We start from the raw sequence: 72,089 nt of genomic DNA, 5'->3' as shown, positions 1-72,089 counted from the left end.
ACTACAACTGTAACTAAACTAACTAACTAAACTGAACTAAACTTTGTAAAATAAATACATTTTATGATTTTATTTAAAAATGAAATCTATGTCTTTATTCTCCAATCCAAGGGCTTTTCCCTCCACAGACAGTAAATGCTTTGCACTTTCCCAAGGAAAAAAAAATAAAAAAATTCAGATATACTTTAGCTGTATTATTATTATTATTATTACAGATGTGATCGATCAAAGTAGTAAAAAAGAGAGTACATTACAAGAATAGCATCTCAGTCTTTTTACTTTAAAATATCACATTTTATTTTATCGTGTTGCCTACTGTTTCTTTGTAACTATTTGTGAAATTTATTTCAGTTTCAGAAAGAAAATTGATTCTTGTAAAGTAAATCATATTTCTTTCAGTAAAGCAAACTGTGGATGTGCTTTACATGATCTGCGTCACTGCATGTTTTTTTCTGTCACACTAAATAAGTCTTTGTGTATATAAATGTGCATTTATAAATGTTTAGATTGAATGGTTTAAGGACTACAGTATGTAACTGGTAAAGTTTAATGTAATGTTATGTAGATTCAGTAAATCGATTTGATGCATAAATCCTGCACAATTTGTGCTACATCTTATAATTCACATCTCTTCTCTTGTTTTTACAAAAAAAGGCAAATACAGCACCCATTGTTGCGACATCATTCAAGCGATGTTACAGTCTTTTTTCTCCACTGTTCAAAGGGTAATAATGAATGAAGGCTACATTTCTTCAGTTTTCTTTTTCCAAGCTTCCTACACAACTTCCTACACAACTTCCTACACAACTACTAACTTGAGTTGGAGGTGCATGTATAATTTCTCAACAGAGGAGGTGTAACAAACATTATACTGCTGGTGTCATTTAGACAAAGCTTTTCAGTTTCCACTGGTCACCCTCACATCCTGACGTGAACAACTGCTGCTTAATTAGAGTCACAAGCAGAGCAGTTGGTGTCCCACCATTCACTCTAATCTCTGAAACAAGACAGAGGTGATGCAAACCCCATTCTGTTCTGCTCATAATGTCATCTGAAAATGAAGTCATCCACAAATCCAGCCAAGATCCCCACATGAAGAGCGGCTGGTAAGTCCTTTCTACGGCTCTATAAGTCTATTGACTGCGACAGAGAAAAGAAATGTTTCAATACATGAGTTTAAACAAGGATTTAAATCGAATTTGCCACATGCCACACAGGATGTCAACATTTAAATGCCATGATAGAAAGATTAAGAAAATTAAGTTACATTTAAAAGAAAATTCAACATAGACAACAGAACAGACTTTGTGACAAAACTCCAATAAACACCCACATTTCATATATGTGTAACATAAAATTTGTCATCAGCAAGATTAATGTACTGTATCTTAGTAGCATTCACATAAACACACAATAACAATTTAATTTCATTGCAAGTAATTTCTAAATCTCAAAATGTTAAAATTATGTTTTAAATTCCCCCTGCAGTCACTAATTTTATCCCTTAAAACCCTCACTTGATAATCAAATTTTAAACGCTTTTCTCCCCTATGAAAATAATTTCTTCCATGTCTTGAAAGAGATAGTTCACCCAAAAAACGAATTCTGTTATTAATTACTCACCCTCATGTCATTCCAAACCCATAAGACCTTCATTTATCTTTGGAACACAAATTAAGACATTTTTGATGAAATCAGAGAGCTGACCCTGCATAGTCAGCAATGGAACAACGGAATAAAAATAACGACTTTATTCAACAATGTCTTCTCTTCCATGTCAGTATCTACCGCATGTTCACAAGAGTACATGCGAGTGCACTCCTCTTGCAAACAAGGCACAGTGCATTCAAGTCGTGGCACTCTCGTGAACGTGCGGTGAACACTGACTCGGAAGAGAAGAAATTGTTGTTATTTTTGTCCCGTAGCTTGGTCTGTGCAGGGTCAGAAAGCTCTCAGATTTCATCAAAATATCTTAATTTGTGTTCCGAAGATGAACGAAGGTTTGGAATGACATGAGGGCAAGTGATTAATGACATGATTTTTGGGAGAACTATTGCTTGAATGTTAACTACACACTTACCTTAGTATTCGCAACTCCACAATGCTAACTAGTCCGCTTCCACTCAGTCACAGCAAATCAAATCTGCTCCACTTTCACTCTGTTAGCTGAAGTACCCTCACCAAAAAGTAGTATACTTCAAGTTTATTTTATTAAGTATACTTAAAGGAGAAGTCCACTTCCAGAACAACAATTTGCAGATAATGTACTCACCCCCTTGTCACCCAAGATGTTCATGTCTTTCTTTCTTCAGTCGTAAAGAAATTATGTTTTTTTGCGGAAAACATTTCAGGATTTTTCTCCATATAATGGACTGATATGGTGCCCCGAGTTTGAACTTCCAAAATGCAGTTTAAATGCGGCTTCAAATGATCCCAAATGCAGTTGTACACAATCCCAGCCGAGGAAGAAGGGTCTTATCTAGCGAAATGATCGTTATTTTCATTAAAAAAATACAATTTATATACTTTTTAATGTCAAACACTCGTCTTGCTCTTCCTAAACTCTGCGTATTCTGCCTCAAGACAGTTAGGGTATGTCAGAAAACTCTGTATTTTCTCCCTCAATTTCAAAAATAATTTCAAACTCATCCTACATCGCTGCAGAGGTTCCGACCCAGTGTTTGTAAAGTGAACATGCAAAGAAGATCAAACACCCTTAACAAAAAAGGTAAAACAGTGATATAGGACGATTTTGAAGTTGAGGGAGAAAATACGACATACCCTAACTGTCTTGAGTCAGAATACACAGAGTTTAGGAAGAGCAAGACGAGTGTTTGACATTAAAAAGTATATAAATTGTATTATTTTTTTATGAAAATAACTGATCGTTTCGCTACATAAGACCCTTCTTCCTCGGCTGGGATCGTTTACAACCGCATTTGGGATCGTCGCATTTAAACTGTATTTTGGAAGTTCAAACTCGGGGCACCATATCAGTCCATTATATGGAAAAAAAAAATCCTAAAATGTTTTCCTCAAAAAACACAATTTCTTTACGACTGAAGAAAGAAAAACATAACATCTTGGATGACAAGGGGGTGAGTACATTATCTGTAAATTGTTGTTCTGGAAGTGGACTTCTCCTTTAAGAAAAAATCAAGTACATTTTTTAGTATACTTTATGTAGTAAGTATATACATATCAGTGTACTAGTAGTATACTTGTAAGTGTACTATATTTCAATGCTCCTTTGGACTGAATTGGCCCACTTTTTGTAGTATATAAAAGTATACTCTTAAGTATACTTAAGTATAACAGTAGTAAACATTAAGTACACAACTAGTTTACATCAATGTTTTTAGCTTGTACTGCAACTATACTAAAAATGAACTTATAGGTTTACTGATTGTTTACTAATTAAATACTTGTAGTATGATTTTTAGTACACTCTGATGTATAGTCTCAGTAAACTACTAGTTTAGTTTATACTGCAAGTATGCTCGTAAGTTTTCTTTAAGTAAACTTTAAATCATACTTTAAGTATACTACTATGTCCCTATCTAGGTATTAATTTGTATATATTTTGTTATATGAATATTTGAACATACAAAACATCAAAACAAAGAACAGGATATCTGCTTGTTAATACAAACATTTTATTCTAGCTTCATGCATTCTTTTTTTTAAACACTTGAATGTGGGTAAGTTCCCTAAATAAAAAATAAAGAAATAAACAACATTTTGAACAAAAAGCTGAGAAAAAAAAAAAAAAAAAAAGACTATGAATTAGATTCAGAATTATATAATCAAAACGTAGATGGAGTTGATCAATATCCCAAAGCTTGACAGTCATTATTACCTCTTCATTGGTCGACATTTTATTCCACAACGTTGCAGTTTAGATGCTGTTTTATGTCTTAAGATCGTGTTAGATTACATGTGGAAGTATCTGTTGTTTCAGTTTCTTCTTCACTTGTGTGTTTTTGGAAATTCTGTACAAAAGATGTGTACTAGTGCCGCCTACCGTATAACAATGAAAACATGAATTTTAGGAGCACAAGTATAGCTCAAATATATTTAGACTTTTTCTTAGTATGAGTCAAGTATTAAATGTCATTTTAAGTATATTTCTGAGAAGCACATAAAGCCCATTTCTGCGAAGTACATAAAAAGTAGACTAAAGGTATACTTTCCTATTTTTAGTTTAAAAGAAGTACTAATAGCACACTTGAATAAACTTCTTTGTAAGGGTAGCTAGTAAATACAGCTACATAACAGCAAGTGGCATCATTGGATAAATGATTATCAGAGAGTGAATCCATGACTGAATTTCTTCAAATTTTGAATGGATTATAGCCTTGAAAGCGCTTCCCCTATAATTACTAACATAAGCTGTCACTCATCTTAGTTTATCGCAAACTCACAAAGTCCTGTTATAATCAATGATGCTTTACTCCAGGTATATGCAACATCGGTCCTGGAGTGCCGATGATCTGCAGAGTTTAGTTCCAACTCCAATCAAACACACCTAAACAAGCTAATCAAGGTCTTCAGGATTACTAGGGCTACAGGCAGGTGAGGTTTTTTTTTTTAGGGCTGGAACTAAACTCTGCAGGACATTGGCACTCCAGGACTGACGTTGCCTATCCCTACTCTACACTGCGCAATCTATCTCTTATTTACATTGCATCTACACTTTGTTATAATGAGAGGATTCACCATTGTGTTCATGAAATCAACAGCCTCAAACTGACAGGACTGGTTATGACGGTAGAAAATGGGTGCTTTCAAATCAGTTTTGAGGCAATGTTAACACGGTACCGTTTTTAAATAAGAATGGAAAACTTCTTATGTTTTTGGCCGTTCATTTACATGACAGTGTCGTTTTGGGAATGCAAAATTTTGAAAATGTGTTTCAAACTGCAAGTTTCAGAAATGATACTATTCCCTGTTGAGACAAAAAAAAAAAAAAAAAGAAAGAAAGAAAAGAAAATAGAAACCATCACAGAAATTCTTATGGTTTCCAAAATAAATACCATAAAAACATTACAAACCATCAACTTCTAACCGTTAAAACCATTAAAAAAATGATTTCCTATAGTGTGTTTTGGGGCATATTCCATTAGGATTTAGTGGTTTTAATAAGCCACCAATGCAAGGTGACCAATTACCAGTGGAGACCAATAGGCACCATTTTAGTTTCCATTAAAACCAGGACAATTCCCATTATAACCAGTATAAACATTACAAATTCTCTGATGGTTCCTATTTTCTTTTCTTTTTCTTTTTTTTTTTCCGCAGGGCTGTCTCCATGTAAACTCCAAAACAGTAATTAGTGAAAACGGTGATGTCATGCACATTCGTATTACGTGTTCAGTCACATCAACTAATACAGCTTTTTTTGCTTGTTTTTATGGATCCATGTGAACGGGGATCATTTTGACAATGTTGTCATCAGTCTGTTTATTTTCTGTTTGACACTAACACCCACAATTAAACTTGTGCACCCAGCGGTCCCCACCTCCCCACAGTGATTCATGTGCAAATGTATAAATGTATAAAACACAATTGTAAAGCAAAATACTGAGTGAAAAAGTTTGCAAGTGGAAAAGAAAGTGACTGTCCTTGAACATCCTTGAACTTGAGCATCCTTGGGATGAATAGGAATGATGAGCCAGACCTCATCACTCCACGTCAGTGTCTGACCACGTGATATTTAAGCATAAGGACCGATCCCTCCCTTCACTGCTACTGATTTCTCTCTTCCGAGAAGGCTTTCTGCTAGATATTGAAACCTAGATGGAAAGATTCACACAGAAGAGCATAGGGAGGTCAAGCAATGACTTCAAACACTGGGGTCTAGCAGTCATTTACTTTCACACCAGACTCCCCTAGTGAAAAATGAATATACTAAAATGTATTTAAAATACATTTATTTCATGCTAAGTATACTACAGATACATTTACATATTATGTACTTAAATGAGAACTCCACTTTCAGAACAACAATTTACAAAAAATTTACTCACCCCCTTATCATCCAAGATGTTCATGTCTTTTTGTCTTCAGTTGTGAAGAAATTATGGTTTTTGAGGAAAACATTTCAGGATTGTTCTCCATATAATTGACTTTGTTGGTGCCCCGATTTTGAACTTCCAAAATGTAGTTTAAATGCAGCTTCAAAGGGCTCTAAACGATCTCAGCTGAGGAAGAAGGGTCGAAAAATAAAAATTTGCATACTCTTTAGGCACAAAAGCTCATGCAGCACAGGCTCTGGGATGCACGTCCACGATGCTACGAATCATGTCTAAGTTCATCGTCTGTGTACTCCCCCTCAAAAAAGTAGAGTATGGCGAAAAACTCCATCTCATTTTCTCCTACAACTTCAGAATCGTCCGACATTGTTGTACCTTTTTGTTTGTAAACAGCATTTGACTTACTTGCACTTCCTTAGTCTTTGCACGTTTGCTGTAGTTGCTGGGTCTGTAGTTCCGCTTACGTTCCGCGTGACCTTTCGATGTGATTTAATAATATGTAGTGTCGTGGACGTGCATCCCAGAGCTTAAAGAGTAAACAAATTTTTATTTTCCAAAAAAAATGGCCGATCGTTTCGCTAGATATGACCCTTCTTCCTCGGCTGGAATCGTTTAGAGCCCTTTGAAGCTGCATTTAAACTACATTTTGGAAGTTCAAAATTGGGGCACCAACGAAGTCCATTATATGGAGAAAAATCCTCAAAAAACAATTTCTTGACGATTGAAGACAGAAAGACATGAACACCTTGGATGACAAGGGGGTGAGTACATTTTTTGTAAATTGTTGTTCTGGAAGTGGAGTTCTCCTTTAATAAAAATACCCTGCAGTTGTATATTTAGTGTACTAAACTGGTATATTAAAAGCTAAATTGGAACAACTAATTTTGTACTTAAGTACACGTAGTACTCCAAATAAAATAAATGCATTTTAAGTCTATTACTTTTTTTTTTTTCGAGGGTCTGCAAGCCATTTCTAAATGAACCTCGCTTCGTACACAGAGTGCTGCACTGATGATATATTTTTTGTAGGCCAAAACTAAGAAAAGAGTTGCATTTTTGCACTTTCGTTACCATCATCCTGAAATCAATGGGTTTTTGGTTAAATGTCTGAAATAAACTGAACAGAAACTCAAGATATTTTCATGTTTTATTCTACAACATAAAATACATCTGTTAAACTGCCTTGTGATTTTTTTAAAGGTTTTACTTGCCTTGAAAAAGATGGTTATCAACAAATGGCTAAATGGGAGTACAGAGGCTGTCTAAAACATTTACTGTTGTCTAAAACAACATTAAATATCATCACGCTGAACAGGTAAGCTCATGCACTCAACTTTCACAGTTGTGTTTATAATCCATCTGTAGTAAACTACTCTAATTCAAACGTTCCAAATGTGAATTTATAAAAACTGAAAAGACTATAAAAGACTATAAAGACTGAAAGAGTTGGAACCTTATTGATGGTGATGTTCAAGACATGTGTCCACGGTGAAGTTTGTTTATGACCAACATTCAGTTTTTTAATTCAGCAAAATTCATAAAAGTTTTGATCATTTGTGAAGATGATCCTGAACAAAATTTGTAAGAATAATAAACATTTGTTGGTCACAGAGCTAATTTTCTGCAATAATGCCAAAGTAACTGAAATATTCTGTTGGGTTTTTGAGGGGTGAACTGCTACTGCAAAATAGCCTACGAAACCATACATCATAGTAGCGCTCTATTGCTGTGATGGAAAAGGGCTCTCGCCAACAGTATTGGGGGCCACGCATTACAAGTAATGCAAGTTACATAATCAGATGACTTTTTTCAAGTAACTAGTAAGGTAACGCATTACTTTTTAAAATATCCGAGTTACTTTTTCCAAATGAGCAACGGCAGTTACTTTGTTTTCCCCCTAATTGATTGAAAGCTCTCCTATCCCTATGTTGAGAGAAAACGGGAGTAAGATGTTACTTTAGTTCTAAAATAAATGTGAGCATGCACAAAAAAACAGATTATGTATTCCTCAAAATGAATAAAAACAGTGAAATGCAACTCAGAATACAACGCAAATCTGCAATAATTAAATATGTTAAATAATACAACTGTCCTTTAAGTATTGAGTCCCATTTTATTAACCAGTGTCTTCGCTGCTGACCTTCGATGGTCCAATGCAACCATACTAATAAGCAAAATGTGTTCTGTACAGCCATGAATGTACTTTTCCTTCAGCCTGAGGCTGAGGTGAAAGGGCTTTGATATTTGGTATTTAAAAACAAACAAGCAAGTCCTGCCAGATCTAAAAAGTAATGCAAACGTAACATAACGCATTACTTTCCATAAAAAGTAACTAAGTAATGTTATAGTTACTTCTTTAGGGAGTAACGCAATATTGCAATACATTACTTATAAAAGTAACTTTTCCTAACACTGCTCGCCAAACTGTTGAAATAAAATCTCTAGAATGCCACTGGTTTAACTTTGTCGCTGGAGAGCCATTTGTTTGTGTTCAAACAGGTCACAGGTCACAGACAGTGTGTGAGGAAACACTTCTGTGATCTGTAGCACACTTGTGGGGTGTCATGACAGACATACGTAAATACAAAACATGCCCATTAATAGACTTGTCAGTTGAATTTGGGATCTTGTGTTCTTCATATTTTAGATTGTTAGATACTGTTTACAGTTTTTGAGAGTGAAAAAGAACAAGTCATCCCCTATGCGACAGCTCACATTTGAGGCTTTTTCACTGAGATAACTTGTCAAAACTGTTTTGTTTTATTTCAAATTACGATTGATAATTTTGTTTGCTATTTTTCAATTTAAATTGAGACATAAATGAGTGGCACACAATGCTGCTGCCTCATCCCGTGCATGATCATATTGGATCCTGTTATGAAGCATTACTACAAGCAGTAATGCCTGTCCCAGGCAGTGCGTGATGTAAAACAGTCTCTCCTCATAGTTTTTCTAGTCCATATGGAGGTGGTTAGAGGCCTCATTAGCTGGTTTGTGTTAAGCAGTTACAGTGATGTGCTACTATAAAAACCCTGTGCTGATGAATTATCAAGGCTGAGACGTTTACAGCACACCCTCTGGCTAAACAGCAGTTCTGCCGCCTCAGTACAGTAACAGACGGTGAGCAGGACCAAACTGAAAATCAAACAACTGTAAACTACAAGAGTATCTCATTAAGAGTGACATATTTAAAGTGCTAATACAATTTTTGAATGACACTAACTAAATGACATATCTAATGCACACTGAAATCACTTTCTTTAACCTCTGTCTGGTGACATAATGAGGCGGTTTCAACGTTTCTGTCAGTTGGACACTGAAAAGCCCATAAAATGTACAAATTCCCAGACACCACAGGTTTAACGCAATAAAGCCCCTAATTGGATACAATTAAAAGCAATTCTGCCGTTCAATTTAGGCACATATGTAATTTATAAGCCATAAGTTATTAAACCACTATCAACACCCACATCAGGAGAGAGGGTCAGGAGAGGATCCTCACATTTCAAGAGCTGGAAAAACCACAATGCTAATAGAAATGTTTTCTCGTTAAAAGAGGATATACTGCATTATACTGTGAAATATCTCGCCTTCAGCCAGAGATGTGCTGGGATAGGCTTATTGAAGTCACATAATAAATTTAATGAAATTAATATTTCCTACATTTTTAGGACAAGCGATTTATGATGTTATTACTCAAGAACATTAAAATACCCAAAAGCAAGATCACAGAAGTTAAACTACAAACCAACTAGATCTCTGCAAGTGCAAGTAGATACAACTGGTTGATGCAAAGAATTCCAATTACCAAATAAATAAATCAGTCAAATGAAATGAAATGTTTCTTTATTAATTATACACTTACTATAGAGACAAGATGAGAGGGTACAGAAAAGCACGCAATGTCAAGATATATTCAGACTCACATCGTAAGCTAATTTCCCAATTATCTAAAGGGGCCATGAATTAAGAAATGAATAGGATATTTTGACATATACAAGGTCATTGTGCTATAAAAACATTCTGTACATTTCAGAACTCAAAACGTCCTAGCCAGCCTAAAATAGCTTTTACTGAAACCAAGCTGCCAAAATGACTTTTTTTTTTCATTACGAAATAGAGATTAATATTTCAGCACAAGACTGCCTGTACACCATTATAAATGCACCTCAGGAGACATGATAAAATAAATTAACCCTATAAAGACAAATGTTTTAAGCCTCCATGCAAAATCTAAGCTGCATGGCTTCTGTTGTCTGATTGATAGTTTAGACATTTTTTATCACGTAAAAGGCCTCTTAGTATAATTGTTCAAACATTCACTTCAGCTCGTGCTTCACCTGTCTTTCTGCTGTGAAATCTTCACTGGTTTGTATAAAGTAAATATAAGAATAACTTCAGTGTTAGCATTTTCAAAACAAAAATTTACTAAACTGATTTAGCTTAGGTTCACTTGATTATTCCAATTATTTTTTAAATTATTATATTTTGTAATTATAAACCTAACATTTAAATATAATCTTACTAATATAATAGAAGATATGAGTGACAACTGTTATTTCTTCCACATGTTAGTATGCAATACTATTATAATGATCTGATTTACATTACAAAATATCAGGATTTTTTTTTTTTTTTTTTTTGTCCATTTAAATATCTGCATCAAATTGCAATACATGAGGCATAAAAGCCTGATGTATCAAACATGATATCTAACAAAAAAAAAAAAAAAAAAAAAACAGATGCAACATTCTACAAACTACTCTATGAAGCCTATTCTTTCATGTTGTGCTTTATAGGGTTAAAAATGCAGTTCTTCACCCCTTCAAATGGAACCAGCCAAACATGATATCACAATATGAACTCCATCTGGTCAACAGACACAAACATTTTTTGCAAATGGTGTTTTGGGTTGGTATTTTCCCCAAACTGACCTTCAGTGAAGGAAATAATAACTTTAGCTTTACCTGTTTTTTTGTGATGTCATCTGTACGATTTAAACCGCCTTTGCAAACTAAGAGTGATTAAAAACCTTTTCTGTCTCTAGACATCGTGATAAAGACATAACAAAGCTTGCCTGACAACAATGCAAACTCCAGGAATCAAAGATTATGGTTTAGTATGCATGCTTATGATGAAAAACGAATCACTGGATTTGTCCAAATTCGTGTCAGCTTTGTGGCTTCAAATGTCTTGTTTGAGGCAAGTAAACTTGACATCCATGAGCATCTTTCTACTGTTGTAGTATGTCATTTTGATTTATTCACCCCTAATCGGCATGTTACAAAACAAACTGTTGTTGGTTCCTGGCCAGAAACCCACTTTCACATCATTTCTGACCCAGTTCTGTTCATTCAATAAAAAACAGAGACCGGACAGAACTCAGCATGCAGTAACTATCTGAAGATCTGAAGTGCTGAACTGAACTGTTGATCTGTTTGACACAAGTGAGGACGTGGATGCCAAACCTCTCTTTTAAGTCGTTGTATATTGATAGCACAGAGAAAATCTAAATAGTCCAAATGATCGAATTTGCTAGATTAACCTTTTCCGTGTGTACAATAAATCCAATGTAAGGATAAATATTCTGCCAAATGCATCAATGTAAATGTTTATTTGAAAACAACAGCTGACACTTTCTCCATTATACAAACCTGTAGATGAAATTATGTTCTTATTAAAGCTAAAAACTGTTCTACCTGTTGACATCACTGACACGTTCTTCTGAACTCCTCTGGTAAGGACCTGACTGCCTGAGAGGGAGAACCAATAAAGACAGCTAGTCGTTTCCTGTTTTCAACAAACAGCTAGACAGAGTAAAACTGAAACACATGTTTGATAGGTCGTCAGAGGCGTTTGCTGTTAAACACAGCGACTTAAGCTGCAAACTAAATGTTTTACTGCCACCTAGTGTTTCGTGAGGTGAAGACCAGGAGCATTCAGAGAGCGTTCAAACGTTTATTTTGTTGTGCGTTTTTGCCATTTTCTTATTGTGTCTTTATATATTTTTGTTCATGTTTAAGCTTTTTTTTTGTTAATGATTTTATTTTATTTATGTACTTTTGTGGTTTCAGTTTTATTTATCTTTAATAACCCAACATTTTCTTTTCTGTCTATCCTCTGTAAGCAAATCTTGAAACATTGGTCCCATTCATTAGGACAGATTTAAGCAGGTTTAAGTTAATAATAATTAATTGACTGAATGAATGAATGGAGATTTTTCTTCACAGAACAGTAAAAACAGTAAAAAGATTTGATGATGTCACAAAGGTCAAAGCCAACCTTTATTTTTAAGGTGGAGAAGTCTAACTAAAGAAATAAGGGACAAATAAATTCTGCACTTTCTTAGAAAATGCATTTAGTATTTTTTTATTAAAATTTAAGCAAATGGCCTCTGTCTGGTCTCTTCTTTTTATAAATCTCTGAAGTCAGGAGTTTATGTCATCTGAAGCCCTATAAAACAAATTATGTAATTAAGTAATTTTAATCTTTCATAATATAATTGATTATATATCTTTGCATAATCAGCTCTTAATTCTTTTTAGAATTAAATGTGATTAATTAGTTAGCACCATAATTTATTTTAACACATTTATTCAGTTAACTTTTTTTTTTTTTTTTTTTTTTGTCTTGTTGCACATGCTGTCCTTAGAGGGATCTTCACTAAGCTCATCTTCAGCTTTAAATGTGGTTCCTTTCCTCTTCAAAACCATCTGCTGATCAGCTACAAAATAACAGTGTAAAAACAACATTATTTGAGCACTAGTATTGCGGTAAAATTTACCATTTCATATAGAAGGGCATGTAGCTGTTCTTCTTGATGTTACGTGATGCTTTTGACCAGCTGGTTTTTCTAATGGAGGTGTCACTGCATTCCAGATATCCACATGTGACTGATGCAGTGCCTTACAGGACAGAGAAACTTTAGTATGATGCTTCATAAGTGAATGAGACGACTGAAAATGTGGAAGAAACTGCTGGCCAGCTGGTTTGTACTGTGTGCTGCTGCTGTCTAATGCTTCCACCTGTTAAGCAAACACAGATTATAAGATGAATTGATGATCTAAGAGTCCAGGCAGCGGGCAGAAGTTTGATGACTTGACCCACACCTGTACTGCAGGACAGTGAAAACTCTTCTGGAACTTCTTGTTGATTCTTCAGTATGTGAGAGGAAACAGTAGGACCACACCACACACGGACTATCTGCTCTATCGCAGTTCCGAGTTGATTGAGCAGGATTTCAGTTAAAATATTCCATTTCTTTCTGGCCCAGTGACCAGGTTTGTCACAGTTTTCATCCCCTCTTTGGCACTGCACCAGGTCAGGTGGACATTTGATGTACTTGATGCTCACCAAAGCCTCCGGCTGATTCCTGTCATGGACAGTGATATGAGTTAAACCATTTGTTGTAATGCGGATGAGCTGTGCATTTGAACCTGTCGGATTGTTTAAGCAAGTAGGCTATTTGTAAAGAGCATGGCGTGATCTTCATCCTCTAGAAGCCTTGATGCCTGTGATGTTGTGGATGAAAGATGAAAGGACAGAGCTAACTTCATACAACGAGGATTTTAATACATATTTAAAAAAACAAACAAACAAAAAAAAAACACCCGAGAACTATGTCAGCAAGTACATAGATCTTTCTTAATCTCTCTCTAACTTTTTACTTATTATGCTATTATACTGCCATCTAGTAGCCAAATGCAAAATCACAATCTTTCACAGAGCATAACAACCCCTCAGCACAAGCTTTACAGAAAGGGATCACAAACTTACAGTATCTGTTCCTCCTAGTTAGGGCCAAAGCATCAGTGGTGCGAGGACCCTATTGGAAGTTCTCAGTTTCTTATTTTTCTCCAAAATGAATTGCATTTTTGATGGCCTAAACATATTCGAAATCTCGTGAAACGTGCCAAAAGTGGTGAAAATTTACATCTGATATGGGTTTCAGAAGTGGGTGTGTCAAAATGGCTTGAAAGCGCCATCTATTAAATTTCAGCGAAGTTTCACACACATGTACGAAATTTGGTAACACACCAATAACCTACCCTGGTATGAAGTCCGAAACCAAACAGGAAGTCTGTTATTTTGAATTTTCTCTGCAAGTTTTGTGCCGTTTTTGGCATTTTCAAGCGTCGTATTTTAAACTCCTCCTAGAGATTTAAACAGATCAACACCAAATTTGCTCAGTCTAATCTAAAGCCCTTTGTGATGTTAAATTGCAAAGACCTTGAGTTTTCGTTGAAGGCCATGTCCGTGGCAGCCTGACAAACTTTGATGTTTTGCCATGAAAGTTAAAGGAACACTCCACTTTTTTTGAAAATAGCCTCATTGTCCAACCCCCCTAGTGTTAAACAGTTGAGTTTTACCATTTTCGAATCCATTCAGCTGATCTACCAAAATGAGAGCATAGTTCCTAGCCATATCGACCTAGAAAATAGCAACTTTTCATTTTTCGTCCGTCTTTGTACACAATGTAACAACATAAGAGTCAAGCTTTAAACAGAAAAAATATCGAAACTTTTTGGTCATTTTTGAGCAAGATGCTAACGGTCTGTTTCAATGACATATGCTAAGCTATGTCAAAAGTGCTAAAAGTGCTGCCGCCAGACCTGGAAATATCTTTTGGACCTACACTATTCTAAGAATATGAAGAGAGGTTCTGTAGTCAGGGCCTGTAAGTTAAGCACGAGTGTGCTTTCAGAAACTAGACAACTTTTGCAGGCTGTGATGAAAGGGGTAGGTAAGCACAAACAGCGTTAATCATGGCCAGAACAAGTTCGGGTTTTGGTCTAAAGCCAATTGGTTTACAGAAAGCACTCTCAATGGGCGGTAGTGATGCAATCACTTGCCATAGTCTCTACAGTGACATACGTGAATGCCATTATTTACCTATTAAATTTAGAAAGAGTCATGGTTTTGGACTTCATGGCCAGTATTCACAAAACATTTTATCTTCCCACTAAGAGTTCTCCGAAACAGCGTTTTTTAGAGTTTAAGAGTTTTCTCTTAAAACCTATTTACAATGCTGCTGAGACCAAATTTTACTAAAGAATAGAGAGAAGTCTTAAGCTAAGAGTAAGGGTGGGGTTGACCACGTTGCTATGAAGAATGTCAGCAAGTCTACTAACTATGCACACAGTGATTAGCTAATAGGGGAGGGGTGTCTGTCAGAGATTTATTCATAGAAATATTGTGGAGTGTGATATGTTGCCATATTCAGATGTTAAAAAAAATCAAACTGTTGCAACATTTAAATAAAGATTTTAAAATGCAGGCTAAGTGTCACTAATTAAACAGGTATATGTTTAGGTAATTGTCAGCCTCTTAAATGTGTGCTTCTTGTAGACAATTAGTGGACATGCATATAAACAGCCTTTTAATTAACAGAGTAAAATAATCATGGCTGACAGTAAAAGATGACCAAACTAAACGCAAGCAAAGCTGTTACTTCTTGCCCAACTTGTTAATGAAAATGATATAATCAAAGGACAATTTGGAGTTGGGATGACCTTTAAAAAAAAAAAAAAAAAAAAAAGATGCGTGTGAAAACATATCTGTGCAAATAAACGCAGCATGTTTCTAAAATGTTTACGTTCCAAAGCAGATTGCCGGTAACAGCCATTTTAGCCCTGCTAATGTTTCACAGATTTAGGAGCTAGTTTTAGCGCCAAAACGCTTCATGAAATACTCTTGAAAATATATGTAAATATATGATCTACAAGTTAAAATCTACAAGTTATGGACTAGTTTTAGCCTTAAGATGTTTTGTGAATACAGGTCTAGTTCTGTCTGATATTTGCCCATTTTTACCCATACCTCGAAAGCCTTCCACATATAATATCAGTCCCACTGAAGATCTCCCATTTTATCACAGATTAAAATCAAACACATTTTCATCATATTTGGGGCAAATGAGCCTTCACAAGAACAGGTATTGCGAATTATTCACATATGGCTATACATACCTGCCTTGTTCATTATCATATTTAAATAACAGGAATTTGGCTGGTTTAGAACATAGGTTATAGTCTGATTTAGCATGCTGATTGAGGAGTATTCATCTATTCATCTAACCTATTTCAATTCATGTGTTCAGCATCAGCTGCTAAATATTTTTACTATTTCAGAATTATTCCAATTCCAATACTTCCAAAATTCCCCATCTTAACTTCCCATGGAAATTTACTGGATATTTCCCACCCTTTTGCAACCCCACTTATCTTTCCTCCCATATTCAAGAACCACTATAAGTGTGCACATAAGAATCTACAGCAGAAATGAAACCGAGCAGACATAGGTTCTATCATGTATAACCCACACAGCATTTTTTTTTTTAATTTAATTTAATTCATTTATTATTTGTTTAAATATATTTCAAAACAATTAAAAAACGTATTTGCTAAAATGTGTTTCAAAATATATTTTCTCCTGATACATAGGCCATTTTTTGTAAAATATATTTTTTTAAAAACAATTAGAATATATATTTTACCCTATTTGCTAAAGTCTGTATTAAAATATATATATATATCTTTTTTTTTTTCTTTACCAATACGTGACCCTGTAGCAATAGCCAAAAATACATTGTATGGGTCAAAATGAGCAATTTTTCCTTTATGCCAAAAATCATTAGGATATTAAGTAAAGATCATGTTCCATGAATATATTCTGTAAATTCCCTACAATAAGTATAGAAAAAACTTATTTTTTGAATTGTAATATGCATTCCTAAGAACTTCATTTGAACAACTTTAAAGGCAATTTTCTCAATATTTAGATTTCTTAGATTGCAGATTCTCAAATTATTTTGAGATTTCCAAATTATTCATTCAGTTATTATGAATAACAAAATTATAATAGTCTATTTAAAACATTTTGTTAGCTGATGCTAACTGGCTAGCTAACTAGCTACCTGATGCTAACTTGAGGTCATTTTTAAATATAAAATCCAAATATTTTTATTCAACCAACTAGTTAGAATTCATCTGATGGAAAAACAAATGATTTAATGTTCAGAACAGAATAACTACAGTAATTGCCCATTGCCCCCAGGGGCGTTTTACCCCACTGACTATGTTTGAGAACAAAATTATTTTATTCTGAAAATATAATTATTTTTTAATTAAATAACACATACTCCCTATCTATAGGCCCTACTGTTCTCATATTATATATAACTGTGATGTTCTACCAAACAACAAGCCTTAAAACAAATTAGATCATTTACTGTGAAATCTGTTTCCTCTCCAGTACTTTGCCAGTGTGAGCTTTATAAAAGCAATTAAATGTGTTATTATAATTAAAATATGAAAATTAAAATGACGGGTAATAACAGATTATAACAGAATTTTTACGACCCTGTCCGTCAAAATGACGGACAAAGTCTAACGCACCCTCTGATATACACACACACACACACACGTATATATAACATTTGAAACATTATTATTCATTAAAAATCTACTTTTCTTGTTCACTCAGGCAGCAATGTTGCCACTGTAGCCAGTGTATGCTGAGATACTTCTAATACTTCCTCATTTGAAGTGTGACCCTGAAAAATCTTTGTTGGACAGGCTGTCTGGCCCTTCCCCCTACCCCTCCACTTCCAACCAACAGAGCATCTACTCCTTTACGTGAAAGTGCAAAACAGAAGAGTAGGGGTAAATATAGGGGTAAGGGGTAGAAATGGGACTGGGCCTTAATATAACAAATGATGTCTCTTACTGAAATATGTAGAAAGCCGATGAAAGAGTATTGTATTCTGAGTTATGTTGCAGTAAAAAAAATAGCAACAGGTAGCGCCAGTAGCTCACAGAGTGCAACCATTTTACATCAAAATAATGACATCCCCCATAGTCCAAAATATGCATAAAACGATGTGGATTTTTTAAAATAATGTACATTTTTTTAATGGGTTTTCCACTACATATTACAGTAAGAGACATCATTTGTGTTATATTAAGCCATACAAGTCTTAAGGGTTCCCTTTGAGAAATGAAGTGCCCTTTCAGTGCATAAAGTGTCCAGAATTGCAGTTTTTTTTTTTTTTGGTTGAATAAGTTCATCATCTGGGAATTAAAGGGGTCATGAAGTGCATTTTCAGATCATTATATTATGTTTTTAGGGGTAGTAGTTTTTTTTTTTTTTTTTTTTGCGGCAAAAAAAGTTTAAATATTTGTAAATGCTACCGTTTTCCACCCTTATTTTCACTGTGTAATGAGTTTGTAAGAGCCATGTGTTTGAGCCCGAGTCAGATCCTGAGGGTGAAGAAAATGAATCCATGCAACCACAATGATTTTAACAGTCAAATTCAGCATGATAATTGCTTGTGCTCACTAAAATGTATCATCTACACTGTTCTAAAAATATGCTCACTGAACCACAACACATTTGCTGCCTACAAATCTGACTGATTTGATTAGCAGAACTCTAACAATGATACACTTGGCGTCTTAACAGTGTTAAACACATCGGCAGCATGCAGAGAATAATTAACAAAAGAGTCTGTTGTGAATGACACAAACCAACCAAAACATTGTTGGCACTTGGTTAAAAATAAACTTCAGCCACGCATCTCTAATAGTCTGATTTTTTTGGAAGGATGTGCGTAGTGTGTGTAGTGTTCGGAAGGAAGTGCGGTTTGTCTACATTCAGGGCCAAAACAACATCACCCAAGTCTTTCTTAACATATCACAGCAGTATTGCTCTTGTAAGTGTTGTTACATGAGTTGTGAAACATTCTTTTCAATATGCATGTTAAAGGGTTAGTTCACCCAAAAATGAAAATTAGCTCATAATTTACTCACCCTCCAGACATCCTAAGTGTATATGACTTACCACTTTCATACGAATCCAAATGGAGATCTATTAAAATTTTTCCTGGCATTTTCAAGCTCTATCATTGCACGTGTGGGTGTTTCTCTTCATCAGTCCAAAACAAGTCCAATAAAGTGCATCATTCCCGTAAACAAAGGCCTCCTGTAGCAAATCGATGAACTTTTGTAAGAAAAATATCCATATCTAAAACGTTATCATCACTTTAATCTAGCTTGCACCGGCTGGTCCGGGTGGATGACGTAGGATGTCAGCATTGCACATGCGTCTCGTGGAAACCAACGTTTGTTTACAGGAGGAAAGGAACCAAAGTTTCCTTACTTTAGCAAATGGAAACCAGTCTCCTCTTGGTTTATATCGAAATCCTCCGACATTTTCCTTTACAAATCCTCGTTTTGAACTTGTAATTCGTGCGTTCGTCATCCACCTTGAGCTGCTTCCAGGTACAACCAGCTGCATCAATTCACTATAGGAGGCCTTTATTCACCCCCCAGAGCCATGTGAGGCATTTTTTATGGATGGATGCACTTTATTAGACTTGTTTTGGAATGGCACCCATCTATGCAATGATAAAACTTGGAAATGCCAAGATGATTATTAATATAACTCCAATTGAATTCGTCTAAAAGAAGGAAGTCATGTACACCATGCCTGGAGGGTGGGTAAATTATGGGATAATTTTCATTTTTGGGTGAACTAACCCTTTAAGGGACATGTGGAGGAAAATTATGGTTGCCAGGTTTTTACAACAAATCCTGTCCAATTGCTACTTACAACTAGATCAATCTCGTTTTGAGGGGGCCCCATGGTGAAAGTTTTTAGTGGGGTCCTCTTGTAACATTCTCATTCCAGGGGCTAAATATCACATTATTGGGGTCACTTCAGCCAGTTAACATTAAAAACAACCCGCAGCAACAGTGTTAAAGTATACTAATTTAGCAGGAAAAAATTAACGCAAACTTGGCAACACTGAGGAAAATGTTGTGACCTCACAACAGGGGCATCATCAAAATTGGACATTTTTGTTGGGTGAAGAACAAACTCATTTTAAACTGGGGAGATTTTCTTCAAAGTACCATGTTTTCATGGTAGAATAAACTTTGAATATTAAAGACATTTTGATATTCTATTTCATGACTCCTTGCTGTCGAAAAGTTTAACGTAAACATGACTCACACCACACTACTATATATTAATAGTTACAGTACTGTAACATGAGCAATGGAAGTCGGAAGAAATACATTTTTTTCTTTGCTTGTTTGAGGATATTTTATTCACACAGCACATACTACAGGAGTAGATAGATTCTTAGAACAGCGCAGTGTACTACTGACAGTTGATAAGGAGAGAAAAAACTCTATCAGTCATGTTTAGAAAAATAGTGTTGTTAAAAAAGTATAAATTAGACCTACAGCTGAAACAACTTAATACACAAAATCAGAAAAAAAAAAAAAAAAAAAAAATGCCTGTCAAAGACAAATGTAGGCTGGACTATAATGGGGGGAAAACAAACTCTCAAACAAACAGAATGAATGATATTACTAATTGTTGTACATCCATAAATAGTTGTGATTAAAACAGTGTTTTGTACTTCCAGAGATTAGTATGTCAACACAAACTTGACTGCTGCTCAAGAGCATTTTGCATTTAACCAGTTTTCATGTTTCCCCAAAAAATATACACATTCGTCCAGGAGGAAGAAGAAAAAAAGGAGGGAGGAAAAAAAAAAAAACAACACAGAAAAAAGGAAAACCTTCATGAAGTCTGACATTTTCACAGACTGAGTTTATCAAAATAGCTGAAATGCTTGAATAGAAAACAGAGGTAAGATGTTTGGAGACTCTTTGCAAAGACAGATTTCTGAGACACTTCTGCCCTCTTGTGGTTACAGAGAAAAACAACAATATTTAACAGCAGCTGTTTCTATTTCTGGGCCAGGTTTTTCAAAGTCCTTTTTTTACATACGAACATTTCTGCACATGCTAGCCAGTATCATTATCTGTATTTTGGGGTATGAGATACCAAGCCCGATCAACATGCGTCCCTACTCCTTTTCTCTTCAGCAGATGAGTTTTGTATTAGCTTTTAAGCAATTCAGGCTGTATGGATGCGATCACACAATGGCCATGTACACACTGGAGCTAAATACGGTTGTTACTCCTCTACTGAGTGCTTATTTTACGTTCAGCCAGATCGGAGCTCTTTCCCACATCCTACTAGTGGAAAAAATGACTGGAACGATGTTTAAAGTTGGACATCAGTCGGGGTAGGTCATTCAATCACGATCTTTTAAAAAAGCTAGTTGAAAAGTGGCGGTGACTGACGAGCATATCGCAACAGTAAATTCACCATGTGGCATACAAGATGTACATTACACAATAATATACAACGTTTTTTTGTTTTTGTTTTTACGACTCGCTGTTAACACGAACGTTTAGTGTTCATTACTGTTGCTTTTGTTCAGAACTGGTGTATGAACACGAAATGCTCACGCTGAGTCATGGCGCCATCTTGTGACGTGTGATTGACCTGAAGGCGTTGAGGTTGGAAGCAGGAAATTTCAGTTTCCCGCCTTTGACTTAGTTTGGAACGAGGCATTATTCCACTCAACAACCAACTTAACTCTTTAAAAAAAAAAAAAAAAAAAAAAAAAAATCTCAAGTAGCGACAACAACATTAACATTACACTCAAACAGTACCACCAAAAAGGAAATAAACTAAACTACTGCTTGTTGATGTCTCATAAAGACACAAGTCTCTCACATTGAAGACAGCACTGGAAAAGAGGTATGTGTCTTGACTCAACAAAATTCTATCTCTCTACAGCAAAATAAACCTTAAAAATAAAATAAAAACAAATACTGTATGTTGCTCATATTTTAGTGACCTTACTGGGAAGCACAAAGAAGGTTATAATAAGCAGAAAAGGCAACAATGCAAAGCGTACTGTTAAAAAGCAGCCGCTTCACAAGCATAAATAAAATGCCTCTGTCAACGGTGGTTTAGGTAAAACTGCACAACACAGTGCATCTTTGGTGGCTAATCTTTGGTCAAACGTAACGGACACCAAATAGGTCAAACTGTTGTCAAACGTATTTCTTGTTCACCAGCGGTGAGACGCCGAAACGAGCGTATGCTATGATTATCATAGCAATCCATCAATTTTGTGGTGTGTACGTCAGTGTTTGGGATTAACAACCGTATTTATTTGCAGGTGCGATTCTCAAACTGTCCTGTACCTACAACAGTGCCTATAATGTCTATACGGTCAGTTCCCTTCTACGTAGGGCAAATAACGCCTGTAACCATGGGAACAGATAATGATAGTCAATAGACTATAAAAGACAAAAACTCTCCGGTAATGTTTTTCCCCCTTTGTAGGCCTATTTCCTAAATACTTAAAGAGTTTTGTCTCACTCCCTCTTTTACTACACAGTACCACCATTTTACATAACCTGAGAGAGGTCGACAGCCGTAAGCGCACACCTCATGCTAACTCATTTCAATAATGCGATAGACTGCTTCACTGCCATTTCAGTCCTACAGCATATATAGTTGAACCCTCAAAATTTGGTTGTGACTCCAGAAAAGTCCAACACTACTGTTACAGAATGCGGCTGTCACTCTTTTGTGAGATCTGCGCGTGAACAAAATCGTATTTAGCACTCGAAACAGGACTGACAACAGTATTCTGCTGTTGTGTGAACACTGACTATGCGTTTGTAGATCTCTGCCATTTTATTAAAGATTAAAAAAACAAAAAACAAAACAAAACAAAAAAACTCTTATATTGTCTGCATGCATATCTGTATAATCACACAAAGATGTTCAAGGCATTACAAGACAAACTATATAATACTAAATCACATCTTTCCTTGGAAAAACTACTGCAAAATACTCTTGAAGATCATTTATTTTATCATGGAAGTGAAAATTGTTGCTTCTGTCTGTTTACTAGAACAATTTTGAAATAAACAGTTGTTCAAAGGCAGTGGAAATTTATGAGGGCGAATCCGTTATGAGGAAGCGTGAGCATTATGAGATAACTCTACAAATCTGTTTAGAAATGGCAATTATTCACAATGACAAACTACTTTTAAAAGATACTTTGGTCCTAATCTAGGCGATGTTTTCTCTAGTTAATGTTATCGCTAATCTAATTACCTGCTGCAGATAAATGATGAAAATAATGATAAGAGAAATCCAGTGCATAAATAATGAAATATTTGTTTAGCTTTATCCTCTTAAAAATGCATTCAAACAATAATGCAATTAGCTGCCTCTGTTCGAGGAGGTTTGTACTGAGACAGTGAGAGACAGACAGTTTCTGCATTTCATAGCCCTATTCCCACTTTTTCAGAAACAATATCTGGAGAAGGAAAAAAAAAGAATAATAATAATAATAAAAAAAAAAAAATCAAGATCCACTGGACCAACTCCGCACAACATCAGATCATTCCTATATACTTCCATGACCCAATATTATTGGGGATCCAATCTTGGGGTTTAAGTGGCTGTTTCAGGTATTGCAGATTGTATTGTAGAAGGAAATGATCCCAGTGAGTTGTAATGGAAAAAAGGCTGCTACAAAGGTGCAAGGCATCATAGTCAGCTTGACAGTATAACTTCTGCTACGGAACATTTATTGCAACGTTATTGTGAGAACTGACAAAAAAATAAAATAAAATAAATAACTGCAAAACCATTTATCTATGTGACCCAAGTATAAATTTGAGTTCTGCTGGCCTTAAACTCCTGAGGCTGAACAAGAGCTTAACACACTCAAACCGGTTAACTGAGATTTCTGAATCAGGGCCTTCCTACGACAAGACTTACACCACTAGAAGCTTGATCTGCCCTCTGATAAACTGCTAAAGAGAGGTATCGTTCAGATGTCACAGCAAAGAGTGTTTGTGGTTTTTTATAAAGGCGTAATTGCAAAAAAATGGCTTTTTCTAAGTACCCCGTTTTTTCCTTCGCTAGATGGAAAGTATGTCGTGTATGATTTCATTAATCCATTGACTGAATGAATTCAGATGGATTCCACAGAAAGAAACAAGAGATGGATGAACCACATACTGATAAAAACACATCACAATTTTAAGCGGTAGTCCAACTGAAACATCGAAAACACAAGTTCACGTCCGTGTCCTCGGGCAGACTGTATCTTCATCAAGTTGCTTCGGTTGCCACAGCCAATGCCAAGCTACTGTATGGTCTGAAGGGGTGTTGTGAAGTAGTTGTTAATGTACCTTTCCTTGGTAAATCATGTGCCTCACTGATAGACACTTACGGTAAATCGGATTTTTGGAAGGGGTAAAGAGAAGTGACCGGTACGTCTGGTTCAAAAAGTCTCCATTTCAAACAGTCTATGGTGCCATTAGCTGAAAGCCCTGAGCCGTCTCAAGCAAAATTACTCTTGAGGAAGACCAGCTTGTTCATTTCCTCTGCAGTGACCTGCTGCTTTCTCTTCATGGCTAAGGTCTGCTCACAGATGCTCACGCACTCTCCATGCACAGCTACAGCCGGTACAGCCAGCAACCAAAGCGCTAACCGTGATAGCCTGGGGTATCGGTCCATGACTGAGCTCCAGTACTGCAACAGGTCACCCGTGCCATTGAACAGTGGTTCGCCGAGGTACTGGAACAACTCTTTTCGTACCTGTGGCTCTTCAGAATCACACGACGGCCTCTCCAATCCGCAGTCCAGGCGGCCACGCTTGGCTGCCGACGGTCCTTCGCTATCCCGCTCGTCCACGGATGTACCCCCAGAACCACCGCTTCCCACTTCCCTCATGTTAGCAGCCATGTCACACACCCTTGAGATAATGTCCTCGTGCTGGTACGCAGGGACTGGCCGCAGCTTCAGCTGTGGATCCAGGATCATTGCGACTTGATGGACACGTTCCACTTTGAAGTTCTCCTTCAGGGCTTCCAGGAAGTAGTGGCAAAGCTTACTGCCAGCACCCGCTTCACCGGCTTTGGAGGTGAAAAGTTTTTCGAGACGGAGGTAGACGGGAAGGACGTGTTGGAGCGTGGGGCAGCGTTCCACACTCAGCTCCTGTGCTGCCTGCCTTAGCGGCGCAAGCAAACACGCAAGCGTGCCAAGCAGGTGCTTGTTCAGGCCTTGCAAGAGCGGCACAGTGCTCTTTGAACGGCCATACACTTCGCAGGTGGCCTCGAAGTTCTCGTGAACCTTGAGCAAGGCCTCTGCGACCAGATCCCAGCAGGGTGGCGCGGCAGGCTCTTCCGCAGATTTCCCTTCGTGACTGAAACTGGTCGTTGCAGCGATGTCACGGCAGGTAGCCAGAAGCTCTCCCAGTTCATGGAGCCCTCGTGCTTGAAGGCTGCGGCGCCCGAGAACAGCTTGAACCGTGGCTGTCAGAGAGCAACCCGCGCAACGGAGGCCAATTCCGGTGCGACCGCAAAAGGCTAACGAAGACAAGCGTGGCTCTGTCACGTAGACCGTGCGGATTTCTGACATGACAAACTCTGACAGAACATTCTGGACCCAGTGGTGTATCTGCTCAGGACTTTCCCTTAAAGAGGCCTCCTTGAGACCCAGCACATAGCGGCGGAGTCGCACACCCTCCACTTGATACGCTGTTAGCAAATAGCAGGAGTCTGGCCCTATGGTCTGGGAATGGCAGGTCACTGCAATGCCCAAGGAAGAGTTGGAACCCAGGGCGCAGGTGACTTTCACTTTGACCTGATTGTACATACGGGGGAGCTGTTTTAATGCCAGCGAGCTCATATCTCCAAGGGCTTCGCGAATGGAGTAGGCCCCGTTACGTGAACCCGTATCCACCAGGGTCTGCGCAAGCTTCAGGAAGTCTTTGCTGCTGAGGACACCAAGAAGGCCAAGGTCTACGCACATTACTCTCAGTAAACGTTCAGCCACTTGTTGTCTTTCCTTTTCTGGCAGCAATCTGTTCTCTGCAAAAGCAGAATGAGACAAATGAAGTTATCTCTACAAGTAACTGACTCTTATAAAACCTACATTTGCAACAGCAACAGCTGGAACCCATCTTATCATCAAAACCCAAAATATAGTTAAAAATTGCTGGGGCACATACAAGAGTGACATCAAGTACACATATGGCACTTTCGCCTTTTATAAATCTGTAAATAAAACTTGTGTTTATGGATTAATCCAAACCATCCCTGATTCCCAAATAAGCATAGAAAATAAGCAAGGACACGCACGTTAACTGATTTTGTAACAAATGTTATCTTTAACATGAACTGAAAATTTACTGAAAATTGAGCAAACATATAGTTACCAACAACAGAGGTCAATAAACCCAGTAACTGGTTAGCCTTAATAGCTTGCTTTAAGTAATAATAAACTGGACTCTGGAAGCGGTGGTAAGAAAGAACTCACGAAAAGACGGTATGTGGTTCCTCTGTTGTGCCGGCTGAGGAGATTTCCACATCTGCTCCTGTGTGGCCACAGGCGCTTGGCAAGGCTTCGGAGACTCATCTTTAACATGGTTCTCATTATCAGCTAAAACGGGATTAAAACAGAAGAAAGAAAGGAAACGCATTATGTACTCAGTCTTGGGAAAAGTGTGGTATTTAATGGAAACCAACACTGAGGGGGTAAAAACAACTTACAAATGAGAATGATCAAGGTCCACACAGAATTAACAATTTTTTAGATTTTCTGAGTTGATTTTGACAGAAAAACTGTGGAACTGACCTGAGCATTCTAATACTACCCAATATATTTAATACAGGCTTCCCAATGACCAATTATTTTCCATGTTTTTTTCATTAGTTTTTTTGTTTGGACTTCATTTTAAGGAAAACTGTTTTTGCAAATTTCAACCCTGTTAAATGGTTTTGAGGTGAGCCACAATTTAGTTTTCTTCAATGCCTTTCCACATGGAGCACGAAAAAGCAAAACGAATAGCGGACGTTTCTATGGATGCTCCCACACAGACCGTGAACATTCACGTGTCAAAAGTGCGAATGTTTTTTTTTTTTTTTTTTTTTTTTTTTTAAATCAACCAGTCCGACTAAGCTTTTCAGTTTCGAAAAGCGAAAATAAAGGCTGCCCAATAAGATTTGAGCATTACATTGCATGGCCAGAGCAACTTCTGTTGCAAAAAAGGCAATAATGGTGGCGCTGTTTTGAAAACCTGTGTAAACAAACACAGAAGAAGAGTATTCCGAGAAAGAAGAGGATGCGTTCTTATCATCACTGTATCTGAGAAAAGATGATGATTCTCACGTTTTTAATATAATTTCTATTAATTCTCAACTGAATTATGTGAAATGGAGGAGAGCACTATACGTTTTCTTCCACGTGTGTGAGATGAGTCGGAGCACGTTCACTCTCTAGATCTTCCATATTAAAAAAAGTAAAACATTTTTCTACACATGAAATATGAAAGAAAATAGACATGATTATGATTAGATATTTTCTGTATGTTTTGTATGCAGCTCATGGTATTTTTATAAGCAGTGTGCTGTTATTAAACATACAAAGTGCATGTCTGCCTATTATAGAATTAAAATCAACTACAGATCACAATCACTCGATGATGGTTTAAAGTGGGGTTTAAGCAAATACATCAATAATTATATAAGTTTTAAAATGTGACATGATGCTTATTGTACTTCTATTTTTATTTTAAGATGTTTTCTTGTAAGCATTATAGATAGTTTGTGTTTCTGGCGTAGAACCAAACTTTATTTATCTTAAGTTAATGCTGTATTGAGCAGTGGACGATGTTAAATACAAGATGCATATTTAAAGGGGTCATCGGACACCCATTTTCCACGAGTTGATATGATTCCTTAGGGTCTTAATGAAAAGTCTATAATATACTTTGGTTAAAAATTCTCAATGGTTGTGTAAAACAACACCCTTTTTACCTTGTCAAAATGAGCTCTGCAAAAATCTTCCCATTCTGAGGGATTGTTCCTTTAAATGCAAATGAGCTCTAATCGCCCCGCGCCTCTCTTCTCTCTGCAGCTCTGAGAGATTGTTTACTTTAGCTGCATTTAGCACGTTTAGCCACGAAACTGGCTAACTAGCACGTTATTAGGAAAGGTGATTGCAGAGATTCATTAAAAAAAAAAAAAAAAAAAAAAAAAAAAAAAAAACCTTATACTTACTTCTGCTGTAAATGAATCTGGATCACAAATGATTTGCGCGAACACAGACGCATTTATGTAGATCGGGAGGCGCATTCCCTTCACAAACAAATGTAATCCACTGCATCTTCAGTGGCTCAGATGTCGGGAGTAAATGACGATCACCATGTTCATTATTACATCCAGCAACACAACACCTCAATCGCTCAAGCGGAGTTATTCTTGTCCAACATCCCTGCTCCGGCATCAAAACAATGGAAGTCGGACTTTTACAGCTGATCTGAGGTAAGACGCTCATGTCAATAAACTATCGTGGGACCAGCCTCTGTCGGTGTGACGCCACAATGACAGGCATCTGAGAATGGCTCGATTTGAAAAAGGGGATATTATTTTTACAGATTAATTAAAAAACACTGCATGGATTTTTATCATTATATATAGGGTAGATTTGTACATGCACTGCCAAAACACATTAATGTTCAAACAACATGAAAAAGTGAACTTTGCATCCGATGACCCCTTTAAGGAAAAATGCATTGTTGGTTGACGCCACCTAGCATGCAGGCATGAATTTAGCAGAAGGCGAACAATCGGTTCGCGCTCGGTGTGAAAGCACCATTCGTCTGCGATTCGCCTCGCGTTTTCTCATCATGCTCAGTGTGGAAAGCCCTTTAGACTGTACACTTTTCCTGGCCCTGACTTTTCATAAAAATTGTGAAATAAAAATTCTGCAATCATTTATTCACCCTCAAGTCGTTCCACACTTGCTTTGTTCTTTCTTCTATGGAACACACAACACAAATTAGAACAGCTAAAACATTCTTTAATATATCTTCTGTGTTCCACTGAAGAAAATATTATACAACAAAAAGTAAAAAGTAAATGATGAACTTTTTTGATGACAGCAGGAACCCTGTTAAACAAACGAGTATGCTGGGAGTGTGAACTTGAACAAATGAATGATGGGCAGAATGATTCTGTGGAGTTTTTATGGAATTGTGCCTGTGCAGATTCCATGCACGCCTATGTAAAAGTGATGAGTAAAGAAAGAAGTTTACTGATCAGACAGAGCAAAAAGCACATGATGGAAACGCACTCAATATTATGCAGTGCTCACATATTGCAGTCTGTAAAAATGTGCCTTTTGTATTAAACTGTTACCCATGTGGTGATGCAAAGAAATAATGTAAACAGAACAGAGTGAGTCCAAATTTGGATGAGCTTACAGCTGAAAATGTTTTCATTTTCTGGGCTCACTCACCAGCATGGGACTGCATGTGCTCCAGGAGGTTGTTGTAGAACTGGAACTGAATTCCACAGGCTCCACACGTGTAGGTTTCTGGAACACAACGTCCAGTTTCTCTCAGAACACAGCAATGTTCTCATAACAGAGCGTAACCGCCTAGCCTCATATCAGAGCACTACATACAGCTAACACATTTAGGTCAGCGTCAGGCATTCAGGCTAAAGGTTTTTACTTAAAGGTTTTATCAAACCTGCAAGGTTTGAAAGCCATGCAAATGGCACAAAAATGGGCACGAGTGAGGTCAGTCATGATTTACAAAAAATTAAAAAAATAAAAATATGGACTATATGGAACATGAGAAGTGTGATATCAAGTGAAAATGTAAAAAAGTAAAACAGATTTCCAAAATACATACTCTGAGGGCTGGGACGGGAAGAATAGGCTCGGCTGTTCGGAGTTTCTGAAAGACAAATAATTCATATTTTTAACCATGAGTAAATTTCCACGCCTTTATAGGAAAGATTTCAAAATGAATACAAAGACACCAAAAAGCAGATTTCTAGGGCCTCTAAATAATCAACATGATTATGATCAAAACTACCCTAAAAAAACATGACACACACAATTTACTATATGCCTGATTTCGACTGATTTATACTCGTATATTATTTTAGGTTTAGTAAAGTACTAATCCTTTAGTGAAATTGAAAAACTTGAGAGTTATTTATTTTATTTTATTTTATTTTATAACAGTGAAATATTGAGTTTTGGCAATTTTTATTAAGTAAATATAAGGATAGCATTGGGAGTAATATTTCAAGATGAACACTTACTGGACTGAAATGACTTGGGTAAACCTGATTTTCCGTAAATAATAATTTTAGAAAAATCTGAGTATTAAATATGATCATTAAACTTGAGGAATGTTTATTTGATCTGTCAATCATCATTGTATTTCACAGCATTTTACTGAAATATGTCATTCGGAAACATACAGTGACAACTGATATTTATATGCATTTTGTGTAAACAGTCGAATGCAAGTTGATCCTACTGATTTACATTACAAACTAACAAAATGTCATCTTTTTGACAACATGCATATCAGCACCTGCACCAAAATTTCATATTTATCCTCAGTTTGGGCCTCTGCATAAAACTGAGCTGTTTTTATGGAATCTGAGTTCCACAGTCCCACTATACCATAATATATGAGCCATAAAAAGCTTGATACCCACAATGTATATTTAAACTTTGTAGATTTTATTTAAATATTAAAAAAAAAAAAAAAAAAAAAAAAAACACCTTTCATTTAAACAATGGATTTTTTTCTGATAATCATTGTGTATGTAAGGCTTTACATGTTTTTTTTTTTTTTTGCATTGGATACAAAATATAAAAGCAAGCCGCATCTGTAAACAAAGTGTGGGTAGACCGACCCTTGTCATCCCTTCTACAGGGAAATGGGAAGTTTTAACGTTTTGTTGTTATGTGTGTATGTGTTATTTTAAATCTTCCATTTGTGGGAACAGGCTGCATTTGCAGTGATTAGGTATAAATGGTGTGTACGAGTAGTGTTATTTTCTGTTCTAGAGCACTTTAAACTTCACTGCTGTGGTAAACTAGAGGCCATTCCAGCCTCATATTTCAACAATTCAAGCGCATGCTTAAATAAAAATCTCATTTTCTAGTTTGTAGCAAGATTTAGACCAAAGATTAGACCAGTCTGCCAAATAGTGTGCTGTCTTTTGTTCATTTAGTACATTTCTGTGTGGATGTTTTATGAATCTGCTGCAATGCAGTACAGCTTTGGCAAATGAAAGTTTGCGCAACACAAACTATATTGGACCGCACAGTGAACCCTCAGCCGGTTAAGCAAACAATGTTACTCAATTCACAATCGAAAGAGGTTACCCATTCATAAAAGAGGTCATTATAGATATAGAAAGCATTGAAATGCACCATAGAAAACAGCCTGTTTAATTTCGCTTGGAAAATGTAAAAACTAAATTATGACCGTTCTGAAGCAATCAACCTTGACTAACATTACACGAAAAAGAAAGTGTTGAATATATATATGCTCTTTAAGAGACATTGTAATATAAAAAAAAAAAAAAAAAAAAAAAAAAAAAAACACAACTCAAGAGTGAAGACACAGTTCAGTCCTAGCAGAGCACATTACTAAACAAAACAATCATTTTCCAGTAAAAGCATCTATACATCCTTAAACAAGATAAGCAGCAAAGATACGCTTGATTTAAAGGAACACAAATTTATTTTTCCCGTCATTTTTGGAGGTCGCTCCGCAGAGAGATGCTGCAGAGCTTTGATTATGACAGTAAAATATCACTGTGAGAAAAGGGCAAACACTTTACGAGATTCAAATATCAAAGGTGAATTTCAAAGATTTCAATGTCACTTACCACTCGAGTTCTGGGAATTGTTGATGTCGGCGCGGCTGGACTGGCCTGACGGGCTAGACATTTTCCCTTCCATTTTAAGGCCGTAATTTCCCTCTGCAAATGCAAAAATCAAAGCAGCTTAAATAATACATATCAGTCAAAGATAAAAAAATACTAAAATGCTCATTTTGTCCTTCTTAGTGCGTCACTCAAAACAAAACTGCCACTTTCCATGAATAGGAAAGACATGAGTTTGTAAAGCAAGTTCTCTTTGATTTATAGGAATTGTAAGTTGATGAATAACAAGCAACATATCTAATATATTACAATTGCATTTTTTGATTTTTATGTTTTGACAGTGCTTGATTTGTGGAAGGCTAATAAGAATGTGAATATTTTTTCCTGTCTTTTGCCTTTCACATTTCAGGATAGTATTTGAAGTTTTGGTGACTGTTTGTGTTCATGGTGCTATCAGCTACTGAGGCTTGTCAGATCATTGTTTTTCTTCACACCTAGAGTGATTAAGTCACATGGCAGTTACTGCTCAGGTGACTGGCTCAGACAAAAAAAAAAAAAAAAAAAAAAAAAAAAAAAAAAAAAGTTCAATGTCCAGAACAGAGTGCTCATTAACAAAGATGTCAGCGTACCAGACAAGCAAAAGCCATTGAGAATGGGAATGCTACCGGGGAACGTTCTCCAGGGACAGGATGTAGAAACCTTTGCACAGATTTCCATCAAAAAGTGTGCATAAGCTCAACGAGCTTGTGCAAAATTCCCTATAAATTTCAGTCTGTGGAAGATCTTTACACTTTATTCTTTAAAATGGTCTCTTTGCCCAAAACATGGGAGCTTAATGCCACCAAGACACAATGACAATTAAATGTAATGTAATTCCTTATCCAGTATCCTAGCTTTATTTTTTTTTTTTTTTCATAAAGGTAAACATTTAAAAACAAAAAAAACAAAACAAAACAAAACACGCATCTGGCATTGTGCACGCAACAATATAAAACGAAAAAGTAAAAATAATATCCTTCAGACCAGACAATGGACCATTTGACCACAGTCCAGCAGTATCTGCCATTATATCGCCAATGGTTGCCAAGCCATTTTTGTAGCAGAGCCAAGTGTGCAATGCATATTGATCATTATTCATGTGAAAATATTGGCTTTGCACTCTGAACTGATTTTTGCAACTTATAACACAATTCAAAAAGGAATTATCTTTAGCAAAGCAATCTGCACTGTCATTACAAAATAAAGCGCTCCAAAATCAGCGTTGCCTTTACCGATACGCTTATATCATTACATAATTCCTGAATAATTAGAGCTGAACTTCACTCATTAGAGTGGCAGATTTAATCGAAATGGGTGCATCAAAAGCGAAATCATTTAAAATCATTCCGTTTACTTTCCGTTTGTTTATTGCTTAAATATGTGTATGTTTGCATGGAAAATGCTATATACACAGATATTTTAGACCCTAGCTTTCAAGCCCAGTTTGGTACTTTATTCATGGAAAGTGCCAGCTAACCAAATACAACAATAACGGTAACATATTTTGACAGTAATGCTGTTGGGCACGACTATTCCAACAGTAGAGATTTAACAAAAAATGCAAAAGATTAATCGTCCAACATTTCTCATTGCCAATTAATCATAAGCATCCACAATTACTCATTAAAAAAAAACATGCTTTATTACCAATCAACCATCTCACATCTCCCTGCAAAACCACGACTCTCTAAAAATTCTACAGCTCATTTAGAATAATCAGTCATTTTGAAACAAATTGAAATTTAATTCTGGTAGCGTTGCTACAGTCTCTCTGACCCATTTCTATATTTTCACCATACTTTAAATAGCTTTCAATGTCAAACTCCTCTGCATATCCTCAATGCAGGACTAAGAGATAAATGAGAGGAGAGACGAAGGACGAAGATAATAAGAAAGACTTTACAGTGAACACCTCAGCAGAGCGCAATAACAATTTGAGATCCTGTACGGTTTATTGCAGCCAGATTGGGAGGTTTTACAACAGAAATTATGATCTTGGTATATTAAGTTACATAGTAGTTTTGTGAACAGGCTTCCGCCATCTCCATATTTAATGTTTAGAGCTTCCTTTACTGTGAGTGTATAATCTGTAACTTCTACACACCTCTATTCATCTGTCAGCAGAAAACGGCCATAAACAACACAAAACGCTGGTAATGAAGTGAGGACTTACTCATTGGAGCGTGAAGAGCCACATGCTCCTGATAGGGGTTGAAGTATTTGTACTGTTTTCCACAATACTCACACGTGTAGCTTCCCGTTTCTACAAAAATCAAAATACAGCAATTAGTCAGCACGCAATTAGTAGTCAAAAACGCATTACCGCTGATAAACATTGATTCATTTTTGCACTTGAAGATTTATTAGTATCAGATTTCTGGTTCTTAATGACTCGCTCTCAAGTTTGTCCATACAATTCAAATCTAGATGCCACTGTAGCAAAAAAAAAAAAAAAAAAAAAAAAAAAAAAAGAAATGTATTCATGAGTTACAGGGCAGAATTTTATTTTTTTTTTTTTTGGTTACCTCTTCATTTAAGGCAGTGCTTCTCCACCAAGGGGTCATGATTTATAGAAAGACAAGATAAGCATTCAAATAAGCTAAACCAACCAGTATACTTCTTATTTAAATTCACCCCTTCAGCAATATTTTTCCTTTGAAGAACCAGGGTTCCCACTTTCCTGGAAAACATGGATATATGAAGTACCCCAATTTTAAAAGTGTGATTTTTACACCTGACAAAAGTCATTAATTTTTTTTTTTTTTTTTTTTTTTTTTTATAAAGAGTCAAAAAGGTTGAGAACCCCTACTTTAAGCTTCAATTTCACAACCAGCTTCTTACATTCCTTTTATTTTCAACGTAATTGTGGCATCTTTATCACTCAAGCAGCAAATCAATTTTATTGGCTGATTGTGCTTAAGCTCCACCCTTACAGGTGTGTATCTTGCCTGCATAAGCGGGGATCAATGTCATTTTAATCAGCATTAACGTCCATCAGAAATAGAACTGAAAGCAGGGAGTTTGCTATGAGTGCCCTCTGATTGCTCCACCTTGTGCAGAGGATTCTCATTTGCAACCATACAACAATAGTTAAATTGCGACCACAGAGACAAATAATCTGATCATAATGGTGCAGAGGCCCAGTTATACGCACACTGGGACTTGAGCAGTATCCGACAATTCATTTGGATGATTCTTTTTGGTCTTCAGAAGTAGGGCTGGCCGATATGGCCAAAAATATTATGACTATGTTTTTTTCATTTCAATTGATATTGATATTCATTTGCCATTAATGGGGAAGAAATGCTTTCCACGTGTTTGTTAGATCTTAAGAATGAATGCAAACATAACTTGTTTATTCAGAATTCCAACGGGTAAGATACCTTTTAATTTAGGACCTCATGAAATTTCATTTCCCCTTGTGTTTTCCGTTTTATTTGATCTGGATTCTGTTTTTTATGATTTAATATAAATTTATTATCAAAAATTGTGTTTAATGAAATGATACAATAAAGCTTAAATTGTAATAAAATCAGCTTATTAAGAAAACGATGTATTTCAGATGCTGCACAACAAAACTGTATAATTTAAAACATGGATGAAAAAATATCTTGGTTGTATGACATTCCTAATTTAATTATTACTACTTCGAGAATTACTTTGTATACAATAGTAAAATATTTCTATCAGAATTTCTTTCATAATTAAACTAGACTTTTATTTTGATGTTTTCAAAACAGTTTCACTGTGTATTTGATGACAGTTTTTCTCAAATGAAACAGTGAAATACTGGTAAAGTAAAAATACCAGTAGCATCCCATGTCTTTGTGTTTGTGTAGTAGACAAAACCAAAGTCCCTTTGAAGGAACTTCTGTATTGCTGTTCACTAAACCAATGCGCATAGTGCACATCTCAGGACAGTGACTGATTCTAAGGCTTTTCTAATCCATATTGAGCAAAAATGTCCAGAACTCGTCATCATATTGACACATTTTATTGCAATCTCAATATTGTTTCTCACCGAGCCCTATTCAGAAGTCATCACCCCTTTATGGAGGTCCAATAATGTCAGCTGCTGCCTAGAGGTTTGCAATATTTATCATCTGTAATAATATTGAAATTGTTGTTTTAATAGTATTCGAGCAGACAATAGAGTATACTCGTATAAGTTGAATGTCCAAAAGCACTCACTGCATGATAAAGCCTGTTAGAATGCCTCTATAATTCAAGCTATAGGAGCAAAAAATCCTTGAATGTGTTTTTGCTTTTTACTGTTATATAAGTCAAGTAATACCACACAAGCAACAGAACAGTTTTCCGGATTATTAGCATGTGAGCACAATTGCAAATGTGCTATTAATTTTATACAACAGTTCAACAAATGAGAAATTAAAATGTGTGTGTGTGTGTGTTTTTTTTTTTTTTTTTTTTCCGGTTTCACCAACAAAATAACTCCTAATAATATTTGGATCAGAACATTAGTTTGTCTCAGAGCAACACTGCTGCATTTCATTCCTGAAAGAATCTGTTTTTAACAAATCATTTGAGTCAATGATTCAATGATCCATTCATAAGGACAGTCACTTGCATTCTAAATGAATCAGCCATTTTGAACAAATCATTTGAATGAATGATTCAATAAATCACTCATTAAAACAGGGACCTGCTACCACCTACTGCTGGTTTTATTGTCGTATTTATTTATCCATGACAGGCTTTAACCAGCCAAGATACCAGCACAAAATCACATTCAACAAAATATAGTTTAATTATCGTCATCAAAAACAATCCCCAAATATAATTTTTGTCAATATCGCACACGCCTACTCCTTAAACATCATAAAAGTGACCGATTTGAAACAATAAACAACTAAAATAATCATTTTAAAAACTCTTACTTGGTCCCATTTTCTGGTAGGATTCAGTCTCCTCTTTAAGATCTTCTACTGGTATCACATGGTCATACGGATCTGGACAACACAACAACAAGACGATGCAAAATTAGTGAAGGTAAGCCTTTTAATCTTAAAGCACAGTTGGAGTGTCAATCTTGTATTCAAGACCCATCAAGGTGACATAAAATCACTGGTTCTTTCAGTGTGGGTCTTAATAATGATTTCATGTCATTAATGATAGCAATGTTATAACCTTGTATTTGTCATTACAAATAGTAGAACAGTATTTACAAAGTAGTAGTGGAAGGGATTTTCAGATGAGGCTTTTATGAGGAGGATTCGAGGGCATAATATATCAATAGCTCCTCAAACACCATCTTAGAAAATTCATCTTTCATGAAAATGTCACCGGTTTTATTGCCGCTGGAGTTACAACCCATGCTTCATTTGTGAAAGAAAAAAAAAAAAAAAAAATCAACTTGTCCTTTATGATTAGTAATAAATGTCAAGATGTTTATACATATTAACCATCAGCTTTTATGGGGAAAATGTTTTGTAGGATCAAGAAGCAAACTGAGATTTTTTTGTTTTTGTTTTTCTAATGTTCATTAGAAACTTTTTGGTCAAAGTTCAATTGACAAAGTAAAAACATAGCTTGATTCATATTTTCCTCTATAAATTAAAGCATTTTTCTCCTACAAATACTTCACTTTTTTTTCAAAATATCATGTTGATCAATTGAACATCTTTCAATTGAAATGTAGTCTGGAGATCAGACTAAATATAAAATGCATAAAAATCAATCAGCTTAAATTAGCTGCGGTCTGCAATCTTCAAAATCCATTATAAATGTGCAATTTTGTAAACCTTGGATTTTGTCAATGGCAAAAAAGGTACATGTATAAATACAGTATTACTCAATAGTTAATTGTATATTGCCCATAAATTAAAGAAAAAAAAAAAAAAGGCACTTGATCCTAGTACACTGACCAAAATTATAAACCAACACTTTTGTTTTTCATGAGCTGAACTCAAAGATTCTAAGATTTTTTCTATGTACACAAAAGGCCTATTTCTCTCAAATATTGTTCACAAATCTGTCTAAATCTGTGTTAGTGAGCACTTCTCTTTTGCCGAGATAATCCATCCACCTCACAGGTGTGGCATATCAAGATGCTGATTAGACAGCATGATTATTGCACAGGTGTGCCTTAGGCTGACCGCAATAAAAGGCCACTCTAAAATGTGCAATTTTACTGTTTTGGGGAGGTCCGGGGGTGGTCCGAAAACCAGTCAGTATCTGGTGTGAACAGCATTGCACGCAGTGCAACACATCTCCTTTGCACAGAGTTGATCAGGTTGTTGATTGTGGCCTGTGGAATGTTGGTCCACTCCTCTTCAATGGCTGCGCAAAGTTGCTGGATTTTGGCAGGAACCGGAACACGCTGTTGTATACGTCGATCCAGAGCATCGCAAACATGTCTAGTGAGTATGCTGGCCATGCAAGAACTGGGATGTTTTCAGCTTCCAGGAATTGTGTACAGATCCGTGCTGTGTGATAAAACTGCACATTTTAGAGTGGCCTTTTATTGTGGGCAGCCTAAGGCACACCTGTGCAGTAATCATGCTGTCTAATCAGCATCTTGATATGCCACACCTGTGAGGTGGATGGATTATGTCGGCAAAGGAGAAGTGCTCACTAACACAGATTTAGACAGATATGTGAACAATATTTGAGAGAAATGGGCCTCGTGTACATCGAAAAAGTCTTAGATCTTTGAGTTCAGCTCATGAAAAATGGGGGCAAATACAAAAATGTTGCGTTTATAATTTTGGTCAGTGTAGTAATGTATTTTTTGAAACGAGGGGCAAGTGTTATAATATTTATAATTTTTGATCTAGCATACGCATAAAAGTAGTAATAGGAGACCCATTTATTTGTGAAAAGTGCCTTGAAACATTAAGTGATTTAAATGAAGACTTGTGATTGACTGAACAGCAACCATGTATTACTGACTCACCATCAACTGCATGGAGGTCTCTGTGCTCTTGAAAACAGCTGTAGTACTTGTATTTTTTCCCACATACGTCACATGTATAGCGGAAAGAACCTGAATTAGAAAACAAAGACTTGTATGAACAGAAACTTAATATAACATTATGTGACGAGATGTTAGGAAGAACTAATTTTACAAAGTTTTACCCACTTAAAATAGAAAACTCCAGGACAATTACACAAAAATCTGTCCCATGAATAAATGCTACTCACTATTGATTCCCAGAGATGCTCCTTCTCCAGAAGCAGCAGCCTCAGTCTCTGAACAGCAAGAAACCACACAAAATACAGACAAATATATAAACTGGCAATGAAAAAATGTCAAATTTCATGTTTTTTTTCTGGTTACGATTTGGATTTCAGTTCCTCAATTATTCCATTCCAGTACAGCACTTTTAAGGAAGCATTACCTAAACTACACTTCCATTCAAAGGTTTTTGAAATTATATTTTAATGTTATTGAAAGAGATCCATGCTTCACTAAACAATAATACCCTCCGCTTTATCAACTCTAATCTGATGGTCTGTCAACTAAACGTCGAGGCATTTTATTTTCTATGCATTTTATGAGGTTTTATATGATTTATAAAAACATAAATTTGCAATTTTGCAGACTTCAAATTGTGTCAGTCAAACACATTTTGGACATGTTTTAAAACAGTACCATTCATAAACTACATTAAAGGGAGAAAAAACAGTTTGTTGATCTGGGTAATAATTTAATTAATGTTTTTTGAAATGTGGGAAAAAGTAAAGCAGTGACTGTGTAATATTTTATTTTTAGTAATGGGAGATGTGCGTGTTTGTGCCTTGAAACACGTATTTAAGGTTCAAGATCTTAGAACCAGGATAACTAACTCAGAGTCATTTGTTTCCAAATCTGATGTTTGGTATTGCATGTAACCAGTCAAGACAATGCAATGGAAAGATGTGTTGTCTGTTTACTGTCCTCATATTATTCCAATTTGCCCCATCACAACCAACAAGCTAAAAGAATTCCATTTGTTGTTCTGAATATGAACTGATTTATGAGATCTTACAACCATCCCATTCAGATTCAACAGTTCAAGAGCAGGACACACCTGTGTGAGCTCGGACGTGCGTCTGAAAGCAGTTGTAGTACTTGTACTTTTTGCCACATACTCCACAAATGTAAGAGCCTGTAAGAGAGAGGACAGTGTTAGTAAGGTGTTAGTGTTAGTAAGGTGCATTGCAGTGTGTAATTACATTTTCAGGCAGCAAACATGCTTTACAGTTTAACATAAGCCTGGTGTCAACCACCAATGAAAATGGGTGGGATTTTATGATTAGCCCTTCCTCACAAACACAAAACAGAAGATAAAGTGATAAAGGAGGTGGAGACTTGAACTTGACAACATAGCACATGGAAAGTGTCCTCCCCCTATTTAGGACTGACATTTCACCACAAAATTCATATTTTTTGGGGCAGGTAATACATTGTTTATTCACCGAATTACTATAACTACTACCAAACTACTACTAAAACAAACAAACATTAATGGAATCAAGTTCATATTAGTAGAATATCATTAAAGGGGAAGGCAAATTTATCCTCATAACACAAGCAGTAAAAAGGTAAAGTTCTATTTGTTAATAAAAAATGAACTAACAGTGAACAATACTAACAGCATTCATTAATCTTAGTTCAATTACATTTTAAATTACATTTTCATTCATTAACATTAACAAAGATTAATAAATGCTGTAAAACATGGATTGCTCGTTCTTAGTTAATTTTTGCTAATGACTGTTACTAGTCTGACTGTATAACACGTTACTGAATGTGTTGATGTGGTTAGAAAAACATCTAGAGTAACAGTATAGTAGAATTTAGCATTTCACACTATTTAGTGAGCAAGTTTTATTTATTTATTTATTTATTTATAAGAAATGTAAGAAATCTCTTCTCACCAAAACTGCATTTATTTTATTATTTTATGAAAAGTAAGCTTTGATAACAGGAATAGGTTACATTTTACAATATATTAACCCTTTAAGACCTAAAGGGATTTTTAGAGTTGTTTATTTATTTATGTATCACACACAAAAGTAATGACTCATAACTCAAAAACCATAGCAAGGAGAGTCAAATGGTAGTGATCATTTGATAAAAACCTTTTAGATTTTTATAAAATTGATTTGCATTACATTTAGACATTCTCACGCTGAGAAACCGCAGAAAAAAAAAAAAAAAATACTGCTCAAGGGAAATTTCACTTATCGCTCTTATTTGATATGAAATACCTCAGGAAGGAAATAAAGTTGGGGGGGGAATTTTTTTTTTTGTTTAAGTTCCCCTACATGTGAACTTAATCTAATTCATACTTTGTGTTGACAGCTAAAAGTAATCAAAAGTTGGAACCAAGGTACTGTTTTTGTTTAGCCCTTGACACTCAGAAGGCATTTTTAAAATGGTTGTTTTTTTGAGTGCCATACGCAAAAGTAAGTCATAACTCCAAAACTATAACAAGAAGAGTCAAATTGTAGGTATCATTTGACAGAAAGCATTTTAGATGTTTAGACACACATCTGGACATTCTCATGCTGAGAAACTACTGATGAAAGACACACACACAAAAAAAAAAATTAAAATTAAAAAAATTAAAAATAGAGTGCGCTCAAGGGAAATTTCACATATCTTTCTTATTTGACATGCAATAACTCAGGAAGGAAATTAAGGTAGGGGGAACTTCGGTGAAGTTCCCCTACATGTGAACTGCATCTGGATCAAATTTTGTAGTTATAGACTCCAAGATGCATTGGTAGAGCTTCTTAACGTTTATTAAGATCAAAGTGCAGTTCGTCTGTGCGCACCACCCAATTGGTTCGTTGCCTTGCCCAAATATAGAGGTAGGTCTGGAGTTGCTAGACATGACTTCAATAAAGCTTTCAAAATACAGCTCTGGAAAAAATTAAGAGACCACTGCAAAATTATCAGTTTCCAAATAAACACATTTCCATTTAGAGCACTTATTCGCAGAAAATTAAAACTGGTCAAAAAAAAAAAAAAAAAAAAAAAAAAACCCTGTGTTTTCAGACCTCAAATAAAGCAAAGAAAACAAGTTGCTTCAACTTGGGAAGATTTCAGAAATCAATATTCGGTGGAATAAACCTGATTTTCAGTTACAGCTTTTAATGCATCTTGGCATGCTCTCAAACGGTCTTTTACATTTTGACTTTATGCCACTCCTGGTGCAAAAATTCAAGCAGGTTGTCTTTGTTTGATGGCTTGTGATCAAAAGGAAGATGGATGGTCACATTCCAGAGGTTTTCAATGGGGATCAGGTCTGAAGATTGGGCTCGCAATGACAGGATCATTGCGATCTACATTGATTTATGGGGCAGCCGTGGCCTAATGGTTAGGGAGTCGCGCTTGTAACCAAAAGGTGGCAGGTTCGAGTCCCATGTCCAGCAGGGATTGAATTGAATGAGTGAATAACCACCCTCAATACCATGACTTCCAAATAAACACATTTCCTGAGGTGAGGTGAGGTGAGTCCCTTGAGCAAGGCACCAAACCCCCAACTGCTCCCCGGGCGCCGCAGTGATAGCAGTATGGCTGCCCACTGCTCCGGGTGTGTGTGCATGTGTTTGTTCACTACTCACTACTGTGCGTGTGCACTTGGATGGGTTAAATGCAGAGCACAAATTCTGAGTATGGGTCACCATACTTGGTCACACGTCATTTCCTTTCCCATTTTCCTTCCTTTACAGTAGCCAACATTTGAAGTGGATCAAAACCTTTCATCAAAGTGGTTCTAAACCCAAAACAATACCTATTCTGGTCTTAGGACAACTTTAAAATCACTTTTTTTGATCCACTTCAAATGTTGACTACTGTAGTGCTCCTCCATCCACATCTTGATTGACCTGGCTGTGTGGCATGAAGCATGGTCCTGCTGTAAAAGCCAGTCCTCAATGTTGGCGTTGTTTTTTTTTTTTTGTTTTGTTTTTTTCCCCAGGACAACCTTGTACGTAGTTTATTCCATGTGCCCTTCGCAAAGACAAATGCACCCGATTCCATCCTTGCTGAAGCACCCACAGATCATCACCAATCCTCCACCAAGCTTCATAGTAGGTGCAAGACACTGTGGCTTGTAGATGTGTTAGATGGCCAGCTGAGAAAGGACTCATCAGAGACAATGACCTTATTCCAGTCCTTTACAGCAGTTGTTCTCAATTCCAGTCCTGGGGTACCACTGCTCTACACATTTTGTATGTTGTCCTTATTTAACACACCTGATTCAGATCAACAGCTTGTTATGAGGGAGACTCATGAACTGTACTGAGTGTGTCAGATAAGAGAGACATATAAAATGTGCAGAGCAGTGGTACCCCAGGACTGGAATTGAGAACCCCTGCTCTACAGTACAATACTTATGGTCTTTTGTAGCTCAGTTGATGTCAATATACGGTTGCTGAGAGACATTCAAATGACTTGGTGGTCATCTCAGCCAGTGGAGATTCGTTTTTGCCCTCTGCTGGTCTGTAGCTTTGTTGTTCCCAATGTCTGAAGCCTGACCTTTCTTATGAACTGTTGTCTTTGAAATTTTAAGGATGGAAGCAACATGATGCTCACTGTATCCCTCTACCAGTAAAGCCAGAACTGAACTCTTCTTTACCTCGCTCAAAACATCTTTTCAACTTTTCTGGCTTGGACAATAGTGATTATTTGATTCTGATTAGGGCTGCATGATTAATCGAAGGTGACTGTCATGCGCATTTTTTCCAGTGAAGCCTGTTGTGTAATCAGTAGTAAATCTCCAGCAGGTGCTTTCAAATGGAGCAGCATTTAGTACACAGAGCCGTAGTTCACTAAAAAGCTACACTATATCGTGTTCATTATTGCAGATGATTTAATCATGATAATTCACGATAATTCACGATAATGACAGCTGTTTGCGTAGCTTCTCAGAGCTCCCTCTGGCCTTCAGATTGAGATTTACTGCTGATCACAGAACCGTGCTTCACTGAAAGATACGAACGACAATTGCAGCTTTTGATTAATCGCGATTTCATTTCGATTTATCGTGCAGCCCTACTTCTGATTAATTTGAGGTACTACTAGAACTGTTTTTGCCATCCAGCTGGTCCTATTGCAAGAGGATAGATGATGAGCACAGCTCAAAGTGGTTTTTACAGTTTTCTTCGTTAAATGAGGTTTGGTTGAAGTGATCACCTAATCAATAATTCATTAAGCAAAATGAGGTGTGCCTGTGATGAAATTCAACAGATACTGGAATGAAATGGCTGCCGTACATCTAGAGATGCTGATTTAAGAAAAAAAAAAAATGGAGTGATTTCTTAATTCTTTTCAGAAATGTATTTGCAGCGACACTGGAAATTATATCTTTACATTATGGTAAATTTGGCAAAAACATGACATATGCCGCATCCATATATTATTTACAGTATGGGTCTGGGAGGGGTTTCATTTACAAAAACGTACTCAAGTTTAGTTAAAGAATAAAACAATTATGCTTGCCGAAAACCAGTCAGTATCTGGTGACCACCATTTTCCTCATGCAGTGCAACACATCTCCTTCGCTTGATCAGGTTGTTGATTGTGGCCTGTGGAATGTTGGTCCACTCCTCTTCAATGGCTGTGCGAAGTTGCTAAATATTGAAAGGAACTGGAACACGCTGTCATATACGCCGATCCAGAGCATCCCAAACATGCTCAATGGGTGACATGTCCGGTGAATATGTTGGTCATGCAAGAACTGGGATGTTTTCAGCTTGCAGGAACTGTGTACAGATACTTGCAACATGGGGCCGTCAATTATCATGCTGCAACATGAGGTGATGGTCATGGATGAATGGCACAACAATGGGCCTCAGGATCTCATCACGGTATCTCTGTGCATTCAAAATGCCATCAATAAAATGCACCTGTGTTCGTGGTCCATAACTTACACCTGCCCATACCATAACCCCACCGCCACCATGGGCCACTCGATCCACAACGTTGACATCAGCAAACCGCTCACCCACACGACGCCATACACGCTGTCTGCCATCTGCCCTGTACAGTGAAAACCGGGATTCATCCGTGAAGAGAACAGCTCTCCAAAGTGCCAGACACCATCGAATGTGAGCATTTGCCCACTCAAGTCGGTTACGATGACGAACTGCAGTCAGGTCAAGACCCCGATGAGCACGACGAGCATGCAGATGAGCTTCCCTGAGATGGTTTTTGACAGTTTTTGCAGAAATTCTTTGGTTATGCAAACCGATTGTTGCAGCAGCTGTCCGGGTGGCTGGTCTCAGACAATCTTGGAGGTGAAGATGCTGGATGTGGAGGTCCTGGGCTGGTGTGGTTACGCATGGTCGGCGGTTGTAAGGCCGGTTGGATATACTGCCATATTCCCTGAAACGCCTTTGGAGACGGCTTATGGTAGAGAAACGAACATTCAATTCATGGGTAACAGCTCTGGTGGACATTCCTGCAGTCAGCATGGCTACTGCACGGTCCCTCAAAACTTGTGACATCTGTGGCATTGTGTTGTGTGATAAAACTGCACAATTTAGAGTGGCCTTTTATTGCGGTCAGCCTAAGGCACACCTGTGCAATAATCATGCTGTCTAATCAGCATTTTGATATGCCACACCTGTGAGGTGGATGGATTATCTCGGCAAAGGAGAAGTGCTCACTAACACAGATTTAGACAGATTTGTGAACAGCATTTGAGAGAAATAGGCCTTTTGTGTACATAGAAAAAGTCTTAGATCTTGAAAATGGGGGCAAAAACAAAAGTGTTGCGTTTATAATTTTGGTCAGTGTATATGACATGACTGAGCTGCATGTTTTTTTTTTTTAACATATTACAGTACATAGTACAATAACATATTTCATAAACTATGATTTTTTATTTATTTTATTTAACTCAGCACTAGTTAGGAGTCAATGAAACGTTGTCGCAAATAAATATTTTTCTATAGAGCAGTACCATTGTGCGGACATTACACTTGTGTTGTTTGCAAATTTCTGATATTTTTGTCCTGCACCTGGGCCCTGTTTTGAGTTTGGGTATGTGCGCACCTTAGTTATATTTTGGATTTAAAATAGAAAACAGTCATTTTAATAGTAATAATATATCAATATTAGTGTTTTGACTGTGTTTTTGATGAATAAATACAGACTTGGTGAGCAGAAGAGACTTCTTTCAAAAAAGTAAATCCAATATTATATTTTTAAAAATCCGACCTTAATTATTCCAAAAGAACTGATTAAAAATCCGTAGTGCACGTGTAGCTTATGTACACATATGGCACCCATTAGCAGAATGTCTCATTACTAAACATGTTTCTGGAGCTGTACCTTGTGTTTGAGAGTTGCGAGAGCTTCCCAAAACCACGCAGATCTCAGCAGGAATGTTGCCATCACTCGCTTTACCGTTACTGGCCACAGACTCAACGGGGGACGCCACCTCTGTTTTTACGCTGACTGAGGGAAGCTTCGGGGACGTCGTTGGTACCGCCTGTGTGGCGCCGGCTTCTGTAGGGACTACGGCCGTGTCCTTCGGCTCCTGGCTGGGGTTCGGCACCTCCTGACAACTCATGACTCCAGGTCTGCTCAGCTACAGCTAAGGAAACTGCAAAAGACAAAAACAGAAGCGGGATTGTAAGTGCCCAGAGAGCTCAAATACTTCAAATTTTTTTTTTTTTTTTTACAAACAATGTATGTATGTATATATATATATATATATATATATATATATATATATATATATATATATATATATATATATATATATATATATATATATACACACACACACACACACACATACATACATACATATGTTTAAACATATACAATTTTTACACAGAGGCAGAGCTCCAGCAACTGTCTACACTAAAACTTCTTATCTTGTGAACTATATAGAAGAACTAGAACCAATCAAAACAAATTCAAAAACTCCACACAGCAGCCTAATTCAATTTAACGTTGAATTCAGTAATGCAGAGGAAGTGTTTTAAAAGCATACAGTATTTCCCTTCTGTGTGGGAGACATTCATAACAGTGCAGAAGAGCGGAGATTTGTTTAGGAGAATAACCATAACTATATATGCAACTCTCTGCAGAGGAATAAAATCAGCTTGATACATGCATCTGCAGTCTACAGAATGTTTGTGTGTGTGTGTGTGTGCGGAAGCATCTGTATCTATCAGGGGTGTTTTCTACAGAAGCCCTGCAACATTTAAAAAAAAAAAAAAAAAAAAAAAAAATCAGGTGGATTTTTTTTCTCCTTATATTATTCCTGAACCTAAGTCCAAAGATTTTTTTTTTTCTCACTGAAACTTTTTTTTCCTCTCTTTTAACAAAAAATATTTCCCCTTTAAAAACTTTTTCCCTCTTCAAAGCCTTTTCCCCTCACTTTTTCCCCTCATAAAGCAACACAACAGAGACAGAGACAGAGACAGAGACAGAGAGAGAGAGAGAGAGAGAGAGAGAGAGACAGACAGACAGACAGACAGACAGACAGACAGAGAGAGCGAGAGCGAAAGATGGCTTGCAGTTAGCTTGCAGTACCAACCCAGACCACCAAGTGCCACTAACATTTGGTACTGCATGCTAATTGTTAGCAAGCCATCATTTTTTTCCCTTTCTCTCTTCGTGTGTTGCCTCTTGGGGGAAGGGAGAGGGGAAAACACACACACACACGAAAGTCAGTTTAGAAAAGAGGGAAAAAAATTGTTTTGAACAAAAAAAAAAAAAAAAAGTTCTCTCTCTCTCTATATATATATATATATATATTTTTTTTTTTTTTTTTTTTTTTTTTTTTGAAGAGGAGGCACTAGAGGCAGTTCCTTCTTTGCAAAAAAAAAAACGAGAACCATCACAAAACATGAGATTGACTAATGCATATATAATGCAATTTTTCTTACGTAACGCAGTCCAATAGCAGATAAAGCTGCTTCCAGCATGACATGAATGTGAGGGGCAGGGTTAATTAAAGCTAAATGTAATTATATTTAACATAATATAATATAATATAATATAATGTAATATAAAAATATATACACACATATACACACACTTTTGTAAACTTTTTTTTTTTTCTTTTGCTTTTGAAAACTTATTTTCTCTTTTCATAGGCAGTAAGGCTATAGCCTAACTAAACCGTGCCTAACTACGACGGAAACCGTGTCTAGGTGATCACAATTTAATAAAAACTTAAGTTAGGTAAGTAAAGATTAATTGTAATGATTTCATTTCAAACAACGTAATAATAATATAGAGAAAGTGAGCAAAGAACACAGTATTAATATCTGAACCAGTAAACCACTGGTTCAATACAAAAAAAAAACAAACAAACAAAATAAAAAACTATAAAAATCAGCTACAATGGCATCTCGAGACTACAACAACACTGGTGAGAAGGGAACCAATTCTCAGAACAGGAGTCTATGCCTTTATCACACTATGATTGACTTATTACCGTGTGATAATACCATGATAGCGCACACGTGTCATGCCTGCAAACAGCTGAGTGAGTTAAACAAACTGGTGAAAATGAACAGACTAATTACAAAGAACTCAGCACTTTTGGTCACATACAAATAAGCTAGATAAGACCCTTCTTCCTCGGCTGAGATCGTTTACAACCGCATTTGGGATCATTTGAATCCGCAGTGAAACTGCATTTTGGAAGTTCAAAATCAGGCCATCATAGCAGTCCATTATATGGAGAAAAATGCTGAAATGTTTAACTCAAAAAACAGTTTCTTCACGGCTGAAGAAAAAAAAAAAAAAAACATGAACATCTTGGATGACAAAGGTGAGTACATTATCTGTACATTTTAGTTCTGGAAGTGGACTTCTCCTTTAAAGCTGCTGCTCTGTGGCTGTGATTAGTGTTTATGAAGGATCTGCTGACTAATGGTGACTGTTCAGAAGAACAGCCAAAAAAAAAAAAAAAACAGTTAGTATTATCAAATAAAAGAAACATTAATATTATTATTTGTATTATTGTACTTGGATTAATGTACTGTATTATTTTTAAAACAACATTAATGCAAAAAAAAAAAAAAAAACTAAATACTACAATAACAGCATATAAAATATAGAACTGGCCGCTTGTTGATAAAAAAAAACACACATTACTCAAGTAGATGAGCACAGATGTTTCTAGCTCAATTTAATAGTTCCCTTGACAAAAAGTGCCAGACAGCAATTCATAACACAATACAGGTATATGTTGCATTCTTAATGTGCTATAGAGTGCTATAGTGTATAATAGCACAAGTAAAATAGGATGATTTTCCACAAACCCCTTTCTCTTTCAAGTTAATTGATCACTACCTCGCAAAGTAAATTAGCTAAAATAAAGATAAATGCAACATCTCTTTTTAATTGATTAGATAATAAATAAGAAGCACATCAATATATGCAATTTTTTTTTTTTTAATGTATTAGATTTATACTTAATATAAATAGCAACTTGCTAATAATGCAATAATAGGATTACAAAATCAAGTTGTTCAAAACAACTGTCCATCTGTGTGTGCGATGTAATGCTGAATTTTTTTTTTAAAGAGTACATGGTGAATATAGCATGAATATGATATGAAATGTGATATAGCATAGCTAGTTGAAGATGACAGCAGAACTCTCCTATAAACATCAAATTCAGACGCGTTGGATCTTATGCACAAATTACATGCGTTTTAATGCAGGATTCAGTGCACACTTCATAAGATCTACCAGCTGGATACACCAAAGTTTGTGAGGTTCATAAAATGAATGCTTTTGAGGTATTTAAAGGCTTTCATTATATTAAAGCATATATATATATAAAAGCATAATGCTTGCCTTTCTATTATTAGATAGAGCTACTGAACAAAGAAAAACAAATGAAGATGGAGAATGGGCGCTCCTGCATGTCTGCATTCCCAGCAGAGTCAAATTGAAAATTCTACTTCTGACACTTATTGGCCAAAATGTAGATAATTTTAAACAGCAAACCGGACACTAGCTGGTCTAACTTGTTTTTGGAACATGTTACAAACCTAAGCTTCAGCAGGGTGCTACATACAATTATAAAAAAATAAAAAAAAATAAAAAAAAAAAGGATGACAAATCTAAATATACAACAAAAGATCAGAACCACCAAATTAACATTCCTTGACTGAAATGATACGGTTTTCACTTTCCATGCTGAAATCTGAAACACAAATTAAATGCAAACTGAAAGAAAAGCAGACATTTTTAAATTTACATGAAGAAAAGTCAATATATTCTTGCATCACAAGTAAGATAGAGCGCAGTGTGGACAAGTCCCTTTTAATTAATTACAGGTATGTCCATCAGAAGAAGAGCCAGGAGGCATTATTAGTGCGCACAGGTACGTTCTTTCACCGATTCATTTTGAAAACCAGCTCTGAACTGTGTAACTATGAGCAGAAATTCAACACTGTCATCTAATGAGAATTTATTACTCTCAGGCTATTTCAGGAGATGACTGGAAGAGATTAGGCTGACAGCCCTAGTTTCCTTGAACCAGAACACACTGACACGTTCCCGTCATGAAAAACACCGGCATGTCCCTGACACGTTCAAAAAAATAAAAATAAATAAATAAATCAATTAAAAAAAAATCCTTTTTGTTTGTTTTTGTATTTTTTTCTTTTTACTATTTTACATTTAAATGGAAGTGGTGGGAAAAAAAAAAAAAAAAAAAAAAAAAAAAAAAGAAATATCTCCTCTTAAATTTCATCTGAGTGGGCAACTCAAAAAAGCCTTTTCAATTTATATGCTAATGATCTCTGAATTAAAATTTAATAACAGGGAGATATTGAAAAGCATACTTGAATTATACAAAAAATAAATCCTGAAAGAATAGACTAAAATTAGAAATTCAGGGCAGCACACAGGCCAGCGCTGAGCCCTTAAACACTTGTGATTAAATTTTTGATGGAAATCAAAATTGCAAAACAAGCAGGAGATGAAGAGACTGAACCTGCTCCATTGTTATACTACAAAACTAAAGAGAGATTTCTCGTGTTCTGGATCAGGGCTGATGTATACACATTTATATAAAACATTTAAATCAACTGTTACAGCCCTCTAATTTTGTGTGTTGTGCATTTATTACTTTCTCTATTATTCATTGGCATTTTATTATTTATACATGTATTAATTCGTATTAGGGTTATTTATCATTTATTATAATATATAAATGCTTCATTTTGAATTATTGCATTTATAATTACATTCCCTGGCTTTTCATTTTGTTGGATGTTCCATTATTTCCCCCGGAGCTTTAATCGTCCGATACTTTCTCATGTCTAGCAGAGATCAGAGGACTGAACATCTGCTGCGGTTAATGCTTGGCTGTTATTTCATGAATTTTAGCCCACCTTATAACCTGCGCTGTTATTATTTTACTCATACCCCCACTAAAAATAAGAGACACTGCAACCACATACACTACAAATAAGAGCTACTTGATCGATTCTTGTGTCATCAAATATGACTGAAAAGAAGAAAACACTAAACGAGTCGCAGGAACTGACTGCTGGTCAATTAAACGAAGAAACGCTACCAAAGCAAAATCCCTCAACTAAAATTTCTCAAAAAAAAAAAAAAAAAAAACACATGCAAGCGGTGCACATTAGAACAAAAATATATATATATATATATATATATATATATATATATATATATTTTAGTGATAATTGACATAAAAGTTAGGCCTTTTTAGACAAGTTTAACTTCCTTACTTATATGATTTTGCTGTATTTAAATCACTATAATGTACACCGTAATTTAAAAAAAAAAAAAAAAAAAGGTTGTTTTAACTTAAAATAATTGGTTAATTAGTAGTAGTTTAGTCAAAAATATTCCAGTTGTCACTTAAATTAACATCACGTAACTTAAAATCTCAAGTGGACTAAACTAAAAATTAAGGCAGCTGGGTAAATTATATTAAGTTGAAACAAATTTTTAAAAGTTTTTTTTTTTTTTTTTTTTTTTTGGCAGCTATAATGTATTTGTTACTTACATGCATTAAACATGCATGTCAAAAACATTTTTTTTAAATTTATTTTTTATTAATTTATGTATTTATTTTTTCAATTCTAGATGTCTCCTTTCCAAAAGGTTGTCAGCTAGAACAAAATAAGTCAACTACAAAATAAATCAACAATTTACTTGGTTTGTTTGTTTGTGTGTTTATTTTATCAGAAACCAATGTAATTTCAAAATATTGTTTTTCTTTTAAATTATAATTTTATTAGTCAAGTACAACACTCCCAATTGGTTAACAGAGTTGCTAACACTAACCCTACCTCACAAGGAAAAAAAAATAAATAAATAAAAGTGTACGGGTTTTAGTAGTACTGCTAATAATGAAAATGTGAGGAAATGTAGAACAATTATAAATCTGCCCAGAACTGGCCACCCTCCAAAGTATCTGGGCAAAAAGACCCACAGTAAAGGAGGCCATCAAGAGGCCTACGGCAACTCCAAAGAGTTACAGTCACCATGAGATAACACACTCTAGACTAACATATGAGAGCAGTTCTGTAAACGGGACTAAGAAACGACCAACGTAAAGGACAAACATATTCCACAGTACAGCACTAATTCTGAGTTTGCCTTTGTGGGAGATCAAATAAATATGAAAAAAAAAATAATAATAATACATTTAAAATATGCATATTTCTTTATATAGTAACATTTTGATTGCCTGTAACACTATTAGTATTTTTCACAAAGAAATAGTTAAAACTATCAATAAAAAAAGCAAGTAAACTCAGCAGTGGGAATCATATTTCTTCAAATAAGGACAAGTTAGTGATTTTACACACAGCACACAGTGAAAATAATATGATAGCAGCAAACTGGATATAATAGCACAGCAGAGTTTGAAATCAATGATTTAAAGTTTGCTCATGTGTGTCCAGACATATTTTTATGCAGTCTACAAATGCATACATGATAAAGGTTTATAAAATTAAATGTCTTTTAGATATTTAAAAGATTTGTTTAAATTATTCATATTTGCTAAATGCTGACGGTAGAGGAGCAAATATATTATAGCATTTGCCTTTCTATTACTAATAACAGAAAAGCAGTTGTTAGAATACTTTCGTATACAGTTTACTTTAACATCTCTCTAATAATTTATCAGACAGAACTGTTAAACACAGACCGTAAATTATCAAACATGGAAAATGGGAGCTTTGCATTCTGGCAGTCAAAATAAAAAAAGTCTCCCTTCTGACACATTGGCCGATGCCCATAATAAAAAAATATTACAAAAAATAAAAAAAACAAACAAAAAAATAACAATAATAATAATTATAGCTCCAACCATAATCAAACACACCTGAAAAAGCTAAACCGTGTCTTCAAGATCACTAGAAAGCTAAAATTTGCAGGACAGCGGCCATCCAGGACCGAAATTGCCCAGTCCTGATATATGTGACCCTGGACCACAAAACCAGTCGCACAGGTGTCCACCTTTTTCTGAACGTTGAATTCTTCCCCAAATGGAGTGGTGCTTTACGTTTCCGGTCGTTTGTTTGTTTGTTTGTTTTTTTTTTAAATGCCAAAAATCATTAGGATAGTACGTAAAGATCATGTTCCATGAAGATATTTTGTACATTTCCTACCATAAATGTATCAAAACTTAATTTTAGATTAGTAATATGCATTGCTAAGGACTTTATTTGGACAACTTTAAAAGCGATTTTCTCAATATTTTTTTATTTTTTTGCAGATTCTAAGATTCCAGACTTTCAAATAGTTCAGACAAGTATTGTCCTATCCTAACAAACCATACATCAATGGAAAGCTTATTTATTCAGCTTTTTATATAGTGTATAAATTTCAATTTAAAAAAAAAACTGACCCTTATGACTGGTTTTGTGGTCCACGGTCACATATCGTTCTAGCAAATACCAGCACATGCAGGATGCAGATGTAAATTTACTCAGCCTGTAAAACACATTGCTGCACCAATCAGAAAATGTATTTTTATTTTCAAGTTGAGCCTACATGCTGCAGCAAAATACACCACACTTTAAAATAGCAGCCATTATATTTAGTGAAATGTTAACACACTATCATTATGTCTTTTTTTAAAAGCTTAAAAGTCCTGAAACCAGCTGAACCTGTAATGGGTAAAAACAGCTGGAGAATTTTTTTTTTTTTTTTTTTTTTTTTTGTATTTCACAGAACTAAGAAAGCTGTGGGAATTTGGAACCACATGAGGGAATTTTTTACATTTTTGTGTAAACTATTCCTTTAAGATTCTGGCGTACTTCTAGGTGACTAACTAAATGCAAGCAAATCTGCGACACTGACCACATTAACTCTTTTGTGCAAAAGGTCAGATTTTCTTGCTTCCACTGAAGCACATAAGATGCTCTTTGGAATATTCACAAATCATGCTGGGATAACATGGATCATTAGTTTTGCACAAACCCATAGAGTCAGCTTGAGCGCAAGCTGTCATTTAAAACAAAACCAGGACATGCCAAATAAGAAGAAATATGCATAATATATAAAATACAAATTGCATATCCTGACAACTGCTGAAACATATCATGGTACAAGACATTATAGATATTGTGATCATAGAATTAAAACTGCATTACAAACAAGCTGAAAGATCAAAGAACAAATTTGCTACTGTGATGTTACTTGTTTGAACAACAAATTGGCCTATTCAATTAAGAGACATTAAAGGAACACTCCACTTTTTTTTTTAAAATAGGCTCATTGTCCAATTCCCCTAGAGTTAAACAGTTGAGTTTTACCGTTTTCAAATCCATTCAGCCGGTCTCCAGGTCTGGCGGTAGCGCCTTCATCATAGCTTAGCATAGATCACTGAATCCGATTAGACCGATAGCATCTCACTCAAAAATGACCATATATAATGATGATATTTTTCCTATTTAAAACTTGACTCTTATGTAGTTACATCGTGTGCGAAGACTGACGGAAAATGAAAAGCTGCGATTTTCTAGGCTGACATGGCTAGGAACTATACGCTCATTCCGGCTTAATATTCAAGGAACTTTGCTGCCGTACCATGGGTGCAGCAGGCGCAATGATATTACGCAGCACCTGAAAGTGACCGGACTAAGGTTGTGTAGATGCAGAGTTGTAGCCGGCAGAGTTGACGTAGTACCCATGGTACAGCAGCAAAGTTCCTTTATTATGCTGAAATGAGAGTATGGTTCCTAGCCATATCGACCTAGAAAATCGCATCTTTTCATTTTTCGTTCGTCTTTGTACACGATGTAACTTCAGAAGAGTCAAGTTTTAAATAGGAAAAATATGGAAACTCTTTGGTCATTTTTGAGCGAGATGCTAACGGTCTAATCGGATTCAAGGATCTTTGCTAAAAGTGCTTTGCTAAAAGTGTAAATTTAAATTAAAATATTGGAACTGCAATATCATTTAAATGTAAAATGGTTTTAAACTCTGTTTTTACTCCAAATTGAAACTATCATCATTTACTCAGCCTCATGTCGTTCTAAAACCTGCATGCATTCGCTTCTTCTGTTTACTCAAAATAAAAGGTTATTTTGGACCCCAAAGACTTTCATTGTTTGGGCAAAACAGCTAAAACACACTTGGAAGAATATTCAGAAAGTCAGACAGGTTTGGAACAACGTGAGCTTGAGTAATTGATGGCAATTTTCATTTTTGGATTAATTATCCCTTTAAGAAACTGGACACTAAATTAAGGCAGCACTTTGTCCTAAGGCGAGTTCGGGCTGATTAGAAATTTCCCACGAAGAGAAAGGCTTGGTCTGTATCTGTACTGAGACTCAAGATCATGAAAGCGGGGCCTCATGGTCCTTCAGGCTTCGGGGTGGGTGTGACAAGACACTAGAGCAAAGGTACCTTCTGAGGCAATGCAGAATCTGAACGACCCTTAAACATAACAATATGACAGAGACGTGGGACTCTTGATGAGCCAGCGATAGCCAGCATACAAGCATCAGTGAGGACAGCCCATCAAAATTAATCTGACAAACGTGTCTGGTACTAAAAGACTAGCACACATGTGAATCTTCATATGTTCATGGAAATGAAGCTACTGTGCGTTCAGAAAACTTATTAGCCAAGTTTTTATTTATCTTAATATTTTTCACTGCAGTTTCACAATAAATGGAAAAAAACAACAACAAAAAAAAAAGACTTCAGGACATAATACACAAAACTATTTGTGACCCTGGACCACAAAACCGGTCATAAGGGTCAATTTTTGGAAATTGAGATTTATACATCATCTATAAGCTTTCCATCGATGTGTGGTTTGTTAGGACAGGACAATGTTTGGCCGAGATACAACTATTTGAAAATCTGGAATCAGAGGGTGCAAAACATAAAAAATAAAATAAAATAAAATAAATAAATCACCTTTAAAGTTGTCCAAATGAAGTTCTTAGCAATGCATATTATTAATCATAAACTAAGTTCTGATATAATTTACGGTAGGAAGTTCATCCCCAAATATCATCATGGATCATGATCTTTACTTCATATCCTAATAATTGCCATAAAAGAAAAATCAAGAATTTTGACCCATACAATGTATTTTTGGCTATTGCTACAAATATACCCGTGCTGCATCTAAGACTTCACATTTGTCCCTACTCAATTAACTGGGTCATTCAATGTCAAATGTTTATATTTTTATTTATTTGTTTGATTGTATTGATTTATTTATTTATTTAGAAAGCCAAATAAATTAAATTCATGTTTTTAATACAATCCACTTCTTTTGAGATCTGGAGTCAGCTTACAGTGTGGGTACATGCCTTTAAAAAGATGGAAACATCAGTATGTTATTTTTACACAAAGATAGGTGAATTTATTAATAAAATCTGTTGACTTAGTAGTCCATGTTGCATTATACGCCAGTGGTGACAGCTGATATATATGTGATAAAGGGGAAAAAAAAAGTTGGCTTAAAAAAAAAAAAAAAAAAAAAAAAAAAAAAAAGCTGTATGCTTAAAATAAAAAACTATCAGCTGTATGTAAAGTGACCCACATTTGGTTTTTGACCACTGAAAGTGTTCACAATTTACTCTCAGTGCTGCACTGAACTCTCTACATCTCTAAAACGAACCATATAGGACCTTAAATATTAAGCTTAAATAAAAAGGTGTTTGTTTTTTTCCCTCTCCTATTTTTAAACTGTCACCATTGGCATATAATGGAACAAAGATTGCTAAAGTAAACAGACCTACCAATGTCTGTGTAAAAATAAAATAATGATGCTGCCATCTTTCTAAAGTCATTTCTCCATGTAATTTGGCTCCAAATATCAAGTGAAAAATTGTTATTTTGAACCCCTCTCTCCAAAGCAGTGGATTACTCAGACAATGTGCATCCATGATGTTAAATATTTTGACTTTCATCACCATTTATGTTTTTCTTCAGAAAATAAATAAATATAAATAAATAAATAAATAAATAAATAATGGCTGATTTGACATGGAATGACCAAACTGTATAACGTATAAAGAAATGTTCTAACTCATCCAACCCATCTCTAACATTGTCTAACAGTTAATTTCCTAATAAAAGCAGGCAAGAAATAAAATGTCAAAATGCCCTTAAACAATCAAAAAACAATTATTCACACAACCCTAATTTGGTACTAATGTCATCTCCAAGTTCTCTGAAGTATGGCGGTTTAGCAGTGAGAGTTTGCTATGAGCAACAAACCGTATGGAGTCAATGTAGCATATTATGAAATCTAGGTTCCCAGAATGATGTAACGTTAATAATTACCAGAATCAAAAATAAGACCCAAATTTACATATCCTACAGTGAAATAAAGGCAGTTGGGCTAAGCATTATCCTACAGAGTCACAATATCACAGAGTCATTTTGTATTCATTGCTTTTGGGAAAAAGCAGGACATTAATGGAGTTTCTAAGGGATTTAACAGAAAACGCTACACAGCACAGCAACTGCACTACTTTATAGCGGTTTCCTCATTTTATGAATAATTTCATCAAAAATATACATTGTCATTTATTCAGTGTCATGTTGTACACTTTTTAATCATCATTATCAAAAGGTGTTTTTGCATACATATACATATACATATATATATATATATATATATATATATATATATATATATATATATATATATATATATATATATATATATATATATATATATATAGTTATTCATTTATAAATGTTACGTTTTTGAAGAGTCACACTGCATTTAAAGCTGAATTAACTTTGCATTGTCATAAAAAGGTCAAATTATCATATTATAATTTTAAGAGACTGAATTGACCTTAACACTCAATCGTGCATGTCTGCAGTTTTCCTTTCTATGACTACATTTACATTCACAATGTTCTGAAGCATTGTGTAAATGTGTAATTTTCCTAAGTTTCCACAAAAGAAATGTTGTGGCAAATTTGTGCATCAAAGTTTAGCAACCTTGAACCCAACATGAAATCTGAGTGGCCTAATTTTCGGCACTGATCGTCCATCACATCATTGCACAATGCTGAGATGACATTGTTGCTGTGAATAGGGCAGAATTTTGCACAAAGAAAATATTGCCATGCAAAGTTGCAAAAAGGTATGCAAATGCTGCTTTCAAGTCTTAAACCAATTTCTTGCAATAAGATTTCTTTGTTTCCCCTGCATATTATCTGCACCACATGACCAACAAAAAAAAAAAAAATTCAAAATATAAAAAATCTTCAATGTTTTTTAGGATATTTTTAGAAATTAAATATATATGTGTGGGTGTGTGTGTGTGTGTGTGTGTGTGTGTGTGTGTGTGACCCTGGACCACAAAACCAGTCATAAGAGTGCATTTTTCAAAATTAAGATTTATACATTATCTTGAGAAAATCACTTTTAAAGTTGTCCAATGAAGTTCCTAGCAATGCATATTACTAATCAAAAATTAAGTTTTGATATATTTACGGTAGGAAAATTACAGAATATCTTCATGGAACATGATCTTTACTTAATATCCTAATGATTTTGGGCATAAAAGAAAAATCAATAATTTTGACCCATACAATGTATTTTTGGATATTGCTACAAATATACCCATGCTACTAAAGACTGGTTTTGTGGTCCCGGGTCACACACACACATATACATATTACATATACATATATATACATATATATACACATATATATATATATACACATATACACATACATATATATATATATATATATATATATATATATATATATATATATATATATATATATATATATATATATATATATATATATATATATATATATACACATATATATACATATATATATTACATACACATATATATATATATATATATATATATATACACACACACACGTGTGGCACTTTTCTCTTTTTTTCCAAGCCTTCTAAAACCACACAATAGTTTTATGTGAAGAAAAGAAAGTAAATTAAATTTCAAATTCCGTTATTCACTGATAATCTTCCACTCCACTGAAGCTCTGAAATCTCACCTCCACTGAGATCAAAAAATGGCAGCAGTTTGAATGAAGAATGAGATCTGAGAACGGCAGCAGGAAAAGAAAAATTACTTTAATTAAACACAGCTATCGTACGGTTTCAGAACACTCGAGTATTACAGACCAGTGGTGCAGACGGCTTTTACCATACTTCTATGCTAGTACTTTTCGCAGCTTCAAAGCTGTAGTCACAAAGTCAAGTGGAAAAGAGCTGAGTGAAGATTCTTCAAAACCTCTTATTTTGCGTTTGACCGAATAAAAGAACAAAATATATAGTCCGCAAAAATAACAGCATTTGAAACAACCATTTCCATATTTAGATGAACTATTCCTTAAAGTAAAACGGAAAGACCACCCAGCGTTGGTTCGCAGGGTTTTAAACGTCCTCGGTAAAGGCAGTTTACCTTGTGGTGCAGAGCTCGCAGGAGTCAACTGCTCTCTTCTATTTCGTCTCCTTCCTAGCCTGCTTTTCTTGAAATCAGCCAAACAAGAGTACGATCTGAAAACAAAAGGGTCAATGGGTTAAAAATTAGCCACTTGTTCCAAGTTACATCTACTGACATTGAAATGCAGTGGAAAATTACAGACCCCGGACGCCTCGCATGGAAAATCCCTAAATTTATTGCACAAAAGGGGGAAAGGCAGGCTTCTGAAAATTTCCATGAAAATTCTATTCTTAGATTAGTAACAGTTGGAGGGCAGAGTGTGGGTTTTTGTTTGAGGAGCAAATCCTGACCAAAACAGGCCTGATTCCACAATATAGAACTGAACACTACTTTTGACTAAAGCATGTACAACTCAAATAAAACCACAGCTTAAAAAGAGCGGTAGAAATGCAGCATAGCTGCTGCTTTGACACCTCCACAGTGATGTTGTTTCCTTTTAAAAAAGTCTCTGTGTGGTTTTAGATTTGAAAGGGAAAAAAAATAAAACACTTTTGGAATTTATGTGGCTCCAAAGTTCTGAGAGCACAATGAAAACATGGGACTTTTTCTCTCTTGTAAACCTAGCGATAAAGTTTTAAGGTTCTAAAAATGTGAAAATACTCAATGAAAAACGTATGATTTCTAGGTCATATATGTGACATGTAAACCTACAGATCCTTGCACTAAATAGTAATCCTTTGAATAAAAGGTCAAGTGAAGCACACATGACGCTGAAAATCATTTGAATACAGAAAATCTGATTTTGCAAAAACTTTGGAGTCCATCCGGTCAATAAAGAAAATGGGGAAGTAACAAATGCAAAGAAATTCATGAACATTTTCCAATTCAACTTTTCTTAAATTACTATGCTGATAATTTGTACTAAACTTGGTTAAATTTGGAATAAACTTTGTATTAAATTCTAAAAATGCAAAAGAATCATTTTCTTTTTTGGAGATTACTGAAAACATCATATTTCAGTTTCTTCATGTGCATTAAAGGGACCGTTCGCCTGAAAATAAAACAATTAATAAAACTGCCATTTACTCACCATCATGTTTCAAACCTGCATGACTTGTTTTCTTTTGTCAAACAAAAATGTCTTTTTTTTTTTTTGTCCATACAAAATATGTTAATGGGGTCCAAAGCTGTTTTGGAGCATCTTTTGAGTCCCACAGAAAAAAAGAAAAAAAAAAAAAAAAAAAAAAAAAAAAAAAAAACAACAAAAGGGTAAGTCATACAGGAATGACATGAGGATGAGTACATGACAAAGATGAGTGAATGAAACGATGAGAAAACCAGAAAGAGATGATGAGAAAACACCACGTCACAAAAGACGCATTTGTCTCATTTGTGCATTCAGTACAAGTAAAGAAGACTTGTAGGAATTCAAAAATAAAGTGAACTGATAAAACCATATTTCTGTATATAAAAAGACTGTCCATCTAAATAGCAAGTCAATCTATGATGACAGCAACTGTTGTACGTATTACGTAAAAAAATGTAAAAAAAAAATGTATATTGTCATATTTGATTTGATTGTTCCCCCTCCAGACAGATGACATTAAAAATGGTAAAATACTTGTCAACAAATTTCAGCCTCTGACAGAAAATGAAATGCAATAAAACACTGCTGCCCAGAGCAGAAACTGATTTGTGATTACACGTTTTAATGTAAGCAGCGGGGGGAAAATATATACTAATAATAATTAACTGCTGACATACATTTTCAATTCAACATTAATATTCAACAGTAATATTAAAATATTTTAAAACACTTCAAATCCTTAAAATTCACTCTTTTAGCATGGTTATCCATGCAATACATTTTGAAAGGGTTGTAAAGAGCTGTTTCCAGTTCATTGAAAAGGAAGCTCCAAATATTCTCACTTCCCTCATGTCACTAGCAAAATTATTCAGACACCCAACACGTGTGACCATTACATATGACTGTTCAGCTGCTTTCTGTTCACGACACAGGAACAAAAATGCCATCTATTCTGCACCCACTGTCAGGTCTGACTTATTACAATATTTGCAGTTGAGCAGTGGAAGAAGAAGAAGAAGAAGAAGAAGAAAAGAAAAAAAAAAAAAAAAAATCAATATGTGTGTGAAAGGAAAATGCCAGCTGGTAAGAGTGGCTTGTCATTTAATGATACTGTATTTTCTTACGACACCGAGGAAATTTGCTGCGCTTCAAAACAGCTTGACTGCTAAAAAAATATGTAAATATTTAAACGAGCACAAAACAGCATGAAGTTTGTCTGAAAGACATAAAGGCAAAAACATCCACAACAAACGAATCCATACACAGACCAAACCACAGCGGCAACAATAAGTGTCGAATATAAAAAAAATACATCCCTGCAAGCAAAATTAATTGTAATTTCTTAATTTTTCGAAATATCTGCCGACAGATGGCGCTAATTTCGCTGCAAAAACGAAAACGACATTTACATTCTAATTTCATCGAAAATAATGCTGTCTTTCAGTAATCACACTTTCATTACTCTCATCTGCATCGAAGTTCAGTTCACGAAGTTGTTTAGCGAACGACCGAACAGTTCGAGTCACCCTTTCTTTCCAGTCGCCAGAGAAGAGTAAAATTCACAGGAAAATTCAGCAAACATGGCTGCTGCGTGTGCTTTTTGTGTTTTCAGATTGTACCCTACCCCGTCTGATTTCAACTCCACAAATTTCCAGCAAAAGCCTCAGCTCGATCCAAACGCACAGACAGCACAACCGAATGACCGATGCAACAATTCACTGCAACACAAACTCGCTGCAAAAACTTTATTTCGAAAGCAGCTCCGCAAAAAAAGGAAAAAAAGAGAAAAAAAAAAATCAACAGATCATGCACTGCACGACACATTCAGATCACATTTGAGAGAATTGTGCTGTGATCTTACCGCGCACACAAACATGAGCTCCGGATGATTGCGATCAAAGCGCCCGTTACATTGTATCATTTGTGAATGAGGAAAGACGCGGGTGCTCCACTTTGTTACCTCCCAAAATGATGCGGGTCATGCGGAGAAATTTTCTGGGAATGAAGAAATCCTCCCCTTCGGATCTCAAAATGACGAAACGAGTGGGTCTTTCCGGGGCATTTTTTTTCTCTTCTAGAAACAGAGCTCCCAAATTTGATTTCAATGAATTTGTCTGTTCTCTTCCTGATATGTCCACGCCACTGGCGGCCGATGTTTCACTGTTGGTGAGGTATATTAATGTTGCGGACTGCCCCACGGACACATTCATCCGCCATCATGCAAGGGCAGGTTCTCAATTTGCAAATGCATTAATTTCACACAATGCCTTTATGTGGCTGATATCACGTCAGCTGGCCCATCTTTTGGGTTAGATAAGAAAAAATAACTCGGCTGTAGTTTTCCTTGTAATAGCAAATTTGCGTATGCAGAGCAAGTTTTTTATATTTATGGCCAAACTACTTTTTCATCTGCTTGGATGAGGAAAACTCTTCTGTTAGACCCTCAAGTTACTTGTTTGACAGTTTGTTGCCTAAATTTGAACAATAGTCTTTTGAACCTGTTTTAGTGTGTTTTGTTGCTATACTATTTTACAGAGGGAAACAAACGTGTTGTGGCAAGTATATTCACGTCCTGATTTACAGGAAATGCAGATAATATCTGCAGCGCGTTTTTTGGCCCAAAAGCGTGAAAAATTATGAAGTGAACCTCAAATCTAAGGACTTTTATGTAGACTGTGCTGTTTCCTTTTTTTTCCATCTTCACTTCTCAAATGGGTCCCGTCTCGTCAGCGCCTCTAGCGGCGAGTCTGCGGATTGTCTGAAAAAAAAAATGTGATTCATGAAATTTGACATGCAAATTCCAATTTTTAAAAAGACAAAGAAAAAAGACGTTGGGAATATCACCGTGTTTCTGTGGATCCTCATATTTAGAAGCTTGCCAACATAATCCCGCAAATCTCATTCTGTAGTATTCATTATCATTTTTATACAATATATAATGCATATAATGAATATAAAAAAAAAAAAAAAAAAATGTATCCACTCTTTACCCCTCACCCCAGACTGTCTGTTTTTATTTTAGACCCATGAAGTATTTAGGTATGTTTTATAAATTAAATAAAGGTCACCATGAAATAAATAAATAAATAAATAAATACACTTCAGTGTGTGAAATACAGATGCATATTTATTTATTTATTTATTCATTCATTCATTCAGCTAAATGAAAATGTCAGGGTTTTGAACGTAGTGAAGAATCTGAAATGTTTTCTCCACATTGTACTGTAAAAAGTGATGTTTAAAATCTCAAACACCATCTAAAGTAAAAAGCCACTCTCCACAACATAGTTAAATGGTTAACTAGTTAAATGTATTATAGGCTATTTAGTGGCTTTTCAGAAAATTGCAAACAGTGAAGCAAATATGAAACATAATGTTCCATGATTAAACTACAAAAGCCAAAACATAAAATCAAATATGATAATAAATGAAATAATAAAATAAAATAATAGTGTAATATCTGTTGGCCAGTTGTATTAAAAATTACAGCATGTAAAACTAAATTTATAAAAAATATTGTTATTCTGGGAACATTTTTTTTTTTTAAAAGTAAAAACCAGTGTGCAAAACCACAGCTTTTATGTATGGATCTTAACTCAAAACATTACAGTTACTACAATTATAATTTTAGTGTTTTTAGTGTTGTTGTTGTTTTGTTTTGTTTTTCTCAGACATTAGATGTATTGACTGTATGCGCAATCAGCTGCATTTGTATCTGTAAAGGTGTAACCCAAAATGGCCCATGCGGCCAAACGGCCCATACAGGGAAATGACCAATTCAATTTGAATTTCTAAGGGACTGTTTGCAGGGTCTCCAGTGGGACGGCCTAACATTATAGTGTCTATTGTATGTGACACATTTCTCTACATGTATAGAGGCCTACAAACAGTATTTGTGTTAAGATTCATCTGTTAATGAAATGTGGTACAATACAACCTTGAATAAATTCATCTTCACACTACAACTTTGGTCAGACTTCTTGATTTTATGTATTAGAAGAAATCAAATACATTGGTGAAGCAAAAAAAAAAAAAAAAAAAAAAACAGTAGTTGTAATGGTTTCCACTACAGATTCCATTACAGACATTACAAACCAGCAACTGTTAACCATTACAACCATTACCTAATGGTTTCCAGTAGCAGTGTTGCCAAGTTTGCTGTTTTCCCTGTGAAACTGGGCTACTTGCAAACTGCTGCTGCAGGTTGATTTCCCCCTCCCCCCCCCCTGCAGTTTAAAGATTTGGCATTGCATAAATTATAATGGATTGAAATGTGTGTATTAAAATTTTTGACATAAAGCTAAAAATGTGCTAGATTATGGCCTGATTTCACAGACAGGGCTTAGACTAAGCCAGGATTAGGCCATAGTTCAATTAGGACATTACAATAATTTTCATAAACGTGCCTTAGAAAAAGACAAAAATACTGGTGTGCATTTTGAGACAAAACAAAGGCACTGATATATTTTAAGATCAGACAGTGCAAGTTTCTTTCAGTTGAAACAGCTCAGATTTACATTTTAATCTGGGACTAGGTTTAAGCCTTGTCTGTAACTGGGGGTGTGAGTTTTGTGAGGGGAGTGGCTTTTAGGCCTTTTTTATGAAAACAGACTTCGTTTATGATTACTACTAGAGATACTCAAGTTGAAATTGTGTTTAATGTGTAACAGTGATGGTAAAATAGGTATATTAAGTGTGATAGTGGCATATGTTGAATTTTGATATTTGTAAGGTCATATTTTTGGATTCAACTTTGGGCTGATTTTGTTAACCAGACGTGGCAACCTTGTTGTTTCGGGACATATGTGACCCAGGACCATAAAATTAGTCATAAGGGTAAATTTTTTGAATAAATAAGCTTTCCATTGTTGTATGGTTTGTTAGGATGGACAACTATTTGAAAATCTAAAATCTGAGGGTGCAAAAAAATCAAAAATATTGAGAAAATCACCAATATTGAGCAGTTCTTAGCAATGCATATTACTAATCAAGAATTAATTTTTGATATATTTACGGAAATTTACAACATATCTTCATGGAACATGAGTTAATAACAGTAAAACCATTCCAAATTCTATGAGGGTTTATGTTTGCTTCCAGCAGGTTGATCTCCCTTTTGAAATAGATATAATTCAGTGCTGTTCACTGAAAGTTTACATTTACATTAGAAACACTTGCACACATAAACTAGAATTTCTGTATAAATTTGCTCAAAAACATTTTAAAACGCAAATGTTAAGTATCTGCACAGTAACTAAAAAAAAAAAAACTCTTAACAGGACTGGGCCTTTCGTTGCATTTTTTTTTTTTTTTTCCTGGGTGACTGCAATGTGACTTTTGTCCTGTTGCGGGATGGGTTTTCTAACAAGTCTTAGTGATTTTGTTGATTACATCATGTTTTTCCTCCAGGAGATTTCTGCACTCAGTTCCATCCATTTATCTTTGAGTTTCCCAGTTTCTTCCACAGAAAAAAATTCCCTTCATGCAGGATGGTGTTCACACCAACACAAGTTTTCACCAAACATGAATTTTGTAATTTTCTTACAAATTGTTTAGTCTTCAGTCCAGGTTCATACCTCTTCAGTTCACAGCTTTACCACATTTTCTGTTCTCCAATGTATGAGTGACCAGGAATAGCTGTCACACTTGTAAGACAATATTGTAAATTATTTCTCAGAGTATTAGTGGGAACTTGAGAAGAAATTTACACAGGTTAGTTGAAGCCAATGGCCTATTTCAGTGGTTTTCAACTCTGGTCCTGGTGACCCACTGCTCTGACACAATCATTTTTGTTTTTTTTCTTTTTTGTTTTTTTTCTTCCTGGGCCAATCAGAAGTGAGCAAACTAACGTACATCTGACGCAGTAAAACCAGTACTCTATTATTTCTCACTCCAAATGAAAGCAATTCACAGTGAAAGCAATTGTTAGATGTATTTGGCTGAGCAGTTGTTTGGGTGAATGCCAATGTAAATTGCTCTTAACCAGCTTAACTGGAAGAATTTATTGAAGGTGGTAGTGTAGCACAGCAGTGATAGTAGTGATAGTAGTTAGCATGTTGGCCTTTAAAAATCTTAATCCAAAGTTCTATCTGTGGGAGTGAGCTTTATACATGAAGACAACAGGGCTACAAACAATACTGTGAGGACCCCACTGGAGACTCCTTAGAAATTGTAATTGTGTGGGTCGTTTGGCTCACACCTTCACAGATACAGTTTCAGTTGATTGCATCTGAGACACAGTCCAATGTAAATGTATCTGACTAAAGACAACTGAAAATACACATTATTTTTTAACATTTTAAATTCAGTAAATTCAGTTGATTAATATGGTCAGATATCATCTTCTTTAATGGAAGCAACTGTGTAATAGTTGCACCTGACTTGTAAAAGTATTGAAATTTATTTTTTGTGACAGTATTTGCTAGAAGTGAATTGTATTAACTCTCTCATGAAAAGTGAGTCTGACGTTCTTCATGTTTCGTGTGATTAGCTGTTCGCTGCAGATCTCATGTTTTTAGATAACGTGTGTTCGTTGTGAACCCACTGAACCTGATTTAAACAAGGTTGGATTTGTTTAGTTTTGGTCTCTAAACCTACTCTGAATCTTTGTTCAGCTATGTTTGTGTAAAAGGCCTAAAGGGTTTTCATACCATTCTTCAAGTCTCTCCAGCACTGGATATCTTCTGTATTTTAACACAGCTGAATTAACTCATCAGCTTATTTTTGCTAGTGCTGAGGCTCCACAAACAGTTTGAAGATCCGTCTGATGTATCCAAAATCTCCCCCATATAACAACATTCACTATTCCCTATTAGTCTACTAATACTGAAGGAGTGAATGAAAAACAAGTGAAAGAATTCAGACACTGAGTCGGAAGGCCTGGGACTTTTTTGAAAGAAAGAAAGAAAGAAAGAAAGAAAAAGAAAAACAACTGAAATAGCACACAGATCAGCACTTTTTCTATCCACCCTTTAGTAGCATATACGGCACTGGCATGTGTAACAATATGTGAGGCTTAGTATTGCAAACTGGCTTTTGTTATCAAATTTTTCAAATATATGTTACATAATCATTAACTCATTGCATTGTAGCAGAAATAGTTTTACCATTTACTGCACATTTGTTATTTATTAATGAATCATCTTGCACATTCACAAAAAATAGCTTACCATTTCAACACACAACGTCTAATAACCACAAGGTCAGAGGACTTGGCTGCAGAGCTCAGAGACAAATTTGGTTTTTGGTTTGCTATTTTGGGGTACTGAATGTAAACTCATGTGGGGAAAGTAATGTATGCCTCACACGCAAAACGCTCACTTTGGGGAATTTTGAGTCTACATATGAAAATCTTAACTGTTCTTTTAGGCAGTGCTGATGTTCCTGTTGTCTACCACTAGGTGTCAGTAGGCACGTTGCAGGTCTATTGGTCATGCGGTAGTGGTTCATCAGATGAGGCGAGGAAGGCTGGTTCACAATTTGGAAACATATACTAGCACACTGATCTTACTATTCCTGCCATAGGAAGTATGGTAAAAATAATACGTGTAGTATGCTAGTATGCGGTTTCAAATTCAGCATGATTCTCATGAAACAAATATTTTAAAACTCAATGTTACAACAAAAGTGTTAAAGTTAAGTTTTGTTTTAATCAGTATGCCTAATGTGAAGAACTGTTGGATGATTTGATATGTGTATAGGAAGACAATTATAAGCAAATATATATAAAAATCAACCTTCTGCAATATCTGAACATTTAATTTTTGGATTTGTTGGATCGATATTGATTTACCTATTGATTTACTCTTGGAAAATACCCTTCACAGACCTCCCTCCATCTGTCTGTCACTACACTGGGGTCCAAAAGTCACGCACCACTAAATGAAAATCATTCAGTTTGTTGTTGTTTTCTTATTTAATTCAAATTTGTATTCGAGTTTATTCAATTGACATAATTGTATAGTGAAACTCTGACTTAAAACATTATACATGAAGATGAGAATTTCTTATTATGTGGTCTCTCCCTCTTTTACAGTTTGTCACATTTGCTAAAACACCAAACCAAATTCTGTATAGCCTAAACCAATCTGTCAAATAAATCAGTCTTTCTGCAAAACCCTAAACAAGTTCAGGCAGTTTAGACACTGTTTGCAGATCTCATGCACTTTTTTTTTTTACAAAACCCTAAACACATTCTCACTCACTAAGGGACACTAAGGTTTGCTCTGTGATGAACTTGTGATGCAAAACCCTAAACACAAGAAAGCAAAAGTTAAGCACAACTGCAACACGGCTGTCATTGTTTACACACAATAATTCAAAATACTTCACACTTGTTTCTAAATATTTAAATATACAAAATATAAGCCAGTTCAAAGTGCACAGATGGCACGGGTGGAACTGTCAATCTGAGAGGTACAGAAGAGTGTATGAGGTGGTGGAAGAGGAGGATGAGGAAGAGCAAAACCAAGAACAGTCTTTTCAGATGAAATTAGAGCTACAGTGACAGACCACGTTTTTGTGCATGTAATGACAGAGGCAGCACAAAGAGTTCAACCTTATTTGAGCAGATTGTCTGTGGCCACCATAATCAGTTGGAAAGTTCAAAAGAAGAATGGAAGAGAACTTTTTTTTCAGTGTATTTTGATCATTTCAATATATTCTTGTGTAGATCTGCAAGTATATTCACCAAATGTAGGTGCGACTTCTTTTGAGTGTATGTTTTTCTTTCTTTTTTATTGCAAAATGATTACTATATACAGTAAACATTCTTTTTTTTTTTGTAACTACATGCACTGGACACTGTGTTCTCTATTTTTTGAAGTAGTGTCTAATGAATGATCTGTAGTGTGTATATTATTGACTAATGTGTGTATGATTTGAAAGCTTTGTTTGATTTTGAGTACAGGTGAAACGGTTTTGAAGCGATTGTTTGATTTTGCCAGAAGAGTCAGGGGTTCTGTGAATTTAGTTTGAACATTTGGATTTGTGTTGAAGGTTTTGAGAAAATGAGTGATGGTTTCAAAAAATGTGTTTTAGCAATTCAGAAAAACGAATTAATTCACAGCAGCACTCAATCTGTCTCAGAAATGTGTGACTGTAAACATGAAGCCCAGCAGATGTCAGTAGAACATCACAGTGAACGTCACTAAAAGGAAATCACTGAGCTATTTGGTGTTTCTGAAGTACTAATAAAAATCCTGCTGCATTTTGCAAGGAGAGTTTCATATGTTTGTTTGGCAGGAAATTCAACAGGTTTTGTTCTATTAGCATTACTTTATCAGCAGCTAATAGAATTTCTGTTGAATTCCATTATTTTATGTTTACTTAGAATTTCGACATAATAGGCAATATTTTTTTATTTGTTGTTAATACATTTGTGATTTATATTAATATTATTATTAATTTGTTTGTTTGTTTCTTTAAAAAAACAGCTAACTTAATTACTCTGTGTGATATTTTTGAATACAGAACTGCAGCTAAAATTCTCTTTCTTGGTCTCTCTTGCTTTGTGTTCTTTTTTAAAAGCAACCAATGTTGCTGAACTGGTGGTGATACACCACATGTTCCAGTGGCGAAATCATGGAGAAATCATGTTACAAGGGCACACTGGTTCCTCTCGGTAGAAAACGTGTATGTCATGCTGAAAGATTCAAATAAAGTCACAAGTGTAATGCGTATTGCTGATTATTTTTTTATTCACTTACATTAATTGTGTCAGTTTCATTTAGGGATTCACACATATACACTACTGTTCAAAAGTTTGGGGTCAGTAAGACTTGTAATAGTCTTTAAAGAAGTCTCTTACGCTCATCAAGGCTGCATTTATTTGATTAAAAATATAGAAAAAAACAAAAAAACAAAAACAGTAATATTGCAAAATGTTTTTACAATATAAAATAATGTTTTTTATTTTAACATACTTTAAAATAGAATTTATTCCTGTGATGAAAAGTTGAATTTTTATCAGCTGTTACTCCAGTCTTAGGTGTCACATGATCCTTCAGAAATCATTCTAATATGCGGATTTATTATTAGAATGATCAATGTTGGATAATATCATCAGTTGTGCTGCCAAATTTTTTTTGGAACCTGTGATTTTTTTTTTCAGGATTCTTTCATGAATAACAAGTTTAAAAAGTACAGTGTTTATTCAAAATATAAATATTTTATAACAATGTAAATTATTTATTATTAACTTTTAATAAACTTTTAATTATTAACTTAATACATCCTTGGTGAATAAAAGTATTAATTTCTTAAAAAAAAAAAAAAAAGAAACAATAAAAATGTACTGACCCCAAACTTTTGAACGGTAGTGTATGTTTTACATGATAAGCATGGAGTAACATGACTCATAGATCCAAAAAAAAAAAAAAAAAATCATATGGTACAAAATTTCATCTCGACAACATTTGCTTAATGCCTACACTCTTCTGAATTTTGTAATTGTATCTGAATACCAACACTGGTAAGATTTAGTCAGTTGGAACCGTTTTGAGGTTAATTGTTCTAATTGTGTGTCTCTGGAAAATAGTGATCTGGGAAAAGTCAGAGTTAATTAAGGTGAAAGCTTGGTCTGAAGAGGTTACGCTATTTACAATGGTGATTGGAATGAACAGACTGGATTATTTTAGTGAAGTCTGGTTTAGAAATTTGACTGTATATGTCATATAATCCTTTAACTTTCAGATTAATCTCTTTTACTGGGATTCTACTTTGTCTCTCTGTCTTCGTCTAATTGGTTATTTAATTCAGCTAAATTCTCAAATCAAATTTTTGTTGTATTTTGGATTAATGAAACATTTATATATAGTTGTTTCAGGAATGGTATAAAAATTGCCTCTTGGAATAATTTTACATGCTGACACATTGTCTAAAGCATCGTCATCCTTCACAAACTCACAAACTTATAAAACTTATATGTGACCCTCGACCTCAAAACCAGTCATAAGGGTCTTTATATATATATATATATATTGATGTATGGTTTGTTAGGATAGGACTAATATTTGGCCAAGATACAACTATTTCAAAATCTGGAATCTGAGGGTGCAGGGTATATATATATTGAGAAAATGGTCTTTAAAGTTGTTCAAAAGAAATTCTTAGCAATTACTAAATAAAAATTAAGCTTTGATATATTTATGGTAGGAAATTTACAAAATATCTTCATAGAACCTGATTTTTTACTTAAAATCCTAATGATTTTTGGCATAAAATGAATATCAATAATTTTGACCCATACAGTGTTATTGTTGGCTATTGCTACAAATATACCCGTGCTACTTATTACCTGTTTTGTGGTCAAGGGTCACATATATTCTCTAATGTTTTAACATTATTTAATACAAATGATCATAATTTCCAGTTAAGGCCACGGGCCTGAATAATATTTGCAATTCAGATTAATTTAGTAATCTTTTGAAACTTTTGACAATTGAACCAGATCATTGATTGAAAGCTGACT

At 35.3% G+C, this 72,089-nt stretch overlaps 1 protein-coding gene across 4 annotated transcripts; it reads right to left on the bottom strand.

Annotated features, from left to right (window-relative positions):
• Positions 1–20,126: 20,126 nt before the first annotated feature.
• znf618 (zinc finger protein 618) lies at positions 20,127–63,511 on the bottom strand. 4 transcript variants are annotated; one of them, XM_051110532.1, is made up of 13 exons: positions 62,481–63,511; positions 59,551–59,645; positions 45,975–46,248; positions 39,715–39,792; positions 38,846–38,893; positions 38,598–38,687; positions 36,580–36,651; positions 33,855–33,944; positions 31,646–31,738; positions 29,638–29,682; positions 29,238–29,315; positions 26,256–26,378; positions 20,127–25,807 (listed from the first exon to the last, which is right to left on the bottom strand). In XM_051110532.1, exons 3-13 carry the CDS (start codon positions 46,213–46,215, stop codon positions 24,276–24,278), a joined length of 2,490 nt encoding a protein of 829 aa, XP_050966489.1. In that variant the 5' UTR covers positions 46,216–46,248; positions 59,551–59,645; positions 62,481–63,511; the 3' UTR covers positions 20,127–24,275. The 4 variants fall into 4 exon arrangements, with proteins under 4 accessions (XP_050966489.1, XP_050966492.1, XP_050966490.1 ...); XM_051110535.1 differs by having other exon boundaries at positions 62,580–63,511; XM_051110533.1 differs by lacking the exon at positions 62,481–63,511 and adding an exon at positions 62,244–62,463.
• Positions 63,512–72,089: the final 8,578 nt, after the last annotated feature.

This window comes from Labeo rohita, chromosome 5, assembly GCF_022985175.1.
Source record: "Labeo rohita strain BAU-BD-2019 chromosome 5, IGBB_LRoh.1.0, whole genome shotgun sequence".
NCBI lineage: Eukaryota > Metazoa > Chordata > Actinopteri > Cypriniformes > Cyprinidae > Labeo > Labeo rohita.
Note: the sequence above shows the minus strand (reverse complement) of the source record. Positions and strands in the feature narration are given on the sequence as shown.

Excerpts from the sequence above, each read along its gene's own strand:
- znf618 (XM_051110532.1), bottom strand. The coding sequence starts at position 46,215 with ATGAGTTGTCAGGAGGTGCCGAACCCCAGCCAGGAGCCGAAGGACACG. Across the intron at positions 39,793-45,974 it reads TCGCAACTCTCAAACACAAG|GCTCTTACATTTGTGGAGTA; the intron begins GTACAGCTCCAG and ends TCTCTCTTACAG. Across the intron at positions 26,379-29,237 it reads GCACATGCAGTCCCATGCTG|CTGATAATGAGAACCATGTT; the intron begins GTGAGTGAGCCC and ends ATCCCGTTTTAG.